This window comes from Rutidosis leptorrhynchoides, chromosome 4, assembly GCF_046630445.1.
Source record: "Rutidosis leptorrhynchoides isolate AG116_Rl617_1_P2 chromosome 4, CSIRO_AGI_Rlap_v1, whole genome shotgun sequence".
Taxonomy (NCBI): Eukaryota; Viridiplantae; Streptophyta; class Magnoliopsida; order Asterales; family Asteraceae; genus Rutidosis; species Rutidosis leptorrhynchoides.
In genome coordinates, this window is record NC_092336.1 from 68,252,044 (window position 1) to 68,324,132 (window position 72,089).

Sequence of the window (72,089 nt, forward strand, 5' to 3'; positions counted from 1 at the left end):
TAGTAAAATATGTTTGTATCACATATTTATTTGATAAAATAATATCTATAATGTTAGTAAGTAAAAGTTGTATTATTTTGTAATAATATTTATTATTATAAAAATATCAATATTTATAATTACTAAGATGACATTATGATAAAACGATAATTCTAATTATGATAACTTTAATATTTATGATAATTTTTAATATTTTCTTTAAAATAATAATTCTATTTAAAATAATAATAATAATGATATTTTATAGTAACAATGACATTTCTATTAAAATGATAATTTTTGTTAAAATGACAGTTTTAATACTAACGATACTTTTAATAATAATAGTAATGATAAAAATAATAAGAACGATAATTTTATCTAAATCAATATCTTATAATATTTTAATTTTATCATGATACTCTTACTCATTATTTCCTAATCGTTTCGTTTAATAGCTTTTAATCGTCTTTTATATCGTGTTCATAATAATGATAATAATAGTAATTAAAATAATTAGGTGTTACAAATATTTGTTTTAATTACACTAATATTAACAATTATAGTTACTATAACATTATTAACGATAATACTAATAATTATCTTAATGATAATATAGTAATAATAATAATAACAATAACAATAACCATTTTTAAATAATGATATATATATTAATAATGATAATAATAATAATAATAATACCAATAATAATAATAATAATAATAATAATAATAATAATAATAATAATAATAATAATAATTGGATAATAATAATAATACTAATTATAACTTTAACGATAATAACGATAGTAATAATAAAAAAATAACATTTTTAATGATAAATCCCTTTTATTGATAAAGATAATAATAATGATAATAATAAGATAAAACTAGAACGACGATAAAAACGACGATAATAATAATCATTTTCAATAAAAATATCTAAAATTCAATTGATTATAACTTCTAATCCGTTCATCGAAACCATTCGATATCTAAAGAAAAAGTTCTTAATTTTTCGCTAGCTTTCCAAGGACATGCATATCTTATACCTTATCTCAACCGCAAGTGTAACTAATTCAAGATTCAACCTAACCTGTCTAAGGGCAATATCAAAAGTACAAGCATGCATAATCCTAAATACTCGAGCACTAGTCAGGGATACACTATTAGTATGTAAAAGTTAAATTATGAGTACTCACGTATCAATATTGAGATTCAATATTGCAGGAAAGGTACGTAGACGCAACGGAAATGATAAACACTATATTGACCTCACGAGCATACCCATGAACCATAATCAATCACCTCCATAGCTATAACCCATAATTTCCTTAATCCTATCCCACTCGAAAAACAACTTCGAAATCACTCGGACAGCACTCCGTCGTAATATTTTATGTATACTAATAATATCTTGAAATAATACGGAGTAAATATATATATGTAAATCGATTGAGAAAGTTTAGAGAAAAATATTTTCAAGTTTCTATGAAATAATGAAACCTATTGAATTCTATTTATAATAGATTTTTGAATTATTAAAGTGAATTATTAAAGTATGAATTATTAAAGTGAATTATTAAAGTGAATTATTAAAGTATGAATTATTAAAGTGAATTATTAAAGTATGAATTATTAAAGTGAATTATTAAAGTATGAATTATTAAAGTGAATTATTAAAGTTAAAGTAAAGTAAAAATAAAGTAAAGGTAAAGTTTAAGTATAGTAAAAGTATAAAACTATGTACGTATAATACGCGTATAAATATATATAATATTAATTTAAATCGTTATATATATTTAATAAAATAAAATATAAATATCTTTATCTTTATCATACTAGTTAAGTAATGAGTTGTCAAAAGTGGTTCTAGATATTTATAAAAGTTATATACGTTTTAATAATAAAGTTTTTTTAAACTGAAAATATTTTTGTACGTTTAAAACTAAATAGATCAATCGAGTCTTTATGAGATTCAATCTTCCACTATCCTTTGTCTAGTTCTCAATGATTGACAATTTGTTCTTATTTATAAATCACTTTACCATTTTCCGAATATTGTTAAAATGGAAAGATTTCTCAAATCAACGTGGGCCTTTCAACAGAGACTTGTAATCATAATTCAATATATCTGATAATTCAATCATTTGATCTTATCTTCTAATTCCATTGATAAACATTTTGAAACAGATACAATCATATAAAGTATTTAATCTAATATTTTGTTTACGTTTCAAGTTATAATATATATACACATATACATATATAATCATATTCGTTTAATAGTTCGTGAATCGTTGGAACTTGGTCGAGGTTGAATGAATGTATGAACATAGTTTAAAATTCTTGAAATTTAACTTAACAAATATTGCTTATCGTGTCGGAAACATATAAAGATTAAAGTTTAAATTTGGTTGGAAATTTCCGGGTTGTCACAAAACTGCCCGCATCCGACAGAAGAGCTATGCTAATAAAGGTCGGAAAGATTTGGAATTCCAAGTTGGTGACAAAGTCATGTTGAAAGTATCCCCTTGGAAAGGCGTCATTCGTTTTGGTAAACGAAGCAAACTAAGTCCGCGTTTTGTTGGACCCTTCAAGATTACTGAAAGGATCGGACCCGTGGCTTATCGATTAGAATTACCTGCTGAACTTAGCAGCGTACACAATGCATTTCATGTCTCGAATCTTAAAAAGTGACTCGCTGATGACACTCTCGTTATTCCTTTGGATGACATTCGCATTGATGATAAAATGCACTTCATAGAGGAACCCGTAGAAGTCATGGACCGATCTGCTAAACGCTTAAAACAAAGCACCATACCTATTGTTAAGATCCGTTGGAATTCACGACGTGGCCCCGAGTATACCTGGGAACGTGAAGACCAAATGAAACAGAAATATCCCCATCTCTTCTCAATCGCTGATGCATCCGAGAAGTCTACCTAAAACTTCGAGACGAAGTTTTTATTAACGGGGAGGTACTGTAACAACCTGAAATGTCCCGTTCATATTGATTAAAAACGTTCCATATTAATTGATTTCGTTGCGAGGTTTTGACCTCTATATGAGACGTTTTTCAAAGACTGCATTCATTTTTAAAACAAACCATAACCTTTATTTCATAAATAAAGGTTTAAAAAGCTTTACGTAGATTATCAAATAATGATAATCTAAAATATCCTGTTTACACACGACCATTACATAATGGTTTACAATACAAATATGTTACATCGAAATCAGTTTCTTGAATGCAGTTTTTACACAATATCATACAAACATGGACTCCAAATCTTGTCCTTATTTTAGTATGCAACAGCGGAAGCTCTTAATATTCACCTGAGAATAAACATGCTTTAAACGTCAACAAAAATGTTGGTGAGTTATAGGTTTAACCTATATATATCAAATCGTAACAATAGACCACAAGATTTCATATTTCAATACACATCCCATACATAGAGATAAAAATCATTCATATGGTGAACACCTGGTAATCGACATTAACAAGATGCATATATAAGAATATCCCCATCATTCCGGGATACCCTTCGGATATGATATAAATTTCGAAGTACTAAAGCATCCGGTACTTTGGATGGGGTTTGTTAGGCCCAATAGATCTATCTTTAGGATTCGCGTCAATTAGGGTGTCTGTTCCTTAATTCTTAGATTACCAGACTTAATAAAAAGGGGCATATTCGATTTCGATAATTCAACCATAGAATGTAGTTTCACGTACTTGTGTCTATTTTATAAATCATTTATAAAACCTGCATGTATTCTCATCCCAAAAATATTAGATTTTAAAAGTGGGACTATAACTCACTTTCACAGATTTTTACTTCGTCGGGAAGTAAGACTTGGCCACTGGTTGATTCACGAACCTATAACAATATATACATATATATCAAAGTATGTTCAAAATATATTTACAACACTTTTAATATATTTTGATGTTTTAAGTTTATTAAGTCAGCTGTCCTCGTTAGTAACCTACAACTAGTTGTCCACAGTTAGATGTACAGAAATAAATCGATAAATATTATCTTGAATCAATCCACGACCCAGTGTATACGTATCTCAGTATTGATCACAACTCAAACTATATATATTTTGGAATCAACCTCAACCCTGTATAGCTAACTCCAACATTCACATATAGAGTGTCTATGGTTGTTCCGAAATATATATAGATGTGTCGACATGATAGGTCGAAACATTGTATACGTGTCTATGGTATCTCAAGATTACATAATATACAATACAAGTTGATTAAGTTATGGTTGGAATAGATTTGTTACCAATTTTCACGTAGCTAAAATGAGAAAAATTATCCAATCTTGTTTTACCCATAACTTCTTCATTTTAAATCCGTTTTGAGTGAATCCAATTGCTATGGTTTCATATTGAACTCTATTTTATGAATCTAAACAGAAAAAGTATAGGTTTATAGTCGGAAAAATAAGTTACAAGTCGTTTTTGTAAAGGTAGTCATTTCAGTCGAAAGAACGACTTCTAGATGACCATTTTAGAAAACATACTTCCACTTTGAGTTTAACCATAATTTTTGGATATAGTTTCATGTTCATAATAAAAATCATCTTCTCAGAATAACAACTTTTAAATCAAAGTTTATCATAGTTTTTAATTAACTAACCCAAAACAGCCCGCGGTGTTACTACGACGGCGTAAATCCGGTTTTACGGTGTTTTTCGTGTTTCCAGGTTTTAAATCATTAAGTTAGCATATCATATAGATATATAACATGTGTTTAGTTTATTTTAAAAGTCAAGTTAGAAGGATTAACTTTTGTTTGCGAACAAGTTTAGAATTAACTAAACTATGTTCTAGTGATTACAAGTTTAAACCTTCGAATAAGATAGCTTTATATGTATGAATCGAATGATGTTATGAACATCATTACTACCTTAAGTTCCTTGGATAAACCTACTGGAAAAGAGAAAAATGGATCTAGCTTCAATGGATCCTTGGATGGCTCGAAGTTCTTGAAGCAGAATCATGACACGAAAACAAGTTCAAGTAAGATCATCACTTGAAATAAGATTGTTATAGTTATAGAAATTGAACCAAAGTTTGAATATGATTATTACCTTGTATTAGAATGATAACCTACTGTAAGAAACAAAGATTTCTTGAGGTTGGATGATCACCTTACAAGATTGGAAGTGAGCTAGCAAACTTGAAAGTATTCTTGATTTTATGAAACTAGAACTTTTGGAATTTATGAAGAACACTTAGAACTTGAAGATAGAACTTGAGAGAGATCAATTAGATGAAGAAAATTGAAGAATGAAAGTGTTTGTAGGTGTTTTTGGTCGTTGGTGTATGGATTAGATATAAAGGATATGTTATTTTGTTTTCATGTAAATAAGTCATGAATGATTACTCATATTTTTGTAATTTTATGAGATATTTCATGCTAGTTGCCAAATGATGGTTCCCACATGTGTTAGGTGACTCACATGGGCTGCTAAGAGCTGATCATTGGAGTGTATATACCAATAGTACATACATCTAAAAGCTGTGTATTGTACGAGTATGAATACGGGTGCATACGAGTAGAATTGTTGATGAAACTGAACGAGGATGTAATTGTAAGCATTTTTGTTAAGTAGAAGTATTTTGATAAGTGTCTTGAAGTCTTTCAAAAGTGTATGAATACATATTAAAACACTACATGTATATACATTTTAACTGAGTCGTTAAGTCATCGTTAGTCGTTACATGTAAATGTTGTTTTGAAACCTTTAGGTTAACGATCTTGTTAAATGTTGTTAAGCCAATGTTTATAATATCAAAAGAGATTTTAAATTATTATATTATCATGATATTATGATGTACGAATATCTCTTAATATGATATATATACATTAAATGTCGTTACAACGATAATCGTTACATATATGTCTCGTTTCAAAATCATTAAGTTAGTAGTCTTCTTTTTACATATGTAGTCCATTGTTAATATAATTAATGATATGTTTACTTATCATAATATCATGTTAACTATATATATAACCATATATATGTCATCATATAGTTTTTACAAGTTTTAACGTTCGTGAATCACCGGTCAACTTGGATGGTCAATTGTCTATATGAAACATATTTCAATTAATCAAGTCTTAACAAGTTTGATTGCTTAACATGTTGGAAACATTTAATCATGTAAATATCAATCTCAATTAATATATATAAACATGGAAAAGTTCGGGTTACTACAGTACCTACCCGTTAAATAAATTTCGTCCCGAAATTTTAAGCTGTTGAAGGTGTTGACGAATCTTCTGGAAATAGATGCGGGTATTTCTTCTTCATCTGATCTTCACGCTCCCAGGTGAACTCGGGTCCTCTACGAGCATTCCATCGAACCTTAACAATTGGTATCTTATTTTGCTTAAGTCTTTTAACCTCACGATCCATTATTTCGACGGGTTCTTCGATGAATTGAAGTTTTTCGTTGATTTGGATTTCATCTAACGGAATAGTGAGATCTTCTTTAGCAAAACATTTCTTCAAATTCGAGACGTGGAAAGTGTTATGTACAGCCGCGAGTTGTTGAGGTAACTCTAGTCGGTAAGCTACTGGTCCGACACGATCAATAATCTTGAATGGTCCAATATACCTTGGATTTAATTTCCCTCGTTTACCAAATCGAACAACGCCTTTCCAAGGTGCAACTTTAAGCATGACCATCTCTCCAATTTCAAATTCTATATCTTTTCTTTTAATGTCAGCGTAGCTCTTTTGTCGACTTTGGGCGGTTTTCAACCGTTGTTGAATTTGGATGATCTTCTCGGTAGTTTCTTGTATAATCTCCGGACCCGTAATCTGTCTATCCCCCACTTCACTCCAACAAATCGGAGACCTGCACTTTCTACCATAAAGTGCTTCAAACGGCGCCATCTCAATGCTTGAATGGTAGCTGTTGTTGTAGGAAAATTCTGCTAACGGTAGATGTCGATCCCAACTGTTTCTGAAATCAATAACACATGCTCGTAGCATGTCTTCAAGCGTTTGTATTGTCCTTTCACTCTGCCCATCAGTTTGTGGATGATAGGCAGTACTCATGTCTAGACGAGTTCCTAATGCTTGCTGTAATGTCTGCCAGAATCTTGAAATAAATCTGCCATCCCTATCAGAGATAATAGAGATTGGTATTCCATGTCTGGAGACGACTTCCTTCAAATACAGTCGTGCTAACTTCTCCATCTTGTCATCTTCTCTTATTGGCAGGAAGTGTGCTGATTTGGTGAGACGATCAACTATTACCCAAATAGTATCAAAACCACTTGCAGTCCTTGGCAATTTAGTGATGAAATCCATGGTAATGTTTTCCCATTTCCATTCCGGGATTTCGGGTTGTTGAAGTAGACCTGATGGTTTCTGATGCTCAGCTTTGACCTTAGAACACGTCAAACATTCTCCTACGTATTTAGCAACATCGGCTTTCATACCCGGCCACCAAAAATGTTTCTTGAGATCCTTGTACATCTTCCCCGTTCCAGGATGTATTGAGTATCTGGTTTTATGAGCTTCTCTAAGTACCATTTCTCTCATATCTCCAAATTTTGGTACCCAAATCCTTTCAGCCCTATACCGGGTTCCGTCTTCCCGAATATTAAGATGCTTCTCCGATCCTTTGGGTATTTCATCCTTTAAATTTCTCTCTTTTAAAACTCCTTGTTGCGCCTCCTTTATTTGAGTAGTAAGGTTATTATGAATCATTATATTCATAGATTTTACTCGAATGGGTTCTCTGTCCTTCCTGCTCAAGGCATCGGCTACCACATTTGCCTTCCCCGGGTGGTAACGAATCTCAAAGTCGTAATCATTCAATAATTCAATAAACCTACGCTGCCTCATATTCAGTTGTTTCTGATTAAATATGTGTTGAAGACTTTTGTGGTCGGTATATATAATACTTTTGACCCCATATAAGTAGTGCCTCCAAGTCTTTAATGCAAAAACAACCGCGCCTAATTCCAAATCATGCGTCGTATAATTTTGTTCGTGAATCTTCAATTGTCTAGACGCATAAGCAATCACCTTCGTTCGTTGCATTAATACACAACCGAGACCTTGCTTTGATGCGTCACAATAAATCACAAAATCATCATTCCCTTCAGGCAATGACAATATAGGTGCCGTAGTTAGCTTTTTCTTCAATAACTGAAACGCTTTCTCTTGTTCATCATTCCATTCAAATTTCTTCCCTTTATGCGTTAATGCAGTCAAGGGTTTTGCTATTCTGGAAAAGTCTTGGATGAACCTTCTGTAGTAACCAGCTAGTCCTAAAAACTGGCGTATGTGTTTCGGAGTTTTCGGGGTTTCCCACTTTTCAACAGTTTCTATCTTTGCCGGATCCACCTTAATACCTTCTTTGTTCACTATGTGACCGAGGAATTGAACTTCTTCCAACCAAAATGCACACTTTGAAAACTTAGCGTACAATTCTTCCTTCCTCAATACTTCTAACACCTTTCTCAAATGTTCACCGTGTTCTTGGTCATTCTTTGAGTAAATAAGTATGTCATCAATGAAAACAATGACAAACTTGTCAAGGTATGGTCCACACACTCGGTTCATAAGGTCCATGAACACAGCTGGTGCATTAGTTAAACCAAACGGCATGACCATAAACTCGTAATGACCGTAACGTGTTCTGAAAGCAGTCTTTGGAATATCATCTTCTTTCACCCGCATTTGATGATACCCGGAACGTAAGTCAATCTTTGAATAAACAGACGAGCCTTGTAGTTGATCAAATAAGTCGTCGATTCTCGGTAGTGGGTAGCGGTTCTTGATGGTAAGTTTGTTCAACTCTCGGTAGTCGATACACAACCTGAATGTACCATCTTTCTTCTTGACAAACAAAACAGGAGCTCCCCACGGTGATGTGCTTGGTCGAATGAAACCACGCTCTAAAAGTTCTTGTAATTGGCTTTCCAGTTCTTTCATCTCACTGGGTGCGAGTCTGTAAGGAGCACGAGCTATTGGTGCAGCTCCTGGTACAAGATCTATTTGAAATTCAACAGATCGATGTGGGGGTAATCCCGGTAATTCTTTCGGAAATACATCGGGAAATTCTTTTGCAATGGGAACATCATTGATGCTCTTTTCTTCAGTTTGTACTTTCTCGACGTGTGCTAGAACAGCATAGCAACCTTTTCTTATTAGTTTTTATGCCTTCAAATTACTAATAAGATGTAGCTTCGTGTTGCCCTTTTCTCCGTACACCATTAAGGGTTTTCCTTTTTCTCGTATAATGCGAATTGCATTTTTGTAACAGACGATCTCTGCTTTCACTTCTTTCAACCAGTCCATACCGATTATCACATCAAAACTCCCTAACTCTACTGGTATCAAATCAATCTTAAATGTTTTGCTAACCAGTTTAATTTCTCGATTCCGACATATATTATCTGCTGAAATTAATTTACCATTTGCTAATTCGAGTAAAAATTTACTATCCAAAGGCGTCAATGGACAACTTAATTTAGCACAAAAATCTCTACTCATATAGCTTCTATCCGCACCCGAATCAAATAAAACGTAAGCAGATTTATTGTCAATAAGAAACGTACCCGTAACAAGCTCCGGGTCTTCCTGTGCCTCTGCCGCATTAATATTGAAAACTCTTCCTCGGCCTTGTCCATTCGTGTTCTCCTGGTTCGGGCAATTTCTAATAATGTGGCCCGGTTTTCCACATTTATAACAAACTACATTGGCATAACTTGCTCCGACACTACTTGCTCCGCCATTACTCGTTCCGACACCATTTGTTCCTTTCGTTCTATTAACCCCTGGTCCGTAGACCTCACACTTCGCCGCTCTATGAACATTTCTTTTACACTTGTTGCACAATTTGGTGCAGAACCCCGAGTGATACTTTTCACACCTTTGGCATAGCTGCTTCTGATTGTTGTTGTTGTTGCGGTTATTATTGTTGTAGTTGCTGTTGTTGTTGTTGTTGTTGGGCCGTTTGTTGTAGTTGCGATTGATGTTGCGATTGTTGGGATAGTTGTTGCGATTATTGTTGTAATTGCTGTTGTTGTTGTATTGGTGATTCTTATCACCGTTTTCCTCCCACTTTCTTTTGACTTGCTTCATATTGGCCTCTTCAGCAGTCTGTTCTTTAATTCTTTCTTCAATCTGGTTCACTAGTTTGTGAGCCATTCTACATGCCTGTTGTATAGAGGCGGGCTCGTGTGAACTTATATCTTCTTGGATTCTTTCCGGTAATCCTTTCACAAACGCGTCGATCTTCTCTTCCTCATCTTCGAATGCTCCCGGACACAATAGGCACAATTCTGTGAATCGTCTTTCGTACGTGGTAATATCAAATCCTTGGGTTCGTAACCCTCTAAGTTCTGTCTTGAGCTTATTGACCTCGGTTCTGGGACGGTACTTCTCGTTCATCAAGTGCTTGAATGCTGACCACGGTAGTGCGTACGCATCGTCTTGTCCCACTTGCTCTAGATAGGTATTCCACCATGTTAACGCAGAACCTGTGAAGGTATGCGTAGCGTACTTCACTTTATCCTCTTCAGTACACTTACTTATGGCAAACACCGATTCGACCTTCTCGGTCCACCGTTTCAATCCGATCGGTCCTTCGGTTCCATCAAATTCCAAAGGTTTGCAGGCAGTGAATTCTTTGTAGGTGCATCGTACACGATTTCCTGTACTGCTAGATCCAAGGTTATTGTTGGTATGTAGCGCAGCCTGTACTGCGGCTATGTTTGAAGCTAGAAAAGTACGGAATTCCTCTTCATTCATATTCACGGTGTGTCGAGTAGTCGGTGCCATTTCCTTCAAAATATTCAAATGGAACAAGTTAATCATACAGAATATTAAGAGTAGTTAATAGTATTTCGTAGCATAATATGAACTCATTTATAAAAGCTTTTTCTTCATATTAGCGTTTTATAAGTTTAAATTCGGGTAGTACCTACCCGTTAAGTTCATACTTAGTAGCTAATATACAATTCAACTACTACAATTCTATATGAAAAACTGATTATAATAATATTTCGCGTTCAAACTTTTATACAATATTTTACAAACTTACAATACCGCTTATTTTACATAAAGCATGAAATATAGCACGCAATAACTTTGATACAAGATAGTTGTGAAGATAATTCTAGCTAGTACACAAGTCGTTCAGCAAAGGCAATAAAGACACGTAATTCATACGTCCAGAAACAAGTCATGCATTCTGGTTTTACTAGGATTACTTCCCATCCTTGGTCTTGTGGAACATAACCGTTATGGCCGTTGATAAGATAGCGTGTTGTAACGTCGTCAAAAGGACGAGGGTTACGTAATGTCCAACAGTCCCGTAACAATCTAAAAACCTCATTTCTTACCCCAATTACCGACTCCGTCACTTGTGGAAACGTTTTGTTTAATAGTTGTAGCCCGATGTTCTTGTTCTCACTTTGGTGAGAAGCGAACATTACTAATCCGTAAGCATAACATGCTTCTTTATGTTGCATGTTAGCCGCTTTTTCTAAATCACGAAGTCCAATATTCGGATATATTGAGTCAAAATAATTTCTTAACCCGTTGCGTAAAATAGCATTTGGGTTCCCCGCAATATATGCGTCAAAGTAAACACATCGTAACTTATGGGTTTCCCAATGTGATATCCCCCATCTTTCAAACGAAAGTCTCTTATAAACCAAGATATTCTTGGAACGTTCTTCGAATGTCTTACAAACTGATCTCGCCTTAAATAGTTGTGCCGAGGAATTCTGACCGACTCTAGACAAGATTTCATCAATCATGTCTCCGGGTAGGTCTCTTAAAATATTGGGTTGTCTATCCATTTTGTGTTTTTAAACTGTAAAATAGACAAGAGTTAGATTCATAAAAAAAATACTTATTAATACAAGCAATTTTTACATATATCATAAAGCATAAGCACACTATATTACATATATTACACCACACGAATACAACTATCTTATTCCGACTCGCTTGTTTCTTCTTCTTCGGTTTTGGTTCGTTTTGACAAGTTTCTAGGGATATATGATGTTCCCCTAATACGAGCCGTCGTGATCCACATTGGTTTAGAAAAACCTGGTGGTTTAGAGGTTCCCGGGTCATTGTTACAACTTAAGGACTTCGGGGGTTGACGATACATATAAAGTTCATCGGGGTTGGAATTAGATTTCTCTATTTTTATGCCCTTTCCCTTATTATTTTCTTTTGCCTTTTTAAATTCAGTTGGGGTAATTTCTATAACATCATCGGAATTCTCGTCGGAATCCGATTCATCGGAGAATTGGTAATCCTCCCAATATTTTGCTTCCTTGGCGGAAACACCATTGACCATAATTAACTTTGGTCGGTTGGTTGAGGATTTTCTTTTACTTAACCGTTTTATTATTTCCCCCACCGGTTCTATTTCTTCATCCGGTTCCGATTCTTCTTCCGGTTCCGATTCTTCTTCCGGTTCCGACTCTTCTTCCGGTTCCTCTTCGGGAACTTGTGAATCAGTCCACGAATCATTCCAATTTACATTTGACTCTTCATTATTATTAGGTGAGTCAATGGGACTTGTTCTAGAGGTAGACATCTATCACATAAAATCAAACGCGTTAAGAGATTAATATATCACATAATATTCACATGTTAAAAATATATAGTTTCCAACAAAATTTGTTAAGCAATCATTTTTCAAGTAAACACGGTCAAAGTCCAGACTCACTAATGCATCCTAACAAACTCGATAAGACACACTTATGCAAAATTCTGGTTCTCTAAGACCAACGCTCGGATACCAACTGAAATGTCCCGTTCATATTGATTAAAAACGTTCCATATTAATTGATTTCGTTGCGAGGTTTTGACCTCTATATGAGACGTTTTTCAAAGACTGCATTCATTTTTAAAACAAACCATAACCTTTATTTCATAAATAAAGGTTTAAAAAGCTTTACGTAGATTATCAAATAATGATAATCTAAAATATCCTGTTTACACACGACCATTACATAATGGTTTACAATACAAATATGTTACATCGAAATCAGTTTCTTGAATGCAGTTTTTACACAATATCATACAAACATGGACTCCAAATCTTGTCCTTATTTTAGTATGCAACAGCGGAAGCTCTTAATATTCACCTGAGAATAAACATGCTTTAAACGTCAACAAAAATGTTGGTGAGTTATAGGTTTAACCTATATATATCAAATCGTAACAATAGACCACAAGATTTCATATTTCAATACACATCCCATACATAGAGATAAAAATCATTCATATGGTGAACACCTGGTAACCGACATTAACAAGATGCATATATAAGAATATCCCCATCATTCCGGGACACCCTTCGGATATGATATAAATTTCGAAGTACTAAAGCATCCGGTACTTTGGATGGGGTTTGTTAGGCCCAATAGACCTATCTTTAGGATTCGCGTCAATTAGGGTGTCTGTTCCCTAATTCTTAGATTACCAGACTTAATAAAAAGGGGCATATTCGATTTCGATAATTCAACCATAGAATGTAGTTTCACGTACTTGTGTCTATTTTATAAATCATTTATAAAACCTGCATGTATTCTCATCCCAAAAATATTAGATTTTAAAAGTGGGACTATAACTCACTTTCACAGATTTTTACTTCGTCGGGAAGTAAGACTTGGCCACTGGTTGATTCACGAACCTATAACAATATATACATATATATCAAAGTATGTTCAAAATATATTTACAACACTTTTAATATATTTTGATGTTTTAAGTTTATTAAGTCAGCTGTCCTCGTTAGTAACCTACAACTAGTTGTCCACAGTTAGATGTACAGAAATAAATCGATAAATATTATCTTGAATCAATCCACGACCCAGTGTATACGTATCTCAGTATTGATCACAACTCAAACTATATATATTTTGGAATCAACCTCAACCCTGTATAGCTAACTCCAACATTCACATATAGAGTGTCTATGATTGTTCCGAAATATATATAGATGTGTCGACATGATAGGTCGAAACATTGTATACGTGTCTATGGTATCTCAAGATTACATAATATACAATACAAGTTGATTAAGTTATGGTTGGAATAGATTTGTTACCAATTTTCACGTAGCTAAAATGAGAAAAATTATCCAATCTTGTTTTACCCATAACTTCTTCATTTTAAATCCGTTTTGAGTGAATCCAATTGCTATGGTTTCATATTGAACTCTATTTTATGAATCTAAACAGAAAAAGTATAGGTTTATAGTCGGAAAAATAAGTTACAAGTCATTTTTGTAAAGGTAGTCATTTCAGTCGAAAGAACGACGTCTAGATGACCATTTTAGAAAACATACTTCCACTTTGAGTTTAACCATAATTTTTGGATATAGTTTCATGTTCATAATAAAAATCATCTTCTCAGAATAACAACTTTTAAATCAAAGTTTATCATAGTTTTTAATTAACTAACCCAAAACAGCCCGCGGTGTTACTACGACGGCGTAAATCCGGTTTTACGGTGTTTTTCGTGTTTCCAGGTTTTAAATCATTAAGTTAGCATATCATATAGATATAGAACATGTGTTTAGTTTATTTTAAAAGTGAAGTTAGAAGGATTAACTTTTGTTTGCGAACAAGTTTAGAATTAACTAAACTATGTTCTAGTGATTACAAGTTTAAACCTTCGAATAAGATAGCTTTATATGTATGAATCGAATGATGTTATGAACATCATTACTACCTTAAGTTCCTTGGATAAACCTACTGGAAAAGAGAAAAATGGATCTAGCTTCAATGGATCCTTGGATGGCTCGAAGTTCTTGAAGCAGAATCATGACACGAAAACAAGTTCAAGTAAGATCATCACTTGAAATAAGATTGTTATAGTTATAGAAATTGAACCAAAGTTTGAATATGATTATTACCTTGTATTATAATGATAACCTACTGTAAGAAACAAAGATTTCTTGAGGTTGGATGATCACCTTACAAGATTGGAAGTGAGCTAGCAAACTTGAAAGTATTCTTGATTTTATGAAACTAGAACTTTTGGAATTTATGAAGAACACTTAGAACTTGAAGATAGAACTTGAGAGAGATCAATTAGATGAAGAAAATTGAAGAATGAAAGTGTTTGTAGGTGTTTTTGGTCGTTGGTGTATGGATTAGATATAAAGGATATGTTATTTTGTTTTCATGTAAATAAGTCATGAATGATTACTCATATTTTTGTAATTTTATGAGATATTTCATGCTAGTTGCCAAATGATGGTTCCCACATGTGTTAGGTGACTCAAATGGGCTGCTAAGAGCTGATCATTGGAGTGTATATACCAATAGTACATACATCTAAAAGCTGTGTATTGTACGAGTATGAATACGGGTGCATACGAGTAGAATTGTTGATGAAACTGAACGAGGATGTAATTGTAAGCATTTTTGTTAAGTAGAAGTATTTTGATAAGTGTCTTGAAGTCTTTCAAAAGTGTATGAATACATATTAAAACACTACATGTATATACATTTTAACTGAGTCGTTAAGTCATCGTTAGTCGTTACATGTAAATGTTGTTTTGAAACCTTTAGGTTAACGATCTTGTTAAATGTTGTTAAGCCAATGTTTATAATATCAAAAGAGATTTTAAATTATTATATTATCATGATATTATGATGTACGAATATCTCTTAATATGATATATATACATTAAATGTCGTTACAACGATAATCGTTACATATATGTCTCGTTTCAAAATCATTAAGTTAGTAGTCTTGTTTTTACATATGTAGTCCATTGTTAATATAATTAATGATATGTTTACTTATCATAATATCATGTTAACTATATATATAACCATATATATGTCATCATATAGTTTTTACAAGTTTTAACGTTCGTGAATCACCGGTCAACTTGGGTGGTCAATTGTCTATATGAAACATATTTCAATTAATCAAGTCTTAACAAGTTTGATTGCTTAACATGTTGGAAACATTTAATCATGTAAATATCAATCTCAATTAATATATATAAACATGGAAAAGTTCGGGTCACTACACAACCCTCACTTTTCGACTTCTAAATTACTGAATTAACCCTAGGGCTATATGTCTGACTATATGTATTAAGGGTTGTTATATACAATTAAATATTGACCGAATAGTAATTTTTAGTCAATAATGTACGCTTAAATAAATAATATATTATTAATTTATATAATTTGACATAATTTAACTAAGTATATAAACTTTGTATCACTTTTATTATTTAGTTAATGTATTATATATTTAACTATATAATAAATCTAATTATATATAAATGTAATAATATTTACAAACTTACTAAAACTATAGTTTAATAATTAAAATCATAATTATTATTAAAAATACAAAATACCGAATTATTTATTATTTTTATGCAAAATTTGTATTTATTAATTAAATAAAACAAAAAAAAATATTATTGACAAATATTCTTGGAAAAGCATTAAATCAATTTATTTATTTATATAAAAAAAATCCTTAAAATAAATAAAAAATAAATAAATAAATAAATAAATAAATAAATTACTTTTTAATTAAAAATTTTAATGGAAAAACTACTTTTATTATTTTATTTTGTGCATTATCCCATGACCTAACATTTAATACTTTTTGATTTTAAAATCCCATTAAGAATTAAATATTTTTTTTTCTTTTAATTATTTTATTCTTTTTACCTAATTTTTTCAAGTATAAATACCCCTCATTTCTCATTCAAACTCACACCAAAATTTCTCTCATTCTCTCTTTGAAGAATTACTACTAGTAAGTATTCTTTTCTTACTTTTTATTTTTTTTACTTTTTACTTTTTACTTTTTTACTTTTTACTTTTTACTTTTTACTTTTTACTTTTTACTTTTTACTTCGGTTATTATTTTTACCGAAATATGTAAATAATGTTATAAATTATATGCAATTAAAAATAAAATAAATTAACATGTATACAATATTACTATTACTAGCACCTATAACCTACTACTTATATTGTAACATAAAAACATTTTGGGATATGTATTAGAGATGTATAGATCTTCGAACTTTCTTGACGAATGGTTTCTATGAGATTCTAGGCAGAGGGTTTGAATTTCCGATTTAAAGGGTCCTATGACTCAAGCCCCTAGATCTAAATTAGCCATTCGAAGGGAAAGGGGTGATTGGAAGCTTATCTAATACGGCAAGTATCCTAAAATGGAAAACATTGATAAAAGTAGAAACTCTCTAGTCATAGAAACTTAGTAAAATAAGAAACTTTCTAAAAATGAAAACTTTATAAAAATAGTAACTTACTAGGAATAGAAACTTAGTAAAACAAACTATACTTAAACACATACTTAAATTTAAACATGGGCAAAACACTTAACTACTCTTAAATGTCAATAGGTTGACTTTCCTGCTCACTCGTTCAACTCTTTATTCCGAAGAATAATACTCTCTCTACTTACTAAGGTGAATTCATAGCCCCTCTTTAATTGCTAGCAAACTTACTTACTTTACTTGGGGTGAGACACATGCTGTTTTTACTTTTTACACTTTAGACACAAGTACCAAACTGTTAAACTATGCTATACCCGGCTATGTCCGACTAAGTCCCTACAGTGATATTTTTAATTGCTGCGGCATGCTTAATTATTGGGGGTAGGCCTATCGGGAGTAACGTCCCCGATACATTTGACCAAGTTATTGTATTACTTAATAATGAAATTAAGCCGACAAGGACAGACACAACTTGTCATGGGGCAAACTTGAACGTTTAGTCTAAATATCACGCATTGGCATAACTTTTTGATCCTGCGGGAGATCAACTTTACAAACTAAATCTTGTGGTCTAAAACAACGACAAACTTTTTGTTAAACCTATGAATTTCACTCAACCTTTTTTGGTTGACACTTTAGCATGTTTTGTCTCAGGTGCTGTTTGATTCAAGCTCTTATACTTACTGCTTATGTGATGCTACTTGGACATAGGATCAAGAGATATCGCATTTATTACTTCTGCATGTGAACATTTACAATATTATTATTCCTGTCATTGTAACGATATTTCATTTTCCGCTGCGTACTCATTAAAGTTAAATTCATCATTTAGTATTGTTTTCGTTTATTATAATATGTTGGTATGTTTTGATATTAGTGACGTTCCTTCCAGACCCTATTGGGAGGACGTTACATAAACTAACGCTTAGTGAGTGAGAATATACTACATACATATATATGCATAAAATGGACACGCCACACAAATAATCAAATACCGCATACCCGAGTATCCAAGCATAAAGGCAAGCTAAGCTAAGCATACAGTATAATCACTAAGCAACAAGCTAGTAACAACAACCATAAAGTAAGTCACCAATGACGATGTGAACAACGCCAATAAGCTACACCCGGAGGGTTAGCTACATCACAACAATACATTAATATATATATATATATATATATATATATATATATATATATATATATATATATATATATATATATATATATATATATATATATATATAACAGAGCGTAAAACCGCCCAAGGTTAACCAATCGTACAAAGGAATGGTACTCGAATTTCCCATCGGTGTTCGTAACAACCGTTAGTGTACAACACATATATCACTAACCCTTGGACAACACATATCCGTTCATGAAACAGTTAGCGTACAACGCATATATCACTAACTTGGACAACACATATCCATTCATAAAACCGTTAGCGTACAACGCATATATCACTAACTTGGACAACACATATCCATTCATAAAACCGTTAGCGTACAACACATATATCACTAACTTGTACAACACATATCCATTCATAAAGTCGTTAGCGTACAACATATATATCACTAACTTGGACAACACATATCCATTCATAAAAATAAACACATCACAATTCAATATCAACCCGTCGCCATTGGGGTTATCCAATTCACAATCACGTGTGATAATGCATGCACAAAACGTGTACCTCGCCAAAGGTGGTCAACTAAAACGCACATCCGTGCTAATTGGACCTATACACAAGTCCATCAAATCCACCTATATGTGAAGTGAGCTCTATAACCGAGAACCACTTCACCCGACCCGCACCCATCCTACACATACATATGCACATAGGATATTAACACTCACCTTGTCGCCTTGAAGAATGCTACCTAATAATCCACAATCACCGATGGAATGTACCTATTCCATGTATCACATAACAAGTAACACAATTAGGGTGGATATACAAATCAACCCAAATTGACAACTAGTGCAATTTCGACCCAAATGCACTTCCAAGCACAAACCGCGCCCAAACTAACCAATAATCACTAACACAAGTGAGAAATGGTCCTAATATGCCAATCAAACCCAATCACAGGTGTTAAACACCTATCTTGCCCAAAATGACACTTAAACCCTAATTTGACCCATAAGAAGTCAATATCACGCCATTAGCAAGTTTTGACACCAAAACATATTTAACTCAGTTCTATGCTTCAACTTAATCCATTTTAAGTTTATAAACCTTATAAAATCGGTAATTGAGTCATAATCATCAACAAACCCTAATTTTGACTCTAGTCAAAATTAGTCAACCATTAGAACCCTAATGGTCTCCAAACATCAATAATCACTAATACTAGTGATTATACACCATTTACAAGTCTTAAACATGGTTAAATCATTAACCAACCCAAAACCCGCCAAATATCAAAATAGCAAGTTTTCATAAACCCTCTTCATCAACTAAGTGGGTTTTACAACTAACTATCTCAAACCCTAACATTGAATCTCAAATCAAACAATGAAATTCGGAGTTTGAACTTACCAATACCGCCAAAATGATGCCGTTGACGAGATGAACAACTTTAATACTTGAGACTTGACCCGAATCAAACTTCTTCTTCTCCAAATGGAGCTTTCTCTCACTTAAAATGGGTTTCTCACTCTAGGGTTTGATGAGAGTGTTTGATGAGTGAAATGTGATCCAAAATGATCAATGGATCAGTTTTGATGACCCCAAACCGACCCCAAGTGAAAAGACCAAAGTACCCCTCATTTAAACCTTTTAAAAAAGCTGAAAATTGCATCAGACGGGATCGGAGCGCCGCTCCATAAGGTGGAGCGCCGCTCCAACCTTTAGGTCAGTTTCTAGTAACTTGTTTTGGCCATAACTTTTTGATCGTAGCTCCGTTTTCGATGAATCAAATATCGTTGGAAACGTAATAAGATTTTCTTTCCAATGGTAAGGCTTTGAAACATCAACTCAAACTTTATTTGGGGTTGAAAAGATACGTACACACCTCGTCACTTCAGACAACGTCCAGTTTCTTTCGACTTTCGAGCAAGCAACACGTACGTGCTTCGTATACTTCATACACGCATCGTACACCATAAATACATTATGTACAGTAAATATTTGGGTCTTACAGATATGTGGATATGACACGCCTATTTTGGTGTAGCAGGTTCCAACAACGATATAAATGTGTTAAACCGATCACCTTTAGTTGATTCTATTAAGAACGGTAGTGCTCCAGCTGCACCATTTTCCGTAAATGGTCATGAGTACACACACAGTTATTATCTCGCTGATGGTATTTATCCAGATTGGGCTACACTAATTAAGGCATTTTCATCCCCAACAGACAAGCCAACTTCAAAGTTTATACGGTTTCAAGAAAGTGCACGAAAGGATGTCGAGCGCACATTCGGTGTTCTTCAAGGTAGATTCAATATATTACGTGTGCCCGGACGAGCTTGAAAAGCCAAAAAAATGTCCTGCATATTATATGCTTGTGTTCTATTACACAATATGATCCAAGAGGATAATGGTTTTGCTATAACTTCACTCGATGAAGAGTATCAAAGAGTGCCAGAATACCAACCGGCTTAAGTTAGGAAATAGTGATCGTGCAACACGAGGTAGGAAAATACACGACAAAGATGTGCACAAGGCACTTCGTCAAGACTTAACCGAGCATATAAGGAATCTTTCACCAAATTTCCGACGCACTAACTAGTTTTTTTTTATGATTGTAATCTTTTATTTTTAGGAGTTATTAATTATTGTAATCTTTTATTTCTAGAACTTTATAGAAATAAGGTAATTTAGGACTTTTTATAATGTAATCGTATTACTAATATTAATTGTAGTGTGTTTTATAAAAATTTATTTTTTAATACTTACAAAATAATAATATAACTAATTAAACAAAATAAATTAAAATCAAGAAAAATGAAAGAAAAGTGAAAAAGAAATTAAAAATACCCTACCCCTACCCAGCAACACGACATTCAGCACGCCACCTATTAGCCAAAAGTTTACCAGCACGTCCATCAAGCACATCACCCCCACCCACCAACACGCCAGCACGCCAGACATTGTTAAAAATGGTCTAAGTAATGTTATACATATTAACAACAAAGACAATAATAAAAACACAATTTTAGGGGAAGTTGTGATGTGATCCAGCAGTTGGTGGCCTGCCTCCTTTAGGGGAGGTCAGAAGTTCGATCCCGTTGGCTACATATTAAAAAACACAATTTCATCTCTGCCATGAAGTATCCACCTATGACACCTTTCCCATATCGGTTGGGGGGTAAAGGGAAGGGGGGTTTTACTTGGCCGTACCCTTGGATCGGTTTCAAGGTTTCCTCCCGGGCAGTGATGGGGCGGAGTTATTATCACTGCATCGGCATAGTCGAAACGGGAGATGATCGTAACGGGTGATTTAGTCCCCCTCGGGTGATCTCATTCGCTGTTAAAAAGAAAAAAAATAAACAACAAAGACAATAATACTCAATTTCACATATAGTAGAGGAAGTACGGTACAATGATGACGTAGGGTTTAGCCCAATTAGGATCTACACAATTAACTTGGGCCCCAAGTCAATTAACCCTAATTCCCATCTATAAATATGGGGCAAAACCTACACCAAGTTCACAATCTCCCAATCGCATACAACTCTTACTCTCTCAATGAAAACACCACCTCATACGATCATTCGATCACACCGCAACGCCGCCACCGCAAGTCCGCAACGCGCACGGCAGTTATCGCCGGATCTTCTCCACGATCGTCTTCACGATCGCAACTCTAGGGTTTTTACCTACGGGTCTTGTAGGGTTTTTTCTCCCTTTGCCGTCGCTAGGGTCCGACTATCGACCGGCGGGCAATTCGTTGGCCACCCTCCCTAGTTCATCATCTCGGGTACGGGTTATTCACGGTAACCGGACCGGAGATCAACGACGTTGACGCCTAAAAAAACCCTTTCGCATTGATGTCCGTGTGTATGTTTTCCCTTGGAAAAAATATGCATGAACATACATATTAAGATATAAGTAATATATATCGACTACTGATTGAAGTGTAAAACAACGTTAACTATAGGCTTTTAATTTTAGAAAGGTCCATTGAATAATAACGCTCTTTTTTCTATGTGAATCGAAAATGTTCAAGGCATAGTCTCAGGTCAACTGGTCAACGAAAATACCTTTTTAAGTTCGTGGAAACTTCTTATTGTAAAATGAGTGGGGTCCAGACAGAAATCAATTGGGTTCTATGATTGCAACCGAGCCTAAAACTCTGTTTTCATAGTCCAGGCTCAAACCTTGTTTTTGTGCATCTCTAGACTGCTGAATAATTATGGTTGCAAAAATAAGATCTCAAAATAGACTTTCAAGAAATGAAAACTCTTAGACTATTTAAGTAAAAAAAAATGATTTACGCAATTTTAATTTTAAACAAATCATAAAGAGTATCTGTGTAATTTTGTCGTCTTAAAATGAAATAAAAAAATCCACTTAAACCTACCCGCAAATCTTAACTAGAAAAATACAAAACAACAGGGGTTTCAAGATTAGGCTTACCCAATTACATTAATGCCGCTTTTGGTAGGGTTCTACTTTACTTAATATCTTATACGGAGTATATCATATATATGATATATATGATGATAGTAATTCTTACTATCACGTCATATCACAAGTGGCTACTTTGACGATCTTTCTTTGTCCACTTTAACTTTAAATAAATATTTTTGCTCGTGTAAATGAAAATTACAAAAATAGATTGGTTTTTAAATATATTTTCCATCAATATAATTTTAATCAAAAATTATATAATACAAACAAAAACATTTAAATTAAAAGTTGAAAAACTCCGTTTTCTAATGGGATGGAAACAGTATAAGACATACTCTTTGTATACATCACATTTAATTATCCTATTCTTCCGTAACGTATATTAATCGGGTGGTGATATTTTCACTTAAACTTTTGATAAACCACTTACTTAACACGTCATTGTTTGTACAGTACAAATTGTTATTGCACATACTTAAGTGGATTTATTTATCAAAATTTTGAGTGAATATATCATCACCCTTATCGAATCGTTTGATGGCCCCAATTAACTACTACGTAGTATTTTTGATCTTTTTCGTGTTAGAAAGAAATGGCATCAACAAACCCATTTGATCTTTCAGTTGATGATGATAACGACGACGTCACTCAACTTCTACCTAAGTTTTCAGTGGCTGTTGATGTCGTCAAGAAATTTTCGGCCGATGGAGTCGTGGCTGCTAAGCCGGCTGCCAAGCTTCCTTCCGGATTGGATACTCTTGCTTCTCAATATCACTCTGTCTATGTAAAGCAAGGATTCATTAGATCTTCACATTTTAGACATGCTCTATTGTGAAAACTATAAACATCACCCTCGTGAACACCAAGTCTATCATTCTTGCTCCAACTACGAAACCCATATATTACAAATGCATCACTCCCACCTTGTTTCCTAACTTGATCTCTAAACAAGTTACACCACAAACAAAACGCTTTTCTTCCTTTACACTATACTCCAACCAAAAAAATTCATCAAACCAACATAGGAAAAAACGTCTTTCTTTAGTCCCTACTTCTGTAGCCGGGAATAAATGACCGTGTGGTTAACAAGGTCCTCTTTGTAAATAAAGTATTTTTATTTCGTGTCTTTGATTAGGGTTATAGTCTTATATTCCTTTCCTTTCCGCTGGATCTCAAAGAAGATCATCAATTTTATTTTGTATAGGTCCTTGGGCTTAACGGTGGTCTTTGTAAGATTGTAAATCTTTATAATTACCATGTATGGCTGCATTGCCTGCATGCCCTTTGGCCTTACCTTTCTTTTAATCATGACTTTCTAATCTTATATTTTGATTTCTATTTTTTTCCATAAGTTATGTTACATTTTCAGTTTTGAGCTCTCTGTTAATGTCTTATCATTGTGAATTTCTGTAAAACTGTGGCCTAACAGAGTAAACTATAAGCAATCAACTATTAATTTATTCACTTGGCCTAACATGCAAAAACAACATAGATAAAGGAAGCACTTACATCCTAACCAGGACAGTTTGCAACTAGAAAGTCCAAAAAACATAAGCGAAAAGCAGTTCAGGTTAACTTGTATTCTCCATAAACACACTTAAATATTGTTGATATAAAAGAGAGGTATCTTAAACATTTTCCAAATGACAACTCACACAAGGATGCAAATTGCAAAAGAGTATAACATAATAGCCATTCAACAATCTTATCCTACTTTGAACAAAAGGTTCCTTAAATCAGTTTTACATCAGAAAGAATGGAACTTTCAACAAAGGGATGAGGGAGAAGACACATTTGGCAATCAAACAAGTAGGGCATCAGAGTTTTGTATGTATGTATGTAATAAGCATGCATATTGCAGGAACATTGACCACCAAAATGCTTTTCCAAATCAAGATGAGCAGCACCCTGACTTCTGGTTCACTGGTTGTCCTCGGATTTGAACCGTTGGTGGTCTAGCATTGTTCATTGCCGGCTGGCTAGCCATCCTGGATACCCAATAACAAATTAGTTCTAGTCACAAGTCACTTTATTAATATTAATGTTATTAGAGTTTATTATTTGTATTTATGCATAATAAAAAAAAAAAGAGGTTAACGGTACCTGTTTTTAATTTCAGCAGTCATAGCCATAAAAGCCTCTTCAACATTGGTGGAACTCTTGGCACTTGTTTCTAGGAACGGAATCCCGATCTCATCAGCAAAAGCCTGCACACCAAAACAAATTATGATACAAAGTCAATGGGACACGAATATTGCAAAGTTAACAAGTGGAACATTGCAATTTCATTAAAGAAATTAGCACAACAAAATTTCAATATTACCTTCCCCGTTTCATAGGACACGACTTTCTGGGAAGTCAGGTCACATTTGTTTCCAACAAGAAGCTTGTTTACATTCTCATTGGCATAACGATCAATCTCACTCAACCATTGCTTCACATTGTTGAAACTTTCTTGATCTGTCACATCATAAACAACCTGCATGATAAAAGAAACAGCTTCAGTCATTAAAACATAATCTTGGTAATAAGGATCAAAAGAACACGGTATGATGGAATATTTACAATAATGCCATGAGCTCCACGATAGTAGCTGCTGGTGATTGTCCTGAAACGTTCTTGCCCAGCAGTATCCCACTACATGCATGCAGAAGAATAGTGACATAAAATATAATGTACCATGAAAAGAACATAATATATAAAAACGTTCAATCTAAAATATTTTTTATTTGTCAACTGAGCAAGAGGGATATATGCTTACAATTTGAAGCTTAATTGTTTTGCCATCCTGTTCCACAGTGCGGATTTTCTATAATAAAATTCGATTTGGTCAAAAAGACAAATTTATCTAGATAGTAATAATCGAATCAAACTGAAAGGCTGGTAAAAAAATTGCTTACGAAGTCCACGCCAATGGTGCTGATGTAACTTTCTAAATATGAATCATCCTGCAGTACATAAATAAAAAGATGATCACCAGATTGCTAAGGCAACTTCCTAGATAGTAACAACATCATACTTAATGTTCATGACTTTATGCCAGCTGTCCATTTTCTTTAGAACATATACAGATACGCTAAAGTATGTATCATGAGAGCTTATTGTGTAAATTTACTTAACATTTTAGTGGAAAAACATACGTGACATTGCTTTTCAGCTAGTGTATACATACACAAATATGATATGAATATAAGATACCAAAAAAAAAAGACAGATTAAAGATCAAAGAATAGATAAAGCAAAGAACTTACAGCAAAACGCAATAGCAGACATGATTTTCCAACTCCCGAATCTCCAATGAGCAATAGCTTAAACAGATAGTCACTACAAACAGCAACAAGACAATTAATTTTGACAAATCCAAAACCTAACACGATGAATAGAAATATCACAAGCCTAACATTCATATTGATAATGATCTTCAGTAATTCAGTATACTAAATATATCAAGCACACAATGGCCCTTCTCTTCTTCTCTAGATGTTCACAAAGAAATTAAAATATAGAGCCAAGTTGATAACTTGATATACCAGCATCTATCATAACAAGTAAAAAGTCAAAGTATTGGCAAAACAACAAGAAGAAATACAATTCAAATCATCTGGTTCAAAATCAACAATTCGAAATTTTTTTAAACCTTCAAACCGTCCATAAACTCTAAAATCATATACGAAATAATATCAATCATAAATAGATAGTTGATATCGAATGACTGTTATAATAATCACGACCAATTCTAAATTATAATTCATTCAATTCCATCTAGCTCAATATTATCCTAAAGCTTTGAAATTTAAATAATAGTAATAGCATTTTAAAGTTCCTACAAAATAATGAAACGAACTTTTTTCAGTAATCTGCATAAGCATCAATAAAGGCACGTAAATAAGTACAAAACCTTCAATTAAGCTTCAAATTTCTATAATTCAACGCATCTCGTATAATTGGGCAAACTCAACAGATCGTAACATAATTCACTCAATTTGATATTTAATCCAAAGAACCCTAAATTATCATTACACAGAAGCTGACAACTAAACAAATAGTTAAAAGTAAAATTCAGTATCTTAACTTGTAAAAACAACCTAGATCTAATAGAATCACATGAAAAATAGATAAAAAACGAAAAAAATGAGTCAACGATCAAAAAATAAGCGGTTAGACTAGTCAAAACGTACTATTCGGGATTCATTTCCGTGTATAGAGTTAAGATCGATCAAATCTAAGATACGTGGAGGTTTTTTAGTAATTGTTGCGTCGGCCGGCGAGAAATCGGAAAGTTCGCCGGAGAAAAATGTTAGAAAAAACTGATTTTTTGGTTATGAAAGATGGGTGAATAATTTGGGCGACTTAAGAATGTAGGTAAGGTGGGGGTGACGTAGAGAATAGATACAAATACAAATGGAATAATTATTTGAAAATGTGCACGTAACTTTTATCAAATTCTTATTGTATTCATTCAACTTTCAAATCTCTACTGCTGTTGTATGTATTTAACCTGTTATAACAGGTAACTTTCAGGTAACCTCAATTTTAAAATTACATCATTAGTCCTTCATGTTTGTCAGATTTTACATCATTTATTTTTTTGTAGAAAAAACTAGATTGTTGATCCTTCTTCACTTTATCACCTTCTTTCATTATCTACCCTTCTTCACCCCTTTTCATTTAATTTCAATAAATTGAATTTGATTTGTTCATCTTTTCTTTTTCATTAGCGGCTGACATAGTAAATAAAAAGACCAAAGTTTCAGATCTGTAACTTCAGAGATCTGAGATTTGCAATTTTTTTGTAAAACCCTTCAATTGAATTAAACCCAGATCTCTGCAATATGTTTTGTGGGTTTTCAAGCTTCGATTTGAACCACCATCGTAAGCACCTTTCATCGATCTAAACAACAATCTTTCATCGATTAGTGGCATCGGGAAATTATCATCGTCGATTTAGGGTTCCGGTAATGAGATTTCGTGGTCTGAGTTAATTTTATGTTGAAGTTTGGTGGCAGCCATCGATGGTCTTTTCGACGACATCAACAACTGGGGCAATTGCAGGTGGTAAGAATCACGTTCATTCATTTATACACATATAAATCTTAATATTAGTTCGTGGTCTGATTTAATTTCAAGTTGAATTCTCTTATTAAGTTGTTATGAAATTAAAATATCTTCAAAATGATTTTGATCTACTTTTTTTTTTCAGTTTAAAAGCCTGGGACGTTGTATTGGAAGATGATTATAGCTAAATCTGTTATTCTGTTAAAGAAGGGTCTCGTAGTTTTTTCCATTACTTCAATGGTTTTTTTTCTGGAACTTTAATGTGCTATTCTTCATGGTTGTTTGGTCATATTCATACTATTACTGTTTGCTAGATGTTGAATAGCTACTCTATATTGTGAATGACAGATGACATGTGACACTTTCAATTGGTATTTGTATGCACATGTATTAATGTAAAATATCTAGTTACTAATCATACATCTTTTCATTCATCCAACGGTGGTTATGAGTTGGAGATGGAAGTTGAATTGTTTTGAATGTGTTTTTGAAATCATTGTTAAAGTGTTTAGAAGAGGAAGGTATTCTTGAAGATGAAGATGTTCTTGAAAAATGATGAAGGGAATGGTAGGATTTGATAAGACTTAACGGAAAATTTTAACGAACGTTAAATCGAGGGACCAACAATGTAACTTTTTTACATATTGACCTGCTACCTGAGTTACAAGTGCTTCAATGCACAAAATAGTAGAGATTTAAAAGTTGAATGCGTACAATAGAAGATTTGAAAGTTAGATGCATACAATAGGAATTTGGTGAAAGTTCGATGTATTTTCAAACAATTTTCCCAATACAAATATACAATCTTTGACACGCGTTTTTGCATTAAATTAAATGAATTATTTATAATAACTTCACCTAAATGCCTTTATCTTTACATCTTTAACTTTCTTTTGATTTGTGCTTTCCTCAATCACGAAAATACGTTATCCACTTTGGTGCGTTATTAGACTAATCATGGATTCATGGTTACATATTTTTCTCCATACTAGAGGATCTAAGGAATGTGTATCAAAACTTAAAATGGTCTTTTAAGTGAACAAATTATACTTAGTTACTGTTTATTTAATAAAATCGCATATTCTAAAAATATATGAAATCCTGTCATCAAAATTAGTTATTTTCTATATAATATAAATGGTAGAATCTAAAGAGAGATCATAAATAAGTGTCACCAGACACCACACCAATAAATGTCGCTCATCATCACTCTCACAAGAATTTAAATTTTTTGAGTCATTAATCTACTTTTTCGGTTCGAGTTCACTCAAGACTCATACGAGTCTAAGAGAGTCGAATTTTGTTTTAAATTAAGCAGGTGTGATTGATGAATGATGTGTCTTGATTTTAAAATGAAACTTTGCATGTAATAAAAGAAACTATGATGACAAAAAATTTAAAGTACAAGATTACAATGGGCGTAGAAGTACTAAAACAATAGTTTATGGACTATTAATGTAAATTAAGTTCCTTCCATTGGGATCTCCTGAAAGTACACACATGTCAGATAGATACGTACAGATACTCTCACCGGCGGAATTATATTCCGATTCCGACGATTACTCCCTACTTTATCCACCATCACCAACGTACCAAATTCACTCCGCAATTTGATCCTAATTTCTCGTGTTCTCTTTCTATCGTAACAACTAATTAGTAAAAAGGTTTTCAATTCAATTCGTTTCTTTCTCGAATCTAGCTAGGGCACTTTTCGTCAATTCATGACTGATTCTGGTGTTTTAAAATATCATTAGAGGATATTTTATATTATAGTATTATATATTCATTGTTAGTTTCAATCGTTCGATCTAAGCACCTATGGCTAGCGGTGGCAAATTAGTCTCTGTTGATCCTGAAGAACTCAGGTTTCAATGTAAGCATGATTTCAATACATTGTTATATAATAGTATTGATTTGGTATAATTCTTCACGTTCCCTCCGTTATATATTAAGTTTTGGCATATAATTTGTTATTATTTGTGTTTTTTTGTTGGGAAAGTATTATGGAAAGCTAATAATTCGGTTAAGATAATACTAACTGTTATGTAAAACGGGATAAAGCGGTTAGGCCACATACATTTGAGTAAAATACTCGCCTTTTCCGAGTAGCCTGAACAGAGAAAACGTTATCCGTTCGCGCAAAGGAATACAATTAAGATTAATAGCTATGATAAATGATAATAACATATCCGATTTTAGAGGGTATGTAGATATGTTGTTGAGATTGTGCATATGTGTAGCTACCTTGTATATACGAGGATGCAAGATCTTTTCACGTTATGGTGGTTATAATGTAGCTACTTATACTTGTACATATGTAAACCTAAAAATTTAGTTGTTGATCTGTTGATGAGACCGGTGAGAGGATATACTTCTCTCTTGTATAGTGTAAACTTAGGGTTCGAGAGTGATTCTATATGATGGCAACCAGTGCTGTAAAACTCGGCCAACCTCGGCCTAGTTCTTTGGGAGTTATCGATTTAGATCAACAGCCGAGTTCTCGGTCCCCAATTCGGTCACTTACTCGTCAACGACCAAGTTACTCTCTCAACGAACGAGTTTCTCGGTCAACTCGGGGAGTTCTCGGCCACCTCGGTCAAAAACTCGGAGACTCGGTTAAGAACTCGGAAAATTGGTCAAACTCTATTAGAATTTATATTTGATCATATATATTTATATTAAAAAACTAAAAGTCCCGAGAACTCCCAAAAAATTTCCGACCGAGTTCTTCCCTGGTTCCGAGTTATCCAACCTTTGTGGCAACTGTAGTATGCCAAGTGGGAAAAATATTAACTAAACTCTTTTAAGGAGATTATTATATACTCCGTATTATATGCATAATATGAGGACTAAATTTGTGCATGTGTCAAATGCTTTGATTGTACTGACTTATATGCAGTTGTTTAATCTTTGATGGAATTACTCTACTTTACACCCACAATCACTGTTGTAAAAAAACACGATTACTCGCCGATTAATCCCCGATTACTCATTTTTAAGTGAAACCCGTTCCGATTTTCTAAAATCCGTTTAATTAATTCGGTCAACGTCAAAATCGAATTTGGTAATCAAAGTCGGTCAAAGTCAAAGTTGGTCAACATTTTAACATGAATTTAAACTAGAACTTTAGAGTTTTTGAATAAAATGAAAATTTTAGACAATTACGTTAAAGTTTATGTTTATGGTTTTCTTCTCTATTTACACATATTTTAAAATTTAATATTTAAATGTAGAAAGGTCAAAGTTGGTCAACATTTTAACATGAATTTAAACTAGAACTTTAAAGTTTTTGAATAAAATGAACAATTTTAGACAATTACGTTAAAGTTTATGTTTATGTTTATGGTTTTCTTCTATATTTACACATAATTTTTGAAATTTAATATTTAAATGTAGAAAGTACAATCCGATTAATCTCCGAACAATCCCCGGATTGTCGATTAATTTTTCCAAAGTCCTGACCGATTAATCCCCTAATAACGAATTTTGCAACCTTGGCCACAATGACTGTTTAAAATTTACTTAGGACCAAACAATGGTTTTTTGTTCATTATTCCAAAAAAATGCACTGTGGTACAGTTTATAAGCACATAATAATAATAATCAATCAATAATCTTCTACATGTCGCTTACTAAATAATCTCTGAATCGATTTTGTTAATTCAACAGTTGAACTGGAGAAACCAAGCCATTGTGATTTAAAAGTTTCTAACACCACAGATACGAATGTTGCCTTTAAGGTACACTCTTCTCATCACTCTTCTCCAGTATGTTACATTTTACCTAATGACCTTTTCCCTTTTTTCTTTTAGGTCAAAACTACCTCACCCAAGAAATACTTTGTACGGCCAAACACTGGTGTCATACAGCCTCGGGATTCATGTACCATAAGAGGTACTTTTGCTGCTGCTTTTCATTAAAATAATAATAATAATGTTCTAACTTCAACGTGTTCATGTACATATAGTTACCCTTCAAGCCCAACTTGAGTACCCTCCAGATATGCAATGCAGAGATAAATTTCTGTTACAGAGCACCCCTGTTCCTCCAAATTCTGAAGACCTTCTCGAGCTTCCTCAAAATACGGTAAGATAATTTACATAGAATCCATTCATGTTAAATTAATATATTATAGAATCCATTCATGTTAAATTAATATATTTTTTAATGAAATGACGAATAACAGTAATGTGTTACTTTATGCTTTCAGTTTACCAAAGAACCTGGTAAACAGTTAGAGGAATACAAACTTAAGGTCGTCTATATTGCTCGAACCGATAAGGGTAATGCAGATGATAGTCTCAAACAAAGTCCCGATCTAAGCTCTGTGAGTTGATAACAATTAGTATTTTTTATTTATCGACTTCACTGTTTTGTATAATGACAGCGTGTTGAAATGGGATTTCAATTGATTATGTTCTTTCTTCAACTACAGAATCAAGCAATTCAGACTGCCAAAGCCGCTAGGGATGCAGCTGTTAAAGAAGCAACCCAGGTGCAACAGGAACTGGTACATTTACCTTTTTACCCTCATTTTGTTGTTGTTGTTGGTTATTAATGTTGGTATTAAAATAATATTAAAACCAATTTTCTTGTCCATACATTGAAATTTAATAGTCATAGTTATAAATGTTGTGATGTATTTGGCTTTCTTTTAGGACACTTTAAAGAGAAGGAACCAGAAAAAGAGTCCTGGATTATCAATAAAACTCGCAATAGCTGCTGGAATTATTGGTCTATTGGTCGGTTTAATTCTGAAGATGACTCTGGCTTCACCATCACCACCACTACCAGCAACAGCAGCAGCAACAGAATAACTTTCCTCACCGTTACTTATGAAACTGAAAATAGAAGGATGATATGATGATTATTATATATATTCACTCTTAAGCAAAACTGTATCCAAATCTGATAGTTTTCTTGTTGTTGTTGTTTGCTTCTTATTTCTCTTTGTACATGAACCATTGCAAATTGCAATATTGTATGTTGGTACTCTTCTTAACAGGTAAATGGAATTTAAACTAAACAATATGTGTTCCTCTTGAATGCCGTCTTTAAATTTCATGAGTTGGCCGACCTACTAGTTGGGATTTAGACCTAGTTTGACCGGATTAGTTTAGGTCGGTCAAAGCCACCAGTCAATGGGTCAAAGTCTGGTCAAACGTAAGTTTTATTCTGGGAAAAGTGGGTTAATATCTGTCAGAATATGTCAGTCTAACTAGTCCTGCTATTCTTACATGGTACCGATCGACTAATCCCTATTAAGTCTCAACTAACTAGTCTCAGACTAACGAATTTTGTTACATTTCTTTGAACTTATCTTTTTGTATGTTCTTTATTGATTAACTTATGTCTAGTATCAGGGCCGGGCCGGTCTTACTATTTTAGTGCCCCGAGCGAAGTGGTCAAATCATGCCCCTACTTAGTTCCGTAAACAAAGAATACACTGTATTTTTTTTTTTTTAAAAAAAGCTTGTAATCTAGTCAAGTTAATCGGTTCAACCTCAGTTTATTTTTACTAAATAAATGAAATGTTAACTTAAGTAGAAAACTTCAAACTCCAAATTACAAATTCTGCATATATATATCACCTATAATGTTTTTGTGTGTTCGAAAGTAACACGGTATAAATTATGTAATCTTTTATGCTTATTCTAATTCTAACTAGTTTATAACCCGCGACTTCGCGGGATTATGCATAAAAGACTTTTAAAGCTTCTTCCATGAATACGGTGCATCATATAGTTCATTGTATTTTAGTAATTTGATATCATATATGTATTTTATTACTATTCCCTAATTAATTTGTTCAAATCATCATATGTTACAATATATAAATAAGTGAAAAATTCATGCAAATTGGTTGGTAGTATATGTGGGTGGCCTAGTAATAGAACAGTATTCTAAATTACAAAGGGGGTAATGATCGGAGTAGCTAGTACTCCCTCCGTCTCATTCCAATAGTCCACAGACAAAAAACACGCAGTTTTAGGAAATCCCACTAACTTTAATTCTCCACCAATGAAATAACTTCTCTCTTCAGATCCACCAATGAAATATCTTCCTTCCTTTCTATTTATGGAAGTGGACTATCAAAATGGGACAGCCCAAAATGGAATACTGCCCTATTGGAATGAGACGGAGGTAGTAACATACAGAAAACATACACTTCGGTCTAACACTCATGTTGATAGATTTCAAGAGATGTTCCTCAAACAAAACAACAGAAGTGGAACCCGTAATATTCATGGAAAGCCTTAAAAGTAGTTTAAAAAAATAATATGGTAAATGACATCACACAATTTGTAAACATCTATGAATGATCACATACATTCCACACATATCACATTCCACACATATCACAAGAGAAGTGGTATTTCCACACTCCATTTTTATAAATCCACTATTTTTTTTCATGTAACTTCCCAAAATACCCTTATTGCCCTTATCGATTAAATACAAATTTTTTGTGTACTACTGTATTCCATTCCAATTCTTTCATATGAGTATTCTTCATACCTGGCTATTGTACCATAATCTCCCCCACTTCCAAGCCAACTTTAATTATTCTGTGTCAATTACAGTAAAAAAAGTTTCAAATTTAAACAGTCCAGATTAGGGGTAAATCAAAGAGTATCGGCTACAGAGGGGAGTAACAACCCTTCATAAAATATTTGACCTGTGTGATGACAGAACGAAGTAGAGACCCGTTTAATGACAATTGGTAGCATAGATTATTTAGAAAATTTCAAGAAAAAAAGATAAGCATTTTGATCGAAAACCGACCCTTTAATGACAGATTGAGATCATTCAATCTGATAACAGGAGTAAAACATGTTTTAATGAATAATGAGATAACCATAACCCTAATATAAACTTCAATTCCACGAGCAACGAAGATACTGACTAAAAGACTACACTTTTCATCATATCATTTTAACACCATATAAATACACATGACTTGTAGATCAACATATAAATACACATGATATAAATACATATGACTTGTAGATCAACATGATAAGAATAAGATATAACATTATAACTTGCAGACATTAATTTGCTACAACAAAAACTAAGTTAAAAAAAAAAAAAAAAAAAAAAAAACTCGCCATTCAATTGCTCATTGACAACCTGCACATCCCAATCGAAATCAATGAAATTAGATGCCACCAGCTTCCAATACAAAGTACCTGCATCATCACATAAATACATAAAGATACGTCGCAAAGTGAAATAGATTATATGCATATAGATGCCCATAAAAAAAGGCTTAAAACACATCATTCACCTAATCACATGAGAATTTGATGAAATATGAAATAGAATAATAAAAACCATTTTAAGAATAAAGTAGATGAAACATTGATCTTATCTGTGTCAACCCCCTTTCGTCGATTAAGTTTAGGAAAACGCCGATTTGCAATAAAATCGAAATTAACAAAAACCGTAACGATATTACATTATTGGATCCCATCTTTTCATTTGAATTCCTTCAATAAGTGGAAAAATATAAATCAATTCCTTCAATAAATAAACTAAATGTATGATTGGAAATAGAATAATGGATGGGGAATTACTTTGAGGTCATCGACAGAAAGCAGACTGCTGAAAACGTTACATTACGTATTTTTTTCACGGATATAATGTTAAAATAAAAGCACTGCTATCAAGCTAATGCACCAAGACCTACCAACGTTTTATGCATAGACATTTTCAAGTTAATTCATAACACAAAAGGCGACACATTGTTCAACCAAACATTCTTTCCACCTTCAGGTTTAGTAAATCGACAAAAAAATCAAACAACACATGCTATAGAATCTACAAAACTTACAGGACGATTTGAGTTGTCGAACCAATATATTTGAAAGTAGATTTTTATATATGTGAATGACGAAAATGATGAATGTGGGGTGGGTGTATTAAACTGCAAACAATAGGCAAACAAATTTTGACAACCTATATTATCATAAGAAGTTGTGTTACAGTTTGTCCAGGGTACTTAGCAACAATAAATCTTTAAGTCCATATTCCGGTATATAGTTTATGTAATTAGAATTAAATTGTTATAAAGTGAAACAACTACAAAATTGAATATTTCTAGGACAACTATAACATATGTAACAAAGAACACAACATCATAGTAATTTAACAATCACTTGGTCAACAACCACAAACAAAACAAAAATAATATTAATTCGTATTTTATAGGCAAAAACAAAACCGTGAAATGAAAATCCATATACCTGAAAAATAATACTTAATCTTGATCACCAATTAAGGAAAATTAATCAACTATTCAATTTGGCCCTGAACAAATACCAAACGAAAATCACAATTTATATTTTTAAGTAACAAACCCTAAAAAATTAAAATTCCATCCCATCAGAAATTAAAGTAATTAAACCAATCGAATAAACAGCAATATATACTACTAGAAAACCCTAACATTTAAAAAACATAAAAAATACCAGATTATAACATCATAATTGATCGAAAACGGTTTCTATCACGGGTTATACAAATCGAAAATCAAAAATTGAACAAACACAAATTCTTTAATTATAAAAACGGAAAATATAATACCTAACAAAGGTCGTTTAATGTTGATGTCGTTAAAATACAGATTGTATTCCCCCTTTCTTCTGTAGCGCAGGTAAAAGATTCGACTAATCCTTTCATTTTGTGAACCCTAACTGCATGTAGGTGCTGTTGATTTGAATCGTTAAGACCATCTTTATCCCTGAAAGGAATGATGGGCGTGTTGCTGGGTGGGATGAGGTGCTTGATGAGCGTGTTGTTTAACTGGTAAATAATGGGGTGATGTGTTGAGTGACGTGTTGGGTGATGTGTTAAAATCTGATTGGAAGTTGGGTGAAAAAGGGGATAAAAACTAATTAAAAAAGGGGAGGAAATACAGCACGCTTCAACATCCTTCGTGCTAGCTTGCTGCACGCCGTCGGTTTTTTGGTCCAACACGCCGCGCTACGGCATCTTCGCCGGCGTGTTAGCCAACACCTCAACGAGCACGCTACCACTAAAGGTGGTCTAATAGTGAAGACTAAAGAATGAATTAGAAACAAAAGACCGCATGTTTTGATTTGGGATTCGGAATTGGTATTACCGTGTTTTGAAAAATGGGTATATTACCGTGTCGAGTAATCAATTGAATCAATGTTTATTATTGAAAGATGGAAGTTAATTTAATGGTTTTTTTTTTGCCATGTAAAATTTTTAAATGTCGATTAGGTAAAATCAACTTTGTTATTATATAGATATAGATATAGAGCATGTGTTTAGTTGTTTTTAAAAGTCAAGTCAGAAGGATTAACTTTTGTTTGTGAACAAATTTATAATTAACTAAACTATGTTCTAGTAATTACAAGTTTAAACCTTCGAATAAGATAGCTTTATATGTATGAATCGAATGATGTTATGAACATCATTACTACCTCAAGTTTTCTGGATAAAGCTACTGGAAATGAGAAAAATGGATCTAGCTTCAAAGGATCCTTGGATGGCTTGAAAGTTCTTGAAGCAGAATCATGACACGAAAACAAGTTCAAGTAAGATTTCCACTCGAAATAAGATTGTTATAGTTATAGAAATTGAATCAAAGTTTGAATATGAATATTACCTTGAATTAGAAATATAACCTAATGTAAATAACAAAGGTTCCTTGATCTTAGATGATTACTTGGAATGGATTAGAAAGCTTGGAAGTAGACTTGCAAACTTGGAAGCGTTCTTGATTTTATAAAACTATAACTTATAGAATTTATGAAGAACACTTAGAACTTGAAGATAGAACTTGAGAGAAATCACTTAGATGAAGAAAATTGAAGAATGAAAGTGTTTGTAGGTGTTTTTGGTCGTTGGTATATGTATTAGATATAAAGGATGTGTAATTTTGTTTTCATGTAAATAAGTCATGAATGATTACTCATATTTTTGTAATTTTATGAGATATTTCATGCTAGTTGCCAAATGATGGTTCCCACATGTGTTAGGTGACTCACATGGGCTGCTAAGAGCTAATCATTGGAGTGTATATACCAATAGTACATACATCTAAAAGCTGTGTATTGTACGAGTACGAATACGGGTGCATACGAGTAGAATTGTTGATGAAACTGAACGAGGATGTAATTGTAAGCATTTTTGTTAAGCAGAAGTACTTTGATATGTGTCTTGAAGTCTTTCAAAAGTGTAAGAATACATATCAAAACACAACATGTATATACATTCTAATGGAGTCGTTAAGTCTTCGTTAGTCGTTACATGTAAGTGTTGTTTTGAAACCTTTAAGTTAACGATCTCAATTAATGTTGTTAACCCAATGTTTATTATATCAAATTAGATGTTAAATTATTATATTATCATGATATTATGATGTATGAATATCTCTTAATATGATATATACATTAAAATATCGTTACAACGATAATCGTTACATATAAGTCTCGTTTCGTAATTCTTGAGTTAGTAGTCTTGTTTTTACATATGTAGTTCATTGTTAACACACTTAATGATATATTTAAATATCATTTTATCATGTTAAATATAGTGTATCAATATCTTAATATGATACATATATATTTAGTAGACGTTATCATAACGATAATCGTTATATATATCATTTCGAGTTTCTTAACTTAGTAATCTCATTTCTTATGTATATCACACATTGTTAATATACTTAGTGAGATACTTACTCATCTTAATCTCATGTCAACCATACATATATGTCTATATATACCACAACATGTAGTTTTTACAATTTTGTAACGTTCGCGAATCGCCGGTCAACTTGGGTGATCAATTGTCTATATGAAACTTATTTCATTTAATCAAGTCTTAACAAGTTTGATTGCTTAACACATTGGAAACATTTAGTCATGTAAATATCAATCTCAATTAATATATATAAACATGGAAAAGTTTGGGTCATTACACCTGATGTATTTCCCGAAGATCTTTCTGGTCTTCCACCTCCTCGACAAGTTGAATTTCAAACTGATTTAACTCCCGGTGCTGCACCTATTGCTAAAGCTCCATACCGATTAGCACCCTCTGAGATGAAGGAATTATCCAACCAACTCCAAGAACTATTGGATAAAGGTTTCATTCCAAGCTCGTCCTCATGGGGAGCTCCTATTCTGTTTGTTAAGAAGAAGGATGGTACGTTAAGGATGTGCATTGATTACCGCGAACTTAACAAGCTTACTATCAAGAACCGTTATCCATTACCGTGTGTTGATGATTTATTCGACCAACTCCAAGGGTCAAGCGTCTATTCAAATATTGATTTGAGATCCGGTTATCACCAACTCATAGTCAAGGAATCCGATATTCCTAAGACTGCTTTTCGCACTCATTATGGGCACTATGAATTTTGTGTCATGCCTTTTGGTTTGACCAACGCTCCTGCTGTGTTCATGGATCTTATGAACCGTGTTTGCAAACCTTATCTCGATAAATTCGTCATTGTTTTCATTGATGACATTTTGATCTACTCCAAGAGTGAGGAAGAACATGAGCAACATTTGCGCATGATTCTTGAACTCTTACGAAAGGAACAACTTTTTGTTAAATTTTCTAAGTGCGAGTTTTGGCTCAAAACCGTACAATTCCTTGGACATGTTGTTGATGGAAATGGAATAAATGTCGATCCAGCTAAGATTACTGCTATTCAGAACTGGGAGATACCAAAGACTGAGAAAGCATATTCGTCAATTTTTGAGACTTGCCGGTTACTATCGAAGGTTTATGAAAGATTTTTCCCTACTTGCTAAACCTCTTACAAAGCTAACTCAAAAAGGGAAGAAGTTTGAGTGGTCCGATTATGAAAGATTTTTCCCTACTTACTAAACCTCTTACAAAGCTAACTCAAAAAGGGAAGAAGTTTGAGTGGTCCGAAGAACAGGAATCTGCTTTCAAGATTCTGAAGGAGAAATTGACCACAGCCCCGATTCTATCCTTACCCGAAGGTACTGATGACTTTGTTGTTTACTGCGATGCTTCGAAGCAAGGCTTTGGTTGTGTTTTAATGCAACGAGAAAAAGTTATTGCCTACGCATCTAGGCAGTTGAAGAAACATGAAGAGAACTATACCACACATGACCTTGAGTTAGGTGCCGTGGTATTCGCGTTAAAGATATGGAGACATTATCTATATGGTACTAAGTTTACGATGTACACTGACTATAAAAGTCTTCGACAAATCTTTGATCAAAAACAGCTGAATATGAGGCATAGCCGATGGCTCGAGACATTGAACGATTATCACTGTGAGCTAAAATATCATCATGGCAAGGCGAATGTAGTTGCCGATGCCCTTAGTCGAAAAGATGATGTTAAATGTGTTCGTGCTCTAAACCTGAAGATCAAATCAAATCTGAAAGGACCCGTCCTAATCCACCTGGACGAAGTCATCAACATTTGGTCCCATTGCGATGATCGGCTCCAAGTAATGTCCTTATATTGAGCAAATGCACAGCGGAAGACTTAATTCGTACCTGAGAATAAACATGCTTTAAAGTGTCAACCAAAAGGTTGGTGAGTTCATAGGTTTATCTTAACAATCATTTCAATATGTTAATAGACCACAAGATTTCATAATCATAAACATAATACACTTGCAAGTGTATGTAAAGCATTCTAAGTGGTTGAGCACTTGGTAACCATACTTAACATTTAATCAACGTCGCATATTCCCTTTATTATGAAATCTCACTACACCGTACCAAGTGTAGTCACCAAAACGAAGTACTGTGCAACCGTTGAATACTGGTCGTCCAGTCCGGTTGGGGTTGTCAGGCCCGATAGATCTATCAACAGGATTCGCGTTTACAATACCCATGTAAATAGTAGTTACCAAGCTACAGGAAAATATGCCAGTGGTACAACTCAACGTAGAATATATTTTTAAGTACTTGTGTCTATTTTGTAAACATTTATAAAAGCAGCGCATGTATTCTCAGCCCAAAAATATATATTGCAAAAGCAATTAAAAAGGGAGCAAATGAAACTCACTTTTGCCTTGAAGGTATTTAATTCGACTTGGTCTCCGATAGATATCACGAACCTAACCATATATATAATATATCAACATATTTTCTTTTTAAGTAATCGTTACATATATATATATATACTTTTAATACTTTTAATATTTTCTTAGTCCGTAGTTAGCAGTCCGATGTTAGTGGTCTACAATTAGTTGCTTAAATAAAATAAATAAAGACCCCATCGTATTCGTATTGATCAGAATTAATCTCGACCCATGGTACCATGTTGTCAAATGACGTGTTGCGTACATAAAGTACCGTGTTGTCAAATGACGTGTTGCGTACAATCATGAGGTCTTATGATTAATCTTCTCGTGTTGTTTACGGGTGGTCCTGAAATATATAAAATCAAATCATAAGTAATTATATATAAAATATCATATTAATTAGAAAAGATATGATTAATTTACTTTTTCTCCAAATATTTTCGTAGCTAAACTAGCTTCGGATACCCAATCTTGTTTTAGTCGTAGTTTCTTCATTACAACTCCGTTTTTGTTGGTTCAACTTGCCACTTCCTTGGATCGAGTTAAATTTTAAGAATATGAACGGAAAATACCTTAGTTTGTATTCGAAATCATAGGTTATAGGTCAAACTTTGGTGAAACTTATGAAAGTGATCATTTTCCATCATAAAAACAACATTTAATGATCATTTTTCTAAAAATACTTACACTTTGAGTTAAACCATGAAATTTTTATGTGTTAACATATTCATAAGAAATATCATTTTTCCAGAACATGAACTTCCAATTCAAAGTTCAAGATGGTTTTTAATTATCCAACCCAAAACAGCCCCCGGTTGCACTCCGACGACGTAGATTCAGTTTTTAAGATGTTCTTTGTAAAACCAAGTTATATCTTGTTAGGTTAGCATATCATTATGATTTATTACAGTTATTGAAGTGTTTTAAAAGTCAAGTTAGAAGGATCTATTTAGTTTGCGAACAAGTTTGAAATCATTCAAACTATGTTCTTGTTGTTAAAATTTTATACCACAAAATAAGATAGCTATATGAATATGAACTGAATAAGATTATGAACAAGGTTACTACCTCAAGTTACTTGGACAAAGTTACTGCAAAAGATAAGAAATAATCTTGGAATCAAAGAGTGGTGGAGTTAGATCAAAAGGTTGGAAGTAAACTTCTTCAAATGGGTGGTTATTTTGATATGTTCTTGAAAGAGTTTTCTTATGGTGTTTAAGGCTTGTAATTGAAGCTAAATGATGGGAAAAATGCTTGGAGATGATCAAGTATGAAGTTAGGAGTATTTTGAGAGAGAAATGAGGGTGTAGGTATGAGAAAATGGAGTGAAGAAATGGTGTTCATTTATAAAAACGTTTTTAGTTTATAAAGAAAGAAAAGGATTCCTAATTTTGTTTTCTTACTAATAATTCATACTACTTGATAAATCCTAGTTACCTCATATCTAGGGCAGTAATAATTTTGATTAGGATGTTGATTTGATGTGTATATACCAATAGTAAATACGTATAGAAGCTGGGTATGATACGGGTACATATACCCTAGATATACGTATAGAAATCTTGAGGAAACGGAACGAGAATTCAAATATAGCTATCTTTTGTGAATATACTTATATTGTTTTATGTATTTAAGTCCTTAAAAAGTGATTAAATACATTATATATACGATACATGTATAAGCATTATAGATTATAAGTATATATATCAAAGAATGTTACGTATAGTTATCGTTTTGAAAACTTAAGTTAGTAGTTTCAAAATATACTTATAACTCATTGTCATTAGTACACAATGAGATGTTAAACCATCCTTAGATCATGTTAAATATATATAAATACATATATATACACAAACGTATAATTATAGTATGTTATATAGTTCGTGATATCATCTGTCATATTGGACGGTCAAACGTTGTGTAAAACTCTTTTCAAAAACACAAGTCTTAACAATTTGGATTGCTTATCATGTTGGTATGGTTTAATTTATGTAAATATTAATCTCATAAGTATAATTTGGTCGGAAAATTCCGGGTCATTACAGTACCTACCCGTTAAAGAAATTTCGTCCCCGAAATTTGATAGAGGTTGTTATGGATAACAATAAGAAGGTTTTCATGACAAATATAAGGTGATAATGGAGTTTTATCATCATTGAGTAATGTAGATAAAAAGATTTGATTATGCGAAGAATATAAATGAGACTATCGTAAAAGAGTGAGATGAGTAAAATATATTCGTCTTAACCGATGACGTAGTTATGATTGATTTCCGGGATTTAAGGGATTTAAAGAGAATCTTACGTAATAAGATTCGGTTCTTTGGTGATTAAGGAAATCAGGATCTTCTTTGATTATATGCAATAATCTGTATCGATTGCTCTGTTGGATATTTCACTATAAATTCACCCTTTCGTTTCCTTATTTTCCACGACTCACACCTTCTATTCTTTCTCCCTTGATTCTTACTTTAAAGCATTCATCAATATGCTCCATCCAGTCCTGATTCTTGATATACTCCTAACTTTTATATCTGTCATTCTTCTTTTTCATCTACCACCAGAAGAATCTATTTACTTCTACTATACTCTTGTGTTTATAGTGTTTCTAATTCTCCCATGTCTCTATATTGCTATCTGCATCGATATACACGGTTTGTAATTTCGGGGTTATTATCGAAGTTTATATTCTTCATTATTTTTCGGAGCTTCATGCTTTCGTTTTCTCTTCCCGACTTCGAGTCAAGCGAGTAATGGTTCGGAATTCGTAGATATGAAATTCAGAATGAACATAGCTAATGCTCTAAGAAGAAAATGGTAATAGAACGATTTTGATTTGTTAAATTACCAGAATACCCTGGAGAAGACCGAGTCATCCAGAAAAATATTCTCTTGATATGTTTAGAGATTAGATAGAATATAAGAGTCGTGTAAATGGCACATGATGACGGTACTGTGAATCATCATGCTTCATTAGAAACTCAGCATGACTTACTGTAATATAATGACGTTGATCAAGTGTCATTATATTATACTAATCCATGCTTCAGTTCCCAACACTACTTTAAAACATTCATATTTTAAACTCGAAGGTTTCAGAATTTAGAAACTAACACAGTTTCTTTTATGTTGCAGATATTACGGAGAGATAAATGATCTCAGATAAGAATAGTTGTGAAAATATCGCCAGAAATATGGAGGATATTTATAATAGAACATACGAGAATATCTTAGAATTTCTAATATCAATGGATGATGAAGAAGATTTGTCTGTGAAGGTTTAGAATGAGAAATAAGATGTTTGCTAACGATTTCAGCAGACACAGAATCATTTGGATTCTTTGAAGGCAAACTTATTCTTTGTGATTTTTCCACGGCTTTCTTCATAGTTTCACATAATCAGGTTTTCGGTACTAAATTTTCTATCGAGCGTTCCTAACACTCCTTTCTTTATCATCAAACTTTTGGCCATTAAGATCATCTACAACATGCTGCTTCGTCAGCATTTTCAAAGTTAACTGATCTGGGTCATCGGTTATCAAACCGAGGTAGTTTCAGGAGAATTGTGTTTTTAGAATGATTAATCGCTGATGGTAATATTGTGGAATATAAAAGGTTCCCCAGTAACAATAAAGAGTACGCATATATATTGCGGTTATAATAAAGTTGTTTCGGATGAAAAGTCGGAGTTGACTTGCTGGAGCTGTGACAAAATTAGCTACTTTGGAAAGGGATTGCAAAACGATCTTCGATAATAACAATGTCAAAGGAACTAGAACAGATAGTCAAACGTTTACTCAGTTTCCGAGGGTTTTTCAGGTGCATAACTATATGCATCAATCTTTTCTTCAGTAGATGAAGTGCGGTTGGTTTATCCTCTCGATTGAGGTGTTTTTAAGAATCATGATAGATTTGAACGCTGATTGTAATCATCGAGATACAATGAGGTTTAAGATGAAATCAATTGGTAATCTTGAAGAAATGTTTAGTTTCATATGTTATAATCAATATTTTAATTCATTTTAATTGTCCAATGTCATTAGTCCACAGTCGATAGTCTACAGTAACAGTCCAATAATTCATATATAGTTTAATATATAATATACGAATTAATTAATACGTGTTGTGACCCGTATACGTCTCAGACTCGATCACAACTCAAACTATATATATTATTGTAGAATCAACCTCAACCCTGTATAGAGAACTCGATCATTACTGCATATAGAGTGTCTATGGTGATTCCAAATAATATATATAGATGCGTCGATATGATATGTCAAAACATGGTATACGTGTCCCGATATTTAAAGTGCGTAAAATAATTACAGAAATTAAATGACGATAAATAAAAGTGCGATAATTAAATTGCGATAAATAAACTGCGATAAATAAAATTTAATCAGTTAGCTAGGAACAGTTAGCTGGAACAGTTAGCGTGGATTTTTAACAAAATTTTTCATAGTTAATTTGTTTGTTTCTAACAGATTTTATTTGTCATATGTTTTCTTCATATGCCACTTGTTGGATTCTGGGAAGTCAAAATCCAAATATGAAATTGAATGAAAATGGTTATTCTGCGGTGAACGGATACATATATCAGTGGTTGTAAGTAGGATAGTAAATGACTGTTGAATCAGCTTCGACGAATATACAATGTAACTTATTAAGATGAAATCTAATTATTCCTCGGGTATTACCTACCCGTTAAAAAAAATTTTCACCATTAATATTTTGTACAAAAGAACTTTTAATTACAATCTTTATGAAAACATATATATATATATATATATATATATATATATATATATATATATATATATATATATATATATATATATATATATATATATTTTCTTCAGATGAAATCATGAATTTAATGAGTTAATATGATATTAATCTCATTTGCTTTTCGGTTTGAGCTAGAATAAGAAATCTCTAAAACTTTTTGAAACCACATATTCTTCGCAGAATATCAATGAAGTTATGGATCAATACTTCATCGTTCATTATTGTTGGTACTCCTTGGTATCTATGGTGCGTATGATGTTGATGTTTATGGGGCAGATTATGATGTCGAGACATGTGATGCGGTTGTTATTTGTTAGTGGTGATGATGGTATTGTTGATGTTATTGATGGTGGTGCTGATTATGCTGCTGGTGCTGCTGCTAGTGTTTGCAACCTTTGCACCATGTTCTCCAAAGCCGTCACGCGAGCGCGAAGTTCGTTAACTTCTGCTAGTACACCGGGATGATTGGCGGTTGGAGCGAGCGAATGAACAAGATTTGTAATATGGGATAGTATATAATTGTGACGAGAAACTCTAGAAATGAGAGAGAAAATGGTGTTTCGAATAGGTTCGCCGGTAAGTGTTTCAGGTTCATCGCCAAGAGGGCAATTTGGTGGATGGAATGGATCACCTTCTTCTTGTCTCCAGTGATTTAGTATATTACAACCATCCCCAATTCATCCAGAATAGATGATGGGAAATTGGTTGATCCATTCCGGTGACGCTGCTTTCGGAGCCCGAATGGAAATCCATATCGGCATAACTGTCAGAATCTGAAGAATTCGAACTAGATGCGGAATCCATCTTGTATAATGGGGAAAATGAATTTTTGGTATGGAATAGATTATAGGAGTTAGATTTGGTACTCTTCAATACATAATTTACATATGTATATATAATACCAAAATCCCGTAAATTACGGAGAATCTTTGAAAAGATATCAGTCAAAGTTCGCAATAACAGATATGCTAAGATAAGAATCCATCTATACACTATCAATGCAGTAAATGCAGTAAAACGTGTCTAGACTTATGAATGATAAGCAGGTAATTTCCTAAGGATGATAAGCAGATGATTTCCGACTAGAAATGATAAGCAAAACTTTTGACATGTAGACACGGTCGAAGTCCAGACTCATTAATGCATCCTAACAACTACTAGTTAGACACACTAATGCAAGACCTGGTTCGCTACGACCACCGCTCTGATACCGATTGAAAGGACCCGTCCTAATCCACCTGGACGAAGTCATCAACATTTGGTCCCATTGCGATGATCGGCTCCAAGTAATGTCCTTTTATTGAGCAAATGCACAGCGGAAGACTTAATTCGTACCTGAGAATAAACATGCTTTAAAGTGTCAACCAAAAGGTTGGTGAGTTCATAGGTTTATCTTAACAATCATTTTAATATGTTAATAGACCACAAGATTTCATAATCATAAACATAATACACTCGCAAGTGTATGTAAAGCATTCTAAGTGGTTGAGCACTTGGTAACCATACTTAACATTTAATCAACGTCGCATATTCCCTTTATTATGAAATCTCACTACACCGTACCAAGTGTAGTCACCAAAACGAAGTACTGTGCAACCGTTGAATACTGGTCGTCCAGTCCGGTTGGGGTTGTCAGGCCCGATAGATCTATCAACAGGATTCGCGTTTACAATACCCATGTAAATAGTAGTTACCAAGCTACAGGAAAATATGCCAGTGGTATAACTTAACGTAGAATATATTTTTAAGTACTTGTGTCTATTTTGTAAACATTTATAAAAGCAGCGCATGTATTCTCAGCCCAAAAATATATATTGCAAAAGCAATTAAAAAGGGAGCAAATGAAACTCACTTTTGCCTTGAAGGTATTTAATTCGACTTGGTCTCCGATAGATATCACGAACCTAACCATATATATAATATATCAACATATTTTCTTTTTAAGTAATCGTTACATATATATATATACTTTTAATACTTTTAATATTTTCTTAGTCCGTAGTTAGCAGTCCGATGTTAGTGGTCTATAATTAGTTGCTTAAATAAAATAAATAAAGACCCCATCGTATTCGTATTGATCAGAATTAATCTCGACCCATGGTACCATGTTGTCAAATGACGTGTTGCGTACATAAAGTACCGTGTTGTCAAATGACGTGTTGCGTACAATCATGAGGTCTTATGATTAATCTTCTCGTATTGTTTACGGGTGGTCCTGAAATATATAAAATCAAATCATAAGTAATTATATATAAAATATCATATTAATTAGAAAAGATATGATTAATTTACTTTTTCTCCAAATATTTTCGTAGCTAAACTAGCTTCGGATACCCAATCTTGTTTTAGTCGTAGTTTCTTCATTACAACTCCGTTTTTGTTGGTTCAACTTGCCACTTCCTTGGATCGAGTTAAATTTTAAGAATATGAACTGAAAATACCTTAGTTTGTATTCAAAATCATAGGTTATAGGTCAAACTTTGGTGAAACTTATGAAAGTGATCATTTTCCATCATAAAAACAACATTTAATGATCATTTTTCTAAAAATACTTACACTTTGAGTTAAACCATGAAATTTTTATGTGTTAACATATTCATAAGAAATATCATTTTTCCAGAACATGAACTTCCAATTCAAAGTTCAAGATGGTTTTTAATTATCCAACCCAAAACAGCCCCCGGTTGCACTCCGACGACGTAGATTCAGTTTTTAAGATGTTCTTTGTAAAACCAAGTTATATCTTGTTAGGTTAGCATATCATTATGATTTATTACAGGTCTTGAAGTGTTTTAAAAGTCAAGTTAGAAGGATCAATTTAGTTTGCGAACAAGTTTGAAATCATTCAAACTATGTTCTTGTTGTTAAAATTTTATACCACAAAATAAGATAGCTATATGAATATGAATTGAATAAGATTATGAACAAGGTTACTACCTCAAGTTACTTGGACAAAGTTACTGCAAAATATAAGAAATAATCTTGGAATCAAAGAGTGGTGGAGTTAGATCAAAAGGTTGGAAGTAAACTTCTTCAAATGGGTGGTTATTTTGATATGTTCTTGAAAGAGTTTTCTTATGGTGTTTAAGGCTTGTAATTGAAGCTAAATGATGGGAAAAATGCTTGGAGATGATCAAGTATGAAGTTAGGAGTATTTTGAGAGAGAAATGAGGGTGTAGGTATGAGAAAATGGAGTGAAGAAATGGTGTTCATTTATAAAAACGTTTTTAGTTTATAAAGAAAGAAAAGGATTCCTAATTTTGTTTTCTTACTAATAATTCATACTACTTGACAAATCCTAGTTACCTCATATCTAGGGCAGTAATAATTTTGATTAGGATGTTGATTTGATGTGTATATACCAATAGTAAATACGTATAGAAGCTGGGTATGATACGGGTACATATACCCTAGATATACGTATAGAAATCTTGAGGAAACGGAACGAGAATTCAAATATAGCTATCTTTTGTGTATATACTTATATTGTTTTATGTATTTAAGTCCTTAAAAAGTGATTAAATACATTATATATACGATACATGTATAAGCATTATAGATTATAAGTATATATATCAAAGAATGTTACGTATAGTTATCGTTTTGAAAACTTAAGTTAGTAGTTTCAAAATATACTTATAACTCATTGTCATTAGTACACAATGAGATGTTAAACCTGAAATGTCCCGTTCTTATTGATTAAAAACGTTCCATATTAATTGATTTCGTTGCGAGGTTTTGACCTCTATATGAGATGTTTTTCAAAGACTGCATTCATTTTTAAAACAAACCATAACCTTTATTTCATAAATAAAGGTTTAAAAAGCTTTACGTAGATTATCAAATAATGATAATCTAAAATATCCTGTTTACACACGATCATTACATAATGGTTTACAATACAAATATGTTACATCGAAATCAGTTTCTTGAATGCAGTTTTTACACAATATCATACAAACATGGACTCCAAATCTTGTCCTTATTTTAGTATGCAACAGCGGAAGCTCTTAATATTCACCTGAGAATAAACATGCTTTAAACGTCAACAAAAATGTTGGTGAGTTATAGGTTTAACCTATATATATCAAATCGTAACAATAGACCACAAGATTTCATATTTCAATACACATCCTATACATAGAGATAAAAATCATTCATATGGTGAACACCTGGTAACCGACAATAACAAGATGCATATATAAGAATATCCCCATCATTCCGGGACACCCTTCGGATATGATATAAATTTCGAAGTACTAAAGCATCCGGTACTTTGGATGGGGTTTGTTAGGCCCAATAGATCTATCTTTAGGATTCGCGTCAATTAGGGTGTCTGTTCCCTAATTCTTAGATTACCAGACTTAATAAAAAGGGGCATATTTGATTTCGATAATTCAACCATAGAATGTAGTTTCACGTACTTGTGTCTATTTTGTAAATCATTTATAAAACCTGCATGTATTCTCATCCCAAAAATATTAGATTTTAAAAGTGGGACTATAACTCACTTTCACAGATTTTTACTTCGTCGGGAAGTAAGACTTGGCCACTGTTGATTCACGAACCTATAACAATATATACATATATATTAAAGTATGTTCAAAATATATTTACAACACTTTTAATATATTTTGATGTTTTAAGTTTATTAAGTCAGCTGTCCTCGTTAGTAACCTATAACTAGTTGTCCACAGTTAGATGTACAGAAATAAATCGATAAATATTATCTTGAATCAATCCACGACCCAGTGTATACGTATCTTAGTATTGATCACAACTCAAACTATATATATTTTGGAATCAACCTCAACCCTGTATAGCTAACTCCAACATTCACATATAGAGTGTCTATGGTTGTTCCGAAATATATATAGATGTGTCGACATGATAGGTCGAAACATTGTATACGTGTCTATGGTATCTCAAGATTACATAATATACAATACAAGTTGATTAAGTTATGGTTGGAATAGATTTGTTACCAATTTTCACGTAGCTAAAATGAGAAAAATTATCCAATCTTGTTTTACCCATAACTTCTTCATTTTAAATCCGTTTTGAGTGAATCAAATTGCTATGGTTTCATATTGAACTCTATTTTATGAATCTAAATAGAAAAAGTATAGGTTTATAGTCGGAAAAATAAGTTACAAGTCGTTTTTGTAAAGGTAGTCATTTCAGTCGAAAGAACGACGTCTAGATGACCATTTTAGAAAACATACTTTCACTTTGAGTTTAACCATAATTTTTGGATATAGTTTCATGTTCATAATAAAAATCATTTTCTCAGAATAACAACTTTTAAATCAAAGTTTATCATAGTTTTTAATTAACTAACCCAAAACAGCCCGCGGTGTTACTACGACGGCGTAAATCCGGTTTTACGGTGTTTTTCGTGTTTCCAGGTTTTAAATCATTAAGTTAGCATATCATATAGATATAGAACATGTGTTTAGTTGATTTTAAAATCAAGTTAGAAGGATTAACTTTTGTTTGCGAACAAGTTTAGAATTAACTAAACTATGTTCTAGTGATTACAAGTTTAAACCTTCGAATAAGATAGCTTTATATGTATGAATCGAATGATGTTATGAACATCATTACTACCTTAAGTTCCTTGGATAAACCTACTGGAAAAGAGAAAAATGGATCTAGCTTCAATGGATCCTTGGATGGCTCGAAGTTCTTGAAGCAGAATCATGACACGAAAACAAGTTCAAGTAAGATCATCACTTGAAATAAGATTGTTATAGTTATAGAAATTGAACCAAAGTTTGAATATGATTATTACCTTGTATTAGAATGATAACCTACTGTAAGAAACAAAGATTTCTTGAGGTTGGATGATCACCTTACAAGATTGGAAGTGAGCTAGCAAACTTGAAAGTATTCTTGATTTTATGAAACTAGAACTTTTGGAATTTATGAAGAACACTTAGAACTTGAAGATAGAACTTGAGAGAGATCAATTAGATGAAGAAAATTGAAGAATGAAAGTGTTTGTAGGTGTTTTTGGTCGTTGGTGTATGGATTAGATATAAAGGATATGTAATTTTGTTTTCATGTAAATAAGTCATGAATGATTACTCATATTTTTGTAATTTTATGAGATATTTCATGCTAGTTGCCAAATGATGGTTCCCACATGTGTTAGGTGACTCACATGGGCTGCTAAGAGCTGATCATTGGAGTGTATATACCAATAGTACATACATCTAAAAGCTGTGTATTGTACGAGTACGAATACGGGTGCATACGAGTAGAATTGTTGATGAAACTGAACGAGGATGTAATTGTAAGCATTTTTGTTAAGTAGAAGTATTTTGATAAGTGTATTGAAGTCTTTTAAAAGTGTATAAATACATATTAAAACACTACATGTATATACATTTTAACTGAGTCGTTAAGTCATCGTTAGTCGTTACATGTAAGTGTTGTTTTGAAACCTTTAGGTTAACGATCTTGTTAAATGTTGTTAACCCAATGTTTATAATATCAAATGAGATTTTAAATTATTATATTATCATGATATTATCATGTATGAATATCTCTTAATATGATATATATACATTAAATGTCTTTACAACGATAATCGTTACATATATGTCTCGTTTAAAAATCATTAAGTTAGTAGTCTTGTTTTTACATATGTAGTTCATTGTTAATATACTTAATGATATGTTTACTTATCATAGTATCATGTTAACTATATATATATCCATATATATGTCATCATATAGTTTTTACAAGTTTTAACGTTCGTGAATCACCGGTCAACTTGGGTGGTCAATTGTCTATATGAAACATATTTCAATTAATCAAGTCTTAACAAGTTTGATTGCTTAACATGTTGGAAACATTTAATCATGTAAATATCAATCTCAATTAATATATATAAACATGGAAAAGTTCGGGTCACTACAGTACCTACCCGTTAAATAAATTTCGTCCCGAAATTTTAAGCTGTTGAAGGTGTTGACGAATCTTCTGGAAATAGATGCGGGTATTTCTTCTTCATCTGATCTTCATGCTCCCAGGTGAACTCGGGTCCTCTACGAGCATTCCATCGAACCTTAACAATTGGTATCTTGTTTTGCTTAAGTCTTTTAACCTCACGATCCATTATTTCGACGGGTTCTTCGATGAATTGGAGTTTTTCGTTGATTTGGATTTCATCTAACGGAATAGTGAGATCTTCTTTAGCAAAACATTTCTTCAAATTCGAGACGTGGAAAGTGTTATGTACAGCCGCGAGTTGTTGAGGTAACTCAAGTCGGTAAGCTACTGGTCCGACACGATCAATAATCTTGAATGGTCCAATATACCTTGGATTTAATTTCCCTCGTTTACCAAATCGAACAACGCCTTTCCAAGGTGCAACTTTAAGCATGACCATCTCTCCAATTTCAAATTCTATATCTTTTCTTTTAATGTCAGCGTAGCTCTTTTGTCGACTTTGGGCGGTTTTCAACCGTTGTTGAATTTGGATGATCTTCTCGGTAGTTTCTTGTATAATCTCCGGACCCGTAATCTGTCTATCCCCCACTTCACTCCAACAAATCGGAGACCTGCACTTTCTACCATAAAGTGCTTCAAACGGCGCCATCTCAATGCTTGAATGGTAGCTGTTGTTGTAGGAAAATTCTGCTAATGGTAGATGTCGATCCCAACTGTTTCCGAAATCAATAACACATGCTCGTAGCATGTCTTCAAGCGTTTGTATCGTCCTTTCACTCTGCCCATCAGTTTGTGGATGATAGGCAGTACTCATGTCTAGACGAGTTCCTAATGCTTGCTGTAATGTCTGCCAGAATCTTGAAATAAATCTGCCATCCCTATCAGAGATAATAGAGATTGGTATTCCATGTCTGGAGACGACTTCCTTCAAATACAGTCGTGCTAACTTCTCCATCTTGTCATCTTCTCTTATTGGCAGGAAGTGTGCTGATTTGGTGAGACGATCAACTATTACCCAAATAGTATCAAAACCACTTGCAGTCCTTGGCAATTTAGTGATGAAATCCATGGTAATGTTTTCCCATTTCCATTCCGGGATTTCGGGTTGTTGAAGTAGACCTGATGGTTTCTGATGCTCAGCTTTGACCTTAGAACACGTCAAACATTCTCCCACGTATTTAGCAACATCGGCTTTCATACCCGGCCACCAAAAATGTTTCTTGAGATCCTTGTACATCTTCCCCGTTCCAGGATGTATTGAGTATCTGGTTTTATGAGCTTCTCTAAGTACCATTTCTCTCATATCTCCAAATTTTGGTACCCAAATCCTTTCAGCCCTATACCGAGTTCCGTCTTCCCGAATATTAAGATGCTTCTCCGATCCTTTGGGTATTTCATCCTTTAAATTTCCCTCTTTTAAAACTCCTTGTTGCGCCTCCTTTATTTGAGTAGTAAGGTTATTATGAATCATTATATTCATAGATTTTACTCGAATGGGTTCTCTGTCCTTCCTGCTCAAGGCATCGGCTACCACATTTGCCTTCCCCGGGTGGTAACGAATCTCAAAGTCGTAATCATTCAATAATTCAATCCACCTACGCTGCCTCATATTCAGTTGTTTCTGATTAAATATGTGTTGAAGACTTTTGTGGTCGGTATATATAATACTTTTGACCCCATATAAGTAGTGCCTCCAAGTCTTTAATGCAAAAACAACCGCGCCTAATTCCAAATCATGCGTCGTATAATTTTGTTCGTGAATCTTCAATTGTCTAGACGCATAAGCAATCACCTTCGTTCGTTGCATTAATACACAACCGAGACCTTGCTTTGATGCATCACAATAAATCACAAAATCATCATTCCCTTCAGGCAATGACAATATAGGTGCCGTAGTTAGCTTTTTCTTCAATAACTGAAACGCTTTCTCTTGTTCATCATTCCATTCAAATTTCTTCCCTTTATGCGTTAATGCAGTCAAGGGTTTTGCTATTCTGGAAAAGTCTTGGATGAACCTTCTGTAGTAACCAGCTAGTCCTAAAAACTGGTGTATGTGTTTCGGAGTTTTCGGGGTTTCCCACTTTTCAACAGTTTCTATCTTTGCCGGATCCACCTTAATACCTTCTTTGTTCACTATGTGACCGAGGAATTGAACTTCTTCCAACCAAAATGCACACTTTGAAAACTTAGCGTACAATTCTTCCTTCCTCAATACTTCTAACACCTTTCTCAAATGTTCACCGTGTTCTTGGTCATTCTTTGAGTAAATAAGTATGTCATCAATGAAAACAATGACAAACTTGTCAAGGTATGGTCCACACACTCGGTTCATAAGGTCCATGAACACAGCTGGTGCATTAGTTAAACCAAACGGCATGACCATAAACTCGTAATGACCGTAACGTGTTCTGAAAGCAGTCTTTGGAATATCATCTTCTTTCACCCGCATTTGATGATACCCGGAACGTAAGTCAATCTTTGAATAAACAGACGAGCCTTGTAGTTGATCAAATAAGTCATCGATTCTCGGTAGTGGGTAGCGGTTCTTGATGGTAAGTTTGTTCAACTCTCGGTAGTCGATACACAACCTGAATGTACCATCTTTCTTCTTGACAAACAAAACAGGAGCTCCCCACGGTGATGTGCTTGGTCGAATGAAACCACGCTCTAAAAGTTCTTGTAATTGGCTTTGTAGTTCTTTCATCTCGCTGGGTGCGAGTCTGTAAGGAGCACGAGCTATTGGTGCAGCTCCTGGTACAAGATCTATTTGAAATTCAACGGATCGATGTGGGGGTAATCCCGGTAATTCTTTCGGAAATACATCAGGAAATTCTTTTGCGACGGGAACATCATTGATGCTCTTTTCTTCAGTCTGTACTTTCTCGACGTGTGCTAGAACAGCATAGCAACCTTTTCTTATTAGTTTTTGTGCCTTCAAATTACTAATAAGATGTAGCTTCGTGTTGCCCTTTTCTCCGTACACCATTAAGGGTTTTCCTTTTTCTCGTATAATGCGAATTGCATTTTTGTAACAAACAATCTCTGCTTTCACTTCTTTCAACCAGTCCATACCGATTATCACATCAAAACTCCCTAACTCTACTGGTATCAAATCAATCTTAAATGTTTCGCTAACCAGTTTAATTTCTCGATTTTGACATATATTATCTGCTGAAATTAATTTACCATTTGCTAATTCGAGTAAAAATTTACTATCCAAAGGCGTCAATGGACAACTTAATTTAGCACAAAAATCTCTACTCATATAGCTTCTATCCGCACCCGAATCAAATAAAACGTAAGCAGATTTATTGTCAATAAGAAACGTACCCGTAACAAGCTCCGGGTCTTCTTGTGCCTCTGCCGCATTAATATTGAAAACTCTTCCGCGGCCTTGTCCATTCGTGTTCTCCTGGTTCGGGCAATTTCTAATAATGTGGCCCGGTTTTCCACATTTATAACAAACTACATTGGCATAACTTTCTCCGACACTACTTGCTCCGCCATTACTCGTTCCGACACCATTTGTTCCTTTCGTTCTATTAACCCCTGGTCCGTAGACCTCACACTTCGCCGCGCTATGACCATTTCTTTTACACTTGTTGCAAAATTTAGTGCAGAACCCCGAGTGATTCTTTTCACACCTTTGGCATAGCTGCTTCTGATTGTTGTTGTTGTTGCGGTTATTATTGTTGTTGGGATGATTGTTGTAGTTGCTGTTGTTGTTGTTGTTGTTGGGCCGTTTGTTGTAGTTGCGATTGATGTTGCGATTGTTGGGATAATTGTTGTAATTGCTGTTGTTGTTGTATTGGTGATTCTTATCACCGTTTTCCTCCCACTTTCTTTTGACTTGCTTTACATTGGCCTCTTCAGCAGTCTATTCTTTAATTCTTTCTTCAATCTGGTTCACTAGTTTGTGAGCCATTCTACATGCCTGTTGTATGGAGGCGGGCTCGTGTGAACTTATATCTTCTTGGATTCTTTCCGGTAATCCTTTCACAAACGCGTCGATCTTCTCTTCCTCATCTTCGAATGCTCCCGGACACAATAGGCACAATTCTGTGAATCGTCTTTCGTACGTGGTAATATCAAATCCTTGGGTTCGTAACCCTCTAAGTTCTGTCTTGAGCTTATTGACCTCGGTTCTGGGACGGTACTTCTCGTTCATCAAGTGCTTGAATGCTGACCACGGTAGTGCGTACGCATCGTCTTGTCCCACTTGCTCTAGATAGGTATTCCACCATGTTAACGCAGAACCTGTGAAGGTATGCGTAGCGTACTTCACTTTGTCCTCTTCAGTACACTTACTTATGGCAAACACCGATTCAACCTTCTCGGTCCACCGTTTCAATCCGATCGGTCCTTCGGTTCCATCAAATTCCAAAGGTTTGCAGGCAGTGAATTCTTTGTAGGTGCATCCTACACGATTTCCTGTACTGCTAGATCCAAGGTTATTGTTGGTATGTAGCGCAGCCTGTACTGCGGCTATGTTTGAAGCTAGAAAAGTACGGAATTCCTCTTCATTCATATTCACGGTGTGTCGAGTAGTAGGTGCCATTTCCTTCAAAATAGTTAAATGGAACAAGTTAATCATACAGAATATTAAGAGTAGTTAATAGTATTTCGTAGCATAATATGAACTCATTTATAAAAGCTTTTTCTTCATATTAGCGTTTTATAAGTTTAAATTCGGGTAGTACCTACCCGTTAAGTTCATACTTAGTAGCTAATATACAATTCAACTACTACAATTCTATATGAAAAACTGATTATAATAATATTTCGCGTTCAAACTTTTATACAATATTTTACAAACTTACAATACCGCTTATTTTACATAAAGCATGAAATATAGCACACAATAACTTTGATACAAGATAGTTGTGAAGATAATTCTAGCTAGTACACAAGTCGTTCAGCAAAGGCAATAAAGACACGTAATTCATACGTCCAGAAACAAGTCATGCATTCTGGTTTTACTAGGACTACTTCCCATCCTTGGTCTTGTGCAACATAACCGTTATGGCCGTTGATAAGACAGCGTGTTGTAACGTCGTCAAAGGGATGAGGGTTACGTAATGTCCAACAGTCCCGTAATAATCTAAAAACCTCATTTCTTACCCCAATTACCGACTCCGTCACTTGTGGAAACGTTTTGTTTAATAGTTGTAGCCCGATGTTCTTGTTCTCACTTTGGTGAGAAGCGAACATTACTAATCCGTAAGCATAACATGCTTCTTTATGTTGCATGTTAGCAGTTTTTTCTAAATCACGAAGTCCAATATTCGGATATATTGAGTCAAAATAATTTCTTAACCCGTTGCGTAAAATAGCATTTGGGTTCCCCGCAATATATGCATCAAAGTAAACACATCGTAACTTATGGGTTTCCCAATGTGATATCCCCCATCTTTCAAACGAAAGTCTCTTATAAACCAAGACATTCTTGGAACGTTCTTCGAATGTCTTACAAACTGATCTCGCCTTAAATAGTTGTGCCGAGGAATTCTGGCCGACTCTAGACAAGATTTCATCAATCATGTCTCCGGGTAGGTCTCTTAAAATATTGGGTTGTCTATCCATTTTGTGTTTTTATACTGTAAAATAGACAAGAGTTAGATTCATAAAAAAAATACTTATTAATACAAGCAATTTTTACATATATCATAAAGCATAAGCACACTATATTACATATATTACACCACACGAATACAACTATCTTATTCCGACTCGCTTGTTTCTTCTTCTTCGGTTTTGGTTCGTTTTGCCAAGTTTCTAGGGATATATGATGTTCCCCTAATACGAGCCGTCGTTATCCACATTGGTTTAGAAAAACCTGGTGGTTTAGAGGTTCCCGGGTCATTGTTACAACTTAAGGACTTCGGGGGTTGACGATACATATAAAGTTCATCGGGGTTGGAATTAGATTTCTCTATTTTTATGCCCTTTCCCTTATTATTTTCTTTTGCCTTTTTAAATTCAGTTGGGGTAATTTCTATAACATCATCGGAATTCTCGTCGGAATCCGATTCATCGGAGAATTGGTAATCCTCCCAATATTTTGCTTCCTTGGCGGAAACACCATTGACCATAATTAACCTTGGTCGGTTGGTTGAGGATTTTCTTTTACTTAACCGTTTTATTATTTCCCCCACCGGTTCTATTTCTTCATCCTGTTCCGATTCTTCTTCCGGTTCCGATTCTTCTTCCGGTTCTGACTCTTCTTCCGGTTCCTCTTCGGGAACTTGTGAATCAGTCCACGAATCATTCCAATTTACATTTGACTCTTCATTATTATTAGGTGATTCAATGGGACTTGTTCTAGAGGTAGACATCTATCACATAATATCAAACGCGTTAAGAGATTAATATATCACATAATATTCACATGTTAAAAATATATAGTTTCCAACAAAATTTGTTAAGCAATCATTTTTCAAGTAAACACGGTCGAAGTCCAGACTCACTAATGCATCCTAACAAACTCGATAAGACACACTAATGAAAAATTCTGGTTCTCTAAGACCAACGCTCGGATACCAACTGAAATGTCCCGTTCTTATTGATTAAAAACGTTCCATATTAATTGATTTCGTTGCGAGGTTTTGACCTCTATATGAGATGTTTTTCAAAGACTGCATTCATTTTTAAAACAAACCATAACCTTTATTTCATAAATAAAGGTTTAAAAAGCTTTACGTAGATTATCAAATAATGATAATCTAAAATATCCTGTTTACACACGATCATTACATAATGGTTTACAATACAAATATGTTACATCGAAATCAGTTTCTTGAATGCAGTTTTTACACAATATCATACAAACATGGACTCCAAATCTTGTCCTTATTTTAGTATGCAACAGCGGAAGCTCTTAATATTCACCTGAGAATAAACATGCTTTAAACGTCAACAAAAATGTTGGTGAGTTATAGGTTTAACCTATATATATCAAATCGTAACAATAGACCACAAGATTTCATATTTCAATACACATCCCATACATAGAGATAAAAATCATTCATATGGTGAACACCTGGTAACCGACAATAACAAGATACATATATAAGAATATCCCCATCATTCCGGGACACCCTTCGGATATGATATAAATTTCGAAGTACTAAAGCATCCGGTACTTTGGATGGGGTTTGTTAGGCCTAATAGATCTATCTTTAGGATTCGCGTCAATTAGGGTGTCTGTTCCCTAATTCTTAGATTACCAGACTTAATAAAAAGGGGCATATTCGATTTCGATAATTCAACCATAGAATGTAGTTTCACGTACTTGTGTCTATTTTGTAAATCATTTATAAAACCTGCATGTATTCTCATCCCAAAAATATTAGATTTTAAAAGTGGGACTATAACTCACTTTCACAGATTTTTACTTCGTCGGGAAGTAAGACTTGGCCACTGTTGATTCACGAACCTATAACAATATATACATATATATTAAAGTATGTTCAAAATATATTTACAACACTTTTAATATATTTTGATGTTTTAAGTTTATTAAGTCAGCTGTCCTCGTTAGTAACCTATAACTAGTTGTCCACAGTTAGATGTACAGAAATAAATCGATAAATATTATCTTGAATCAATCCACGACCCAGTGTATACGTATCTCAGTATTGATCACAACTCAAACTATATATATTTTGGAATCAACCTCAACCCTGTATAGCTAACTCCAACATTCACATATAGAGTGTCTATGGTTGTTCCGAAATATATATAGATGTGTCGACATGATAGGTCGAAACATTGTATACGTGTCTATGGTATCTCAAGATTACATAATATACAATACAAGTTGATTAAGTTATGGTTGGAATAGATTTGTTACCAATTTTCACGTAGCTAAAATGAGAAAAATTATCCAATCTTGTTTTACCCATAACTTCTTCATTTTAAATCCGTTTTGAGTGAATCAAATTGCTATGGTTTCATATTGAACTCTATTTTATGAATCTAAACAGAAAAAGTATAGGTTTATAGTCGGAAAAATAAGTTACAAGTCGTTTTTTAAAGGTAGTCATTTCAGTCGAAAGAACGACGTCTAGATGACCATTTTAGAAAACATACTTTCACTTTGAGTTTAACCATAATTTTTGGATATAGTTTCATGTTCATAATAAAAATCATTTTCTCAGAATAACAACTTTTAAATCAAAGTTTATCATAGTTTTTAATTAACTAACCCAAAACAGCCCGCGGTGTTACTACGACGGCGTAAATCCGGTTTTACGGTGTTTTTCGTGTTTCCAGGTTTTAAATCATTAAGTTAGCATATCATATAGATATAGAACATGTGTTTAGTTGATTTTAAAAGTCAAGTTAGAAGGATTAACTTTTGTTTGCGAACAAGTTTAGAATTAACTAAACTATGTTCTAGTGATTACAAGTTTAAACCTTCGAATAAGATAGCTTTATATGTATGAATCGAATGATGTTATGAACATCATTACTACCTTAAGTTCCTTGGATAAACCTACTGGAAAAGAGAAAAATGGATCTAGCTTCAATGGATCCTTGGATGGCTCGAAGTTCTTGAAGCAGAATCATGACACGAAAACAAGTTCAAGTAAGATCATCACTTGAAATAAGATTGTTATAGTTATAGAAATTGAACCAAAGTTTGAATATGATTATTACCTTGTATTAGAATGATAACCTACTGTAAGAAACAAAGATTTCTTGAGGTTGGATGATCAGCTTACAAGATTGGAAGTGAGCTAGCAAACTTGAAAGTATTCTTGATTTTATGAAACTAGAACTTTTGGAATTTATGAAGAACACTTAGAACTTGAAGATAGAACTTGAGAGATATCAATTAGATGAAGAAAATTGAAGAATGAAAGTGTTTGTAGGTGTTTTTGGTCGTTGGTGTATGGATTAGATATAAAGGATATGTAATTTTGTTTTCATGTAAATAAGTCATGAATGATTACTCATATTTTTGTAATTTTATGAGATATTTCATGCTAGTTGCCAAATGATGGTTCCCACATGTGTTAGGTGACTCACATGGGCTGCTAAGAGCTGATCATTGGAGTGTATATACCAATAGTACATACATCTAAAAGCTGTGTATTGTACGAGTACGAATACGGGTGCATACGAGTAGAATTGTTGATGAAACTGAACGAGGATGTAATTGTAAGCATTTTTGTTAAGTAGAAGTATTTTGATAAGTGTATTGAAGTCTTTTAAAAGTGTATAAATACATATTAAAACACTACATGTATATACATTTTAACTGAGTCGTTAAGTCATCGTTAGTCATTACATGTAAGTGTTGTTTTGAAACCTTTAGGTTAACGATCTTGTTAAATGTTGTTAACCCAATGTTTATAATATCAAATGAGATTTTAAATTATTATATTATCATGATATTATCATGTATGAATATCTCTTAATATGATATATATACATTAAATGTCTTTACAACGATAATCGTTACATATATGTCTCGTTTAAAAATCATTAAGTTAGTAGTCTTGTTTTTACATATGTAGTTCATTGTTAATATACTTAATGATATGTTTACTTATCATAGTATCATGTTAACTATATATATATCCATATATATGTCATCATATAGTTTTTACAAGTTTTAACGTTCGTGAATCACCGGTCAACTTGGGTGGTCAATTGTCTATATGAAACATATTTCAATTAATCAAGTCTTAACAAGTTTGATTGCTTAACATGTTGGAAACATTTAATCATGTAAATATCAATCTCAATTAATATATATAAACATGGAAAAGTTCGGGTCACTACAAAACCATCCTTAGATCATGTTAAATATATATAAATACATATATATACACAAACGTATAATTATAGTATGTTATATAGTTCGTGATATCATCTGTCATATTGGACGGTCAAACGTTGTGTAAAACTCTTTTCAAAAACACAAGTCTCAACAATTTGGATTGCTTATCATGTTGGTATGGTTTAATTTATGTAAATATTAATCTCATAAGTATAATTTGGTCGGAAAATTCCGGGTCATTACAAAATCTTATCTCGCGAATCTGTGAAGCTCAATTGGAAGCTATTAAACCGACACTTATCGAAGGTGAAGGACCTATTGGTTTCGAGAACCAACTTCAAGTGAAAGCTAATGGTACACGGTACTTTGGCAACAGAATTTGGGTTCCTCGCTTCGGTAATCTCCATGAACTAGTCTTGGATGAAGCACATAAGACTAGGTATTCTATTCATCCCGGTTCCAGTAAGATGTATCACGATGTGAAGGAATTCTACTGGTGGCCTAACATGAAAGCCGGCATTGCTACCTATGTTAGTAAGTGTCTCACTTGTCTGAAAGTCAAGGCTGAACATCAAAAGCTTTCTGGTCTGTTGACACAACCCGATATTCCGCAGTGGAAGTGGGAATGTATCACTATGGACTTCGTTACTAAGTTACCTAAGACTTCGAACGGTAACGATACTATTTGGGTCGTAGTTGATCGTCTTACTAAATCTGTGCATTTCATACCGATCAAGGAAACTGATAAGATGGAGAAATTAGCACACCTTTATATTAAAGAAATTTTTTCACGTCATGGTGTTCCTATCTCGATTATTTCTGATCGCGACAGTCGATTCGTTTTCAGATTTTGGAAAACTTTACAATCTGCTCTTAGAACTCAACTCGACATGAGTACAACCTGTCATCCACAAACTGATGGTTAAAGTGAATGAACTATTCAAACCATGGAAGATATGCTACGTGCTTGTGCAATCGATTTCGGCAAAGGTTGGGATAGACATCTACCTTTGGTTGAATTTTCTTACAACAACAGTTATCATTCGAGTATTAAAGCTGCACCTTTTGAAGATTTATACGGACGGAAATGTAGATCCCCTTTGTGTTGGGACAAACTCGAGGACATACACTTAACTGATCATGAAATCATTCACGAAACTACCGAAAAGATCGTTCAAATTAAGCAACGATTAGAAACTGCCCGTAGCCGACAAAAGAGCTATGCCGATAAGAAACGAAAAGACATCGAATACCTAGTTGGAGATAAAGTCATGTTGAAAGTATTCCCTTGGAAAGGTGTTGTCCGCTTCGGTAAACGAAGTAAACTCAGTCCACGATACGTTGGACCTTTCACAGTCACTCAAAGAGTCGGTCCCGTGGCGTACCGATTAGAACTACCATCTGAACTTAGCCAAGTACATGATGTGTTTCATGTCTCAAATCTTAAACGGTGTCTTGCTGATGACACACTCGTTATTCCTCTGGATGATGTCCGCATTGATGAGTAAATGCACTTCGTTGAAGAACCTATAGAAATCATGGAAGGAGAGGTCAAACAAACGCGTAAAAGCAATATACCTATCGTTAAAGTCCGTTGAAATTCGCGTAGAGGCCCCGAATATACCTGGGAACGTAAAGACGACATGAAACGGAACTATTCCCATCTCTTCTCAACTGCTAATGCACACGAGGAATCTACCTAAAACTTCGGGACGAAGTTTTCAATAACGGGGAGGTACTATAACGACCCTCATTTTTCCATTCTATATTTTTCCTTATTAATTGCCCAACTAAATAATTAAACTTAACAATTATACTTTAATTAACGATTGTTAAGAATTATATTAATTAACTTTATGTAATAATTAACAAGTTAATAAAAAAGATAAAAATAATAAGCTTATTAACTTTTGTGACCAAATAAATAACTTTAAAACTTGTACACTTAAAGTAATTAAACTTGGATAATTAAGGAACCGTTTAAGCTAAATTAAAGTAGGAGGACTAGAGTGAAAATCCTAAAACTCCTCCTTGTTTAACCTAGCCGAAATTTAAAAAAAATAATTGAATTGCCTAAACTACCCCTCTAAAATTCGGCACCCAGGATCCCTCCTAACCCCCTCTTCAAGCTAACTTGTTCCCTAAGTAAATCTAATCCTAACTCTAATTCTAGAAATTTCCTAACACTCCTATAAATAGAGGCCTAACCTAAACCTTTTCTTTGTACCAAATCACAATCAAATCTATCTCCCAAAAATCTCTCTCCCTCTCTCTAATTTTCGGCTCCCAAAAATCGAAACCCTACACCACCACCATCGAAATCACCATCAATCTTCAAGGTGATCTTCAAGTATTCTTCGCGTTCTTTGTGTTCTTCAAGAATCTTCGAGGTGTTCTTCGAATCTTCAAAGGCTTTGATCTTCAATCTTCATCGTGTTCATCTTTTCTTTGTTAGTCGTCTTCGAATCTTCAAAGGTATAACATAAACCCTAACTTATTTACATAAACTTTGAGTTTTGTTTAATTCATGTTCATGTTATAAACTTATTCATAAACATATACATAAACACACCTAGATCTATACATGAAAAAATATATATATTAATATGTATGTATGTATGTCGACTAGAAAAAAAAAGGAAAAGGAAAGTTTGATCTTCAAAACCCTAGATAACAATTAGGAGATTTGTTTGTGTTAATTAAGGAAACAAAATAAACCTACATATATACATATACATATCGATACATATATATTTGCATGTAAAAAAAATAAAATATTTATATATATATATATATATATATATATATATACACACACACATATACAAGAGTTACATACATATATATATACTAAACCCTAATTACACCTAAGCTATACTACTTTAATTAAAACCCTAAACCTAACCCTAATTTATTAAAACCCTAATTAATTATTAAACTCTAGACATTAATTAAACCCTAGTTATTAATTACTAAACCCTAATCATTAATTACTACTCTAATTAATTAAACCTAATTAATTAATGAAATCCTAATATTATTTATACTATTATTTAACACTTACACTTATGCTATTTTTAACACATATACTATACTACCTATATTATAACGCATAAAAACATTTTGGGATATATATTAGATATATATAGATCTTCGAACTTTCTTGACGAATGGTTTCTACGAAACTCTAGGCGGAAGGGTTTGGATTTTCCGATTTAAAGGATCCTATAGCTCAACCCCTAGACCTGATGTAAAGACCCTAATCTTACGAATGCCGATACATATAAATAAAGGTAACTTAAAAGATAAATGAGCGTTATTCTTATTCGAATTCAAACCATAGTTCAAACCAAAGTTGACAAACTTATTCAAAAGTACTACTAAACCAAAATAAGCTACTAAATCTTGAAGGAAATCTCTAAGGCAAGGTGCTAAGTTCACTCCACTCTACACTCTTCCCTCGTTCCCGACGCCCCCTTGATTACCTGTCGTATAAGAAGGAAAACAAAGAATACGACTGAGCCAAAGCCCAGTGAACGGATATAATGAATAACAGAGTATAGTATGACATGCAAAATTTAATTTCAAAACAAACTTATTTTCAAAATAACTTAGTTGCAAAACAAAGTGCGAATATGTATAGATCCACAATACCATATGTCATGATGCAAATTTCATAAAATAATGCACTAAGAGTCAAAACAAATATGTACAAAGTATCAAAATGAAATCATAGGGTAGCTACTCCACTAATCATCCATATCGGTGACGTTTCGTATGACACTACGATAAACGTTCGCCGTCAAAACAAAGTCCTAGGATCGATCCATACGCCTCCTATCAAAATATAATAATAAAGAGCTCGTACCAACTACCGGGTAATCAAAAGGAGACGCCGTAGATATAACAAATACACCGCTACGGTCGATGCCACGTTACCGGTGTCACAATAACGCGCCCATGGGACCTCCATGGATAGGTTACTCTTAGGCATATCTTAAGAAACCGTTTTAACCGACTTATTAATTATAAACGTTCAAATATTTTTAAAGTGACCAACAAACTTTAAATTATGTTTTAAAAAAGGTTAACGAAATGACTTAAATATTTTACACTTGACCAAACACATAAAATGTATATACATTGTATGTCGTATTATTTTAAAATCACGTGCCAACCCAACCATTCGGTCTAACTTTTGTCACGAGTCATGTTACATAATACTTTAGCCCTTTACATATTAACAACTTAAACGGGACAAAACGGGACATGTAAAGCCACGTGGAATGAGGGACACTCGATACGAATCACCGTACCACTCGTCACACACACACACGTTCTTTACCGGGATGTTTCCAACCTTTTCAGGACTGTTTTCGGCTTGTCCGGGACTGTTTTAGGGGCTGAAATTACAGCAGTTTCGGGACTGACTTTTAGCGACACTTTCTGGACTGTTTAGTGACAGTTTCAGCATGTTTTGCGACAGTTTCAGGCTAATTCGCGACAGTTACTGAGCTGAATTTTGGGCTGAATTCTAGACTGTTTTGGTTGAGGTTTTAAGACACGGTTTTGACACAATTTCCAAATACCAAAATACTATGATTTCCTCAATTAACAAACATAGGCAACCTCGTTAGTACATCCAAAATGAGGAAAACATAACACGATATATAGACTAACAAATATAACGAATTTTCAAAGAAGCATGTCATACCAATAATTTTATACACAAATCGAAACAAAGTTTTAAGAGGAAGATTTACCGAAGCGATCCTAAAACCACCTAGAATATCCGTACCTTATGTTGATTGATGAAATTCCAAAGACAACAAAACACCACCAATGATGCGATCACCGAGCCAAATCTAAGGAACACACACGTATGAGCACAAAATGCATTTCAAATAGGGAGTATGTAATATCCTTTATTTAATTGGTGTTATCATATGTTTTTTTTATGTGCTTATTTCTATTCTTTTTTTTCATATTATACCAATATACATCCACCCAAGTTGTATTATCACTTCATATTAAAATCGATCAGTTTAGTAACTTACATTTTATAAGTACTTAGTAGGTTAATTATGACAATGGTCACATGGCATTTCATTCAATTGCATCCATTCTCTGATATTTCTGTAGCTAAACCTCAATACCCCTTTAGTACTTAATTTTATAAGTGCTCATATTTGTATAGAAAAACAGTGTCTCTACCATAAAAATTGGTACACTGTAATTTAATCATGTAATAATTTATACTAGTTACATACAGATTTTAAATACTCCATTATTAGATATATGTCTACAATTTGTTTAAGATCAATATTCACAAAATATACTCATTTTGTACTCAAATCTTAACATCACATTTTTATTATAATCAAGTGATATCATTTTAATCTAAACCAATAAATCGATTAAGAAGCCAAAAAAAATATATACATCAATAACAAAGGTGTTGGTTAGTGGTTACCTCTAAAACGTGTTCGTGTTAGGACCAAAGCTAGACCCGCAAATATTTTGTGTTCTTCTTTGAATCTCTCTATTCTCTTCTTCTTAAAATTATGACAGTTTGTAGTAAGTAGTATGACTATATGAATTTTTCATTTCATTTGATTTAGTCAGGGAGCTAGTGTCAACGAATGATGCTTATGGGACATGGGACATATAACTCCAAGGGACTATCCACCTCCTTTTAATAAATGTTGGCCTAGAGAATTCCATGCAACTGATGGGTTGATTTATCCCATTATTAAATTTAATAATTTAGTTTTGAGTATTGGTACAAGGTAAATGGCTAGTTTTGATAATCTTAATTAATCCATAACATGATACAAAACTAAGTGTGGTAAGTCATACGTCCAGTTCTTAACCTTAAGATGTTAATTAATTTACTAACTTATATCCCACTCATAACTTATATATTAATCTTATTTATTTTAATTTGGGTACAATAATTTGTAAGTAGTGAGTGATTAAATATTAATCATGAACTTTATATTGTTTTAGTTTTATAGGATATTACAACTCCACCTACTTAAAAAAAATTTCGTCCTCGAAATTGAAAGAAGTTATAGAATCGAAACGCACCAATTAGCAAACAAATGAGGGTGTTCGGCCCGCATGGTTTCCTCGAGTTCCCAAGTGGCCTCGCTAGCAGAGTGATTCTTCCATTGAACTTTAACGAAAGGTGTGGAGCTTTTACGAGTTACTCTCTCCTCACGTTCTATAATAGCCTCGGGCTCTTCAACATAAGAAAGATCAGCTCGAATTTCAGAAAAAGGATATTGCACCACGTGCAATGGATGATAGTTGTAACCCCGCAACTGAGATACGTGAAATACGTTATGAACATGAGATAACTGTGGCGGTAATGCTAAACGATAAGATACTTCACCAACTCGATCCAATATCTCAAATGGGCCAATATATCGAGGACTGAGCTTTCCTTTCAAACCAAAACGTCGTATACCCTTCCAAGGTGACACCTTTAAAAACACCTTATCACCCACAACAAACTCTAACGAACGTCGGTGTTTATCGGCATACACTTTCTGTCTCGATTGGGCTTCCTTCAGTCGATTCGTAGCTATAGCGACCTTTTCATTAGTCACTCTAACCAACTCAGGTCCTTCAATCAGTTTCTCTCCCGTTTCATTCCAACAAACTGGCGCTCTACACTTTCGACCATAAAGCATCTCAAATGGCGCCATACGGATACTAGCCTGCCAACTATTATTATAGGCAAACTCCACCAAACATAAGTACTCATCCCAATTTCCCTTCCAATCTAGGGCACACGCTCGAAGCATATCTTCCAAAATCTGTATCGTACGCTCAGACTGTCCATCAGTTTGTGGATGAAAAGCAGTACTAAGTTTCAATCGCGTACCCCAAGCTTTCTGTAGCCCCTTCCAAAATCTAGATGTAAATCGAGGGTCACGATCGGATACGATGGACGAAGGGACCCCGTGTAATCTCACAATTTCTTGCTGAAAAAGCTCGGATAGCTTACTTACCGAATAATCTATACGAATAGGCAAGAAATGTGCCGATTTGGTTAATCTATCAATCACCACCCAAATAGCATCGTGCCTTTTCACAGTCTTCGGTAAACCACATACGAAATCCATTGAGATATCATCCCACTTCCACACGGGAATGTCCAACGGCTGCAACAAACCACTAGCACGTTGGTGCTCGATCTTTACTTGTTGACAAGTAAGGCACTTCCCAACATATCTAGCAACGTCTTTCTTCATGCCACTCCACCAAAAGTGCTGCTTTAAATCCTGATACATTTTGGTCGAACCAGGATGTATAGAAAAAGGTGAGCTGTGAGCCTCAGACAACAGAGCCTCACGAATAGCATCATCATTAGGAACACACAATCGACTCCCACACCAAATAACCCCATCATCATCTTCTCTGAACTCTTTCACTTTACCCTCTTCCAAATTTTGAAACGCTGTCCACAAATCCCCATCATCCAATTGAGCTTCTTTTATTCTAGTAATTAAATCAGACTCGAATTTTAGATTTGCCAACATCCCCGATGCTCCTCTTTTACTCAATCCCATATCAAGTCTTTCGAATTCTCGAATGTGAGTAACCAAACATGAGATACTACCAAATGACTTTCTACTTAATGCGTCGGCTACCACATTCGCTTTTCCAGGATGGTATTGAATGTTTGCATCATAATCCTTCAATAACTCGAGCCACCTTCGTTGTCTCATATTTATCTCTTTTTGCGTGAATATGTATTTGAGACTCTTGTGATCGGTGAAAATATCACAAGTTTCTCCGTAAAGATAATGCCTCCATATTTTCAACGCAAAGATCACAGCAGCTAACTCCAAATCATGAGTAGGGTAATTAACCTCATAGGGTTTCAACTGCCTCGAGGCATAAGCAATTACCTTACCATGCTGCATCAAAACGCAACCCAAACCATGCTTAGAAGCATCACTATAGATTTGAAAACCCCCACTCCCTGATGGCAATGCAAGAATAGGAGCTGATACAAGTCTTTTCTTTAACTCATCGAAACTCTTTTGTCGTTCCTCGGTCCACACAAATTTTTCCCCTTTCCTCAATAACTTGGTAAGCGGCAAAGCAATCGTCGAAAAACCTTCAACAAATCGTCGATAATAACCAGCTAAACCAAGAAAACTTCGAACCTCAACAACAGAAGTAGGTCTTGACCAATTTATAATAGCCTCAATTTTCGCTGGATCCATCATTATACCCTCAGCCGATACAACATGACCCAGAAAGGCAACTCTTTGCAACCAGAATTCACATTTAGAGAATTTCGCAAACAATTTCTTACTTCGTAGGGTTTCAAGTACAACACGAAGATGATTCTCATGCTCTTCTTTACTCTTTGAGAATACCAAGATATCATCAATGAATACGATCACAAACTTATCCAAATACTCATGGAACACACGGTTCATTAGATCCATGAAAACCGCAGGAGCATTAGTTAATCCAAACGGCATCACTAAAAACTCATAGTGCCCATAACGAGTGCGGAAAGCAGTCTTAGGGATATCTTCTTCTTTAACACGGAGCTGATGATACCCAGACCTAAGATCGATTTTAGAAAAATACTTTGAACCTTGAAGTTGATCAAACAAATCATCAATACGTGGAAGCGGATAACGGTTTCGAATAGTAATACGATTTAACTCGCGATAATCAATGCAAAGTCTCATGCTACCATCCTTCTTCTTAACAAATAAAACCGGCGCACCCCAAGGTGACACACTTGGCCGAATAAAACCACAATCTATCAACTCTTGCAATTGCTCCTTGAGTTCTTGCAACTCAAGTGGTGCCATACGATAAGGAGCTTTTGATATCGGTTGGGAACCCGGAATCAAATCAATCGAAAATTCAACTTCACGAACTGGAGGTAAACCCTGTAATTCGTCAGGAAATACATCGGGAAACTCTCGAACAACATCGATATTTTCAAGGGAAGGACTCTCGATAGACAAATTCTGAATCGAAGCTAAATAACCAACACAACCATGTGAAATGAGCTTTTGCGCCTTAAACGCTGAGATAACCTTGATAAACTTTACAGGAAGATCGCCATTAAAGACACAATCGGGTATAGAATGATTTCCAAACAAAATCCTCTTAGAATAACAATCGATATTCGCATGATGGCGAGATAACCAATCCATGCCAAGAATAATGTCAAAGTCATGCATGGTCATAGGAAAGAGATTTGCAGGAAACATGCAATCATTGAATTCCAAACGGCAGTTTTGATACACGCGATCTATAGTTTCAACACTACCCATTGGGGTAGAGATCGTAAATGGAGTAGACAACCAAGTTGGAGACACTTTCAAATATTTCGAGCTCTTAACAGACACAATCGAGTGCGTAGAGCCAGAATCAAACAGAACGAAGAGGGCGTGATGGTGTACAAATACATGACCAGTAATAGTACCTAATAACATCAAGAATGAATGAACAAATAACTCGAAGGAAATATTTTTAAAATGAATAGGGATCGAAATATACCTGTAGCGTCAGC

The 72,089-nt window shown here is 33.8% G+C and overlaps 3 protein-coding genes across 4 annotated transcripts in view; 1 reads left to right on the top strand and 2 right to left on the bottom strand.

The window, feature by feature from the left end:
• Window positions 1-24,423: 24,423 nt before the first annotated feature.
• On the bottom strand, window positions 24,424-27,249 carry LOC139839705 (ras-related protein RABD2c-like). The gene is made up of 8 exons (XM_071829843.1): window positions 27,057-27,249; window positions 26,130-26,202; window positions 25,779-25,826; window positions 25,640-25,687; window positions 25,444-25,515; window positions 25,202-25,357; window positions 24,982-25,085; window positions 24,424-24,866 (listed from the first exon to the last, which is right to left on the bottom strand). Exons 1-8 carry the CDS (start codon window positions 27,068-27,070, stop codon window positions 24,770-24,772), a joined length of 612 nt encoding a protein of 203 aa, XP_071685944.1. The 5' UTR covers window positions 27,071-27,249; the 3' UTR covers window positions 24,424-24,769.
• Window positions 27,250-29,475: 2,226 nt separating this feature from the next.
• On the top strand, window positions 29,476-32,934 carry LOC139843684 (vesicle-associated protein 2-1-like). Of its 2 annotated transcripts, none has more exons than XM_071833812.1 (7): window positions 29,476-29,806; window positions 31,603-31,673; window positions 31,746-31,827; window positions 31,901-32,019; window positions 32,144-32,260; window positions 32,369-32,443; window positions 32,592-32,934. In XM_071833812.1, the coding sequence occupies exons 1-7, from the start codon at window positions 29,752-29,754 to the stop codon at window positions 32,748-32,750; spliced, it is 678 nt and encodes a 225-aa protein (XP_071689913.1). In that variant the 5' UTR covers window positions 29,476-29,751; the 3' UTR covers window positions 32,751-32,934. The 2 variants fall into 2 exon arrangements, with proteins under 2 accessions (XP_071689913.1, XP_071689914.1); XM_071833813.1 differs by having other exon boundaries at window positions 32,369-32,428.
• A 35,667-nt stretch (window positions 32,935-68,601) lies between these two features.
• LOC139840709 (uncharacterized) overlaps window positions 68,602-72,089 on the bottom strand; it is a 4,655-nt gene continuing 1,167 nt past the window's right edge. The window contains exons 2-5 of the mRNA XM_071830958.1: window positions 72,077-72,089; window positions 71,284-72,002; window positions 70,352-70,917; window positions 68,602-70,255 (exon numbers count right to left, since the gene is read on the bottom strand). The exon at window positions 72,077-72,089 is cut by the window's right edge and continues 354 nt beyond it. Coding sequence (XP_071687059.1) covers window positions 68,602-70,255; window positions 70,352-70,917; window positions 71,284-72,002; window positions 72,077-72,089 — 2,952 coding nt within the window. The remainder of the gene's footprint in view (window positions 70,256-70,351; window positions 70,918-71,283; window positions 72,003-72,076) is intronic.

Bases quoted from the DNA above. Each gene is read 5' to 3' on its own strand.
- LOC139839705 (XM_071829843.1), bottom strand. The intron at 25,688-25,778 runs GTAAGCAATTTT...ATTTTATTATAG, and splicing joins GCACCATTGGCGTGGACTTC to AAAATCCGCACTGTGGAACA. The intron at 25,086-25,201 runs GTAATATTGAAA...TTTGGTGTGCAG, and splicing joins TGTCCTATGAAACGGGGAAG to GCTTTTGCTGATGAGATCGG.
- LOC139843684 (XM_071833812.1), top strand. From the start codon at position 29,752: ATGGCTAGCGGTGGCAAATTAGTCTCTGTTGATCCTGAAGAACTCAGG. The intron at 29,807-31,602 runs GTAAGCATGATT...TTAATTCAACAG, and splicing joins TGAAGAACTCAGGTTTCAAT to TTGAACTGGAGAAACCAAGC. The intron at 32,020-32,143 runs GTAAGATAATTT...TTATGCTTTCAG, and splicing joins TCGAGCTTCCTCAAAATACG to TTTACCAAAGAACCTGGTAA.